This window comes from Bubalus bubalis, chromosome 19 (genome assembly GCF_019923935.1).
Source record: "Bubalus bubalis isolate 160015118507 breed Murrah chromosome 19, NDDB_SH_1, whole genome shotgun sequence".
NCBI lineage: Eukaryota > Metazoa > Chordata > Mammalia > Artiodactyla > Bovidae > Bubalus > Bubalus bubalis.
In genome coordinates this window covers 22,701,396-22,773,484 of record NC_059175.1, presented here as the reverse complement: position 1 = coordinate 22,773,484, position 72,089 = coordinate 22,701,396, and the positions used below count along the sequence as shown (strand labels likewise).

The following is a 72,089-nucleotide window of genomic DNA, read 5'->3' as shown; positions in this document are numbered from 1 at the left end:
GGATCCAACCCATGTCTGCCTGCATTGGCAGGCAGATTCTTAACCACTGGCCCTCCGGTGAAGTCCAATTTTTATTCTTAAGGAATGGTTCTTACTCTTAGGGAATGACCCTTCTGAGGTTTCAGTTTAAAGCCTGGGATATTTACCAAGACACTCCCCCTTTAGCAAGGCTTTAATTACGACCTTTTCCTCCCTGGTAGAAATCTCTGATCAGCTCTTTAGCTACCCAGGTGCTTTCTTCTCTCTCTCTCTCTCTCAGTCTCAAGTTGTGAAAGCTCAGCTTAGGAATCCATAACTTTAGGGAAATGCGTGTGCAGAATATTAGGCTCCCTCTCTTTTTTTTCCTAGGACTTCACTCGCCAGTAGCAAACTCTAAACTGCTCCAAACTCTGACTTCTCTGCCTTTTCACCCAGTCTGTTGTTTTCTATATCCCCATTTTTAAATTTGTAAATGTCTTTAGGAAAATAGTTCAGATAAAATGAGGAAAATAGGTCAGATAAACATGGGCTTTCCTTGTCTGTGTTTGTTTGTTGCCTCCTGCCTTCAGGCAATTGCTTTATGTACTTTGTCTCACATTTAAAGTTGCGTTTGAAGTCAGGGTTAGTATGATGCCAGCTATTCCAGTATAGCTGTGTAATAAAGAATGATTTTTTGTGGGTGAGAGAATTAAACAAAAATTACCTCAAATCCATTTTTCATAAACTCATCCAAGATCTGAGGTTAGGGTGAATGCTAAGTCACTCAGTCACATCTGATTCTTTTTGACCTCATGAACTTCAGCCCACAAGACTCCTCTGTCCATGGAATTCTCCAGGCCAGAATACTGGAGTGGGTTGTCATTCCCTTCTTCAGGGGATTTTTCTGACCCAGGGACCAAACCCGTGTCTCCCTTATTGGCAGGCATATTCTTTATCACTAAGCCACAGAGTTGGTTAATTCAATGTCTTGATGACATCATGAAGAACTCAGATAGATACTTTCTTTCTACACTGCCATCTTCATATATCAGTATTGTCTTAAGCTACTTTTCTTGGTTCTCTGAGTCACAGTCGGACACAACATCCAGTGGAAGAAAAAGAAAACTTTCCTCTTATGTATCTCTTTTTATTAGCTAGTAATCTTTTCCCAGAAGCCCCCCTGGCAGACCTTATCTCATGAATTACTGAACATAACTAGATCCTTTGTTTCTAGTTATGGGATTCCTCCCGAATCTGTGTACAAGCCACAGACACCTCAGAAGAGACGCAAACTGAACTAAATTTAAACGCTGCCAACAAGAAAGGAGGTTACTGGGTAAATGACCACTGATGTCTGCTACGCTTAATTTTGCTGAACCTCATTTTCTTTATCTGCAACGTGGGGGGATAATGGTATCTCAGTTATAGGTTGTTATAAGGAATAAATACAATAATCCATGGATTATTTCTCCAAAAATTCCCCCAAGACCTGTTTTTAAAGTCTCTATCTCACAGACACACATGCCATTAGGATGGCAAGTCCTATCAAAAGTGTACAAAGGCAACTGGTTAAAACAGTTTCTCTCTTCCTTGATGAATCTCTACAGTATTGATAATATCTCATGGCTATCATTTTATTGACTTGGTGTCATATTATACTATAGATACTGTACATATATTTTTTTCTAATCTTACCAACAAAAATATAGTCATGCATGTTCTTGATTCATTTGCTCAGTCAACTTGTATTTGATTGCCAGTAATCTCATTTAGTTTCTTTCCAGGTAGCATGGTGGTAAAGAACCTGCTTGCTAATGCAGGAGACACAGGTTCAATCCCAGGGTCAGGAAGATCCTCTAGAGAAGGAAACGGCAGTCCACTCCAGTATTCTTGTCTGGGAAATCCCATGGACAGAGGAGCCTGGAAGGCTACATTCCATGGGGTTGCAGAGTTGGTCATGACTGAGCACACAACACACACACACACACACACACACACACACACAATCTCATATACAGACAGTGAAAATGAGGTTTAGAGAGGCTGAATAATGTTCAAAGTGACACAATTAATAAGCGGCCAGATTAGATTTGTGCTTAGGTCTGTCTGACTCCACTCTTTGCAAATCCCTTGTAACTTCCTTTCCTGAAAGCTTCCTGGTGTTCTGTTTCACCAAGTTTAATCTATTGAAAAGAGGAGCGGCAGGAGCTGTTGCAGCATGTCAACTCAGCTCTAAGATCTGCAGGAGAGAACAGTCTGCTGTTAGTTGGTCCACACTGGTCACCAGCCTTCCCTGGAACGCTGGGTTAGTTCTCCTCTGCTCCAGCAGGTGGCAGGTTGGTATCATTCGGTGCTTCCCTTCTTCACTTGTGAGGAAGCAACTAAAGTCGTGAGAAAAATTTTCTTGGAAAACTATAGAAATCAGACTCATTACTTTTTAGTCTGTAGAAAGAGAAGCTTTCTACATGCATTGGCTCTCATGCATGAAGTGAGGAATGAAGTAAACTGCATTTGAATTAACCTTTTTACTTTTGAAAGGTGCTCTCATGTATTTGATACACATCCATCCCAGTTAGAAATGTTAAGATGCTTAAGATAGATAATTGGCAGCTACAGTTCTCAATTCTGTGGTTTTATCTGCTTAATTGCCATGAGCTTCCTAAAGCAAAGGGTATGAGTTACTTATCTTTGGGAACACAACATCAGGCAGAGTGCTGGGTGTTTGTAGAGTACATCAGGGAATGACTTGGAGGAAGATGATCTGGGTTTGATCTTTTGACTTGGTCATTTCCTATTTGAGAGGCTCTTATTAAGTCCTTGCTTTCTGAGTTTCAGTTTCCTCTTTGGTAACACACTGATGATAATGATGATGGTGATGATGATAATTCCTAAGGTTTTGTTGTGAGAATAAAAAGTGTACGAAAAAGACTTCTTAAGTGTCTGTCAGAGAGGGTTATTATTTTTAGGTGACCAGACCAAAGTTGCAAAATATATGAGTGGTTGATACTTTCTCATAGGGATTAGAACATGAAGTGCTTGGAGCCGGAATTTAGGCAGATGTCACTGGGAACATTTCACCTCTGGTTGTCATTTCCCAGCTGCAGCTCAAGTACTCATCTTCGTCATCTAACGTGGAGACTCACTGAACTGATCCACTTATTGTCTGTCCTGGCTCCAACCCTACCTTCTTCAACCCAGGTTTCTAAAGGCGTTATTCGAGGAGGTCCTCCCATAGCCTAGCTTCAGTGTGCTGTCTCCTGTGACCACCAGGTCCCACGCACTCATGTCCGTGCACGCCGCATCTGCAGCAGGCTGACTCCGGGAACCCAGCGTGCCTTGGGCCCATTCACGTCTCTGCCTGTGTGTGACGTCACTCCCTTTCCTTCCTCCCTCCCCATCCCCTCCAACCACACTCACTCTCCACGAATCTCTCTTCCAAGAAGGCTTTCTCCAGCCACATTGATCTCCCTGCTTAGAACTCCCACTGCTCTTATGAGGCAGTACAGATCACCGAATGTGTAAAGACATGGTCTTTGGATGTATTCATTCTGGAATCACATCCTGATGAGAATAGTAATAATCCATAAAGCTGTTTTGAAGATTTAACAAGATAATGTATATAAAGTGTTCAGCACAATACCTGGAACAGAGTAAGCACTCCATACACAGTGGTTATTATGATTGTCATTATTATCACTAGTTTACTTGATATTTCTTTACTGCTTTTTTTCGGATTATGTCTCCTCCTCCACCTAGGAATACAGTCAGCTTCTTGTATTCAGGGACCATATTTTATGTTTCTCTGTGGCCCTGGTGTTGCCTTGTGCTTTCTCCGAACAAGAGAAACTTGTGCCACAACTTTTATCGCTCAACCAATCTTACTTCATATTAAGAAGTAAAAGTAATCCTCAAGTTAACTTTTAGCAAAGCTACATAGAGACTGGTTGAAGATGCCATTGCTGCATGCCAAAAATCTCTACAGAGTTTTCACAGTATAATAAATTATAATATACATTTATTATAATAATACAATAAATTATATTATTATTATTATTTCTGACTAGACACTGGCCATTCAAAATTCACACAGAGTAGTCTGTATGACTGAAATATATATTTTATTTGAGTCAAAAGATTACTTTCTACACAATTTCACATTATCTGTAGGATAGGGAAGAAGCGAAAAAAGGAGAAAAATATGACAAGTGGAAGCTCAGCTGGTAAAGAATCCATCTGCAATGCAGGAGACCTGAGTTTGATCCCTGGGTTGGGAAGATCCTTTGGAGGAGGGTGTGGCAACCCACTCCAGTATTGGGTTTCCCTGGTAGTTCAGCTGGTAAAGAATTTGCCTGCAATGCAGGAGACCTTGTTCAAATCCTGGGTAGGGAAGATCCCCTGGAAAAGGGATAGACTACACACTCCAGTAGTCTTGGGCTTCCCTGGTGGCCCAGACAGTAAAGAATCCACCTGCAATGTGGGAGACCTGGGTTCGATCCCTGGGTCAGGAAGATCCCCTGGAGGAGAGCATGGCAACCCACTCCAGTATTTTTGCTTGGAGAATCCCCATGGACAGAAGAGTCTGGCAGGCTACAGTTCATGGGGTTGAAAAGAGTTGGACATGACTAAGCACACAACAAAATGATACTGATGAAGAATAGGATATTTGCACAGTTTACCAAGAGAGCATCATGAGATTGAGTTGAATGTCTTCTTTCCCCACACCAGCTCTGTGTGGGGAAAGTGACGTGAGTGATGAATATGGCCTAGGTCCAGGATATGGCTGCTTTTCTCTTCTAGTTTTCATGATTCTCCAAAGCAGCACTAAACTGCTTTCTCTTTCCCTGCCAGAGTGGATGTGGTTGCAAAGCTCTTCTCAGTCGCAAATAGAGATGATTGTACCTGGGTCCCAGGAAACTCAGCTCTATTTCTCAAGCCTGTTTTATCTGTGCTGGGAAACCCTAGGGTGAAATGTCACTTCTCTAGAGAGTTAGGAATCTTTCTCCACAACCACATAGCCTGATCTCACACTGGCTCTGAGCCTTACCCTGGGGTCCCTCTGCTGGCTGTGAGAAATAAGAGCAGAAAGCAGTTCTTTGAACTAAGAAACCCTGGATTTTGTTTTTGAATGTAATACATAGACAAGACTGTTCCTGTTTGGTGGGGGCAATTGTCCTTGAGTTATGATATAAAATGGGGAGAGAAAACTAAGCTAGCAATAGCAACACAAGTTTCCCTCCACAAAGAGGATTAACTATTAGATTCAGGTCTCAATCTAAAAACAAAAATTAATTTACTACAGAGCACTGAAAAATATCTCCTTTGAGGAATAACTGTGGTGCACAACTGTAGTTTGTTTTCAGTGCCTGGCAAGGTTAGAAATCAGTGGCGATTGCTCAGTCTGTGCAGGTAAATGCACTGGAAGGCCCGCTCCTCACCTATAAGCACTTTGCCCTTCCCCAGCTTGCCCAGTCTAATCCATGAGTCCGATTACCAAGGTACCAGGGTGAGAGGTACCATAGAAATACCAAAGTGAAAAAAAAAAAAAAAGAAATACCAAAGTGAAGGGATGGGATCAGACACCTGAGCATGCTCAGTAGGTGGAACATCCTGACTATGGACTGGGCTTTGTGGCCCGCTGTCCTGGGATTTTGTTGACTGGCCTGACTTTCTTACAGAGAGTTGGGGCTTGGCCTCTGCTGCTTTGTTGCTGTGGCTGGTTCTTTGTCTCTGTCAAAGGGACCACAAGAAGCATGCGCTCAGGTGCATACCGAGAATAGGTCACTGAAAGGCTTCTTATAAACAAAGGAGCAAGGCCTGGTGTCTGTCACCCAAAGGACCAGAGGAGAGAAATCAAAACCAGCCACACAGGTAACCTCAAATCTTCTCTTGGTTCATTTTCTGATCAAGTGAAATGAAATCCATATACAATATAAAGTCAGTAGAAATACCTATCATGCCAGAGTAGAAGGAAATGAAGAGGCTTAAAAATGTAAGGAATGCCATTGAGAAACAGATGGCACCAGGTAGCAAATGCTGACCATAGAACAAAAACAGAATTAGCAAGGCACCCACGAGGAGGAATCCTTTGCAGATAGGAACTGGGCAGTGCTCTAAAGGGGCCTTGACCAGCCCAGAGATGCAACACACCTAGCAGCCAGCAGGGGACAGAGGTGCTCTATGTCTTAGAGCTCAGGCTGGGCGTACGGTTGGGCACCTTTAACCCCAAGACCTACAAATCCTGCTGAAACTCCCCTGGAGTTCAAATTTCTCTCCAGGAAGAGCAGCACTGTGAAAGCAGGAGGCGGCTGATCTTAGGCGCTTTACCGTAAAGGTTGGCTTTGACTTCAAGAAATTTGCTGATTTTATATCTTCTTGTATTTGCTCTCTTCCCATACCACTTGCTTCCAACAAGAACCTCTCTGCTGGTTTGGGATAAAGGGCAGCCAGCTCTTTCAGAGTGAAGCCTGTGGATACTCTGAAGCAAGGACTCTAGTCTACTTTGTCCCCTAATTTGTCCCTCTTGCTCCTCCCTCTCCCTTTTGGTAACCATGTTTATTTTCTATGTCTGTGAGTCTATTCCTGCTTTTATGTATTATTTTTGAGATTCCACATATATATTTTTAGATATCATATAGTACATATATACATATATATGAAAGTGAAAGTCGCTCAGTCATGTCTGACTCTTTGTGATCCCGTAGACCATAGCCCACCAGGCTCCTCTGTCCATGGAATTCTCCAGGCAAGAATACCGGAGTGGGTAGCCATTCCCTTTTCCAGGGGCTCTTCCCAACCCAGGGATGGAACCCAGGTCTCCCACACTTCAGGAGGATTCTTCACCATTTGAACCAGGGTAGGGCATGTGTGTGTGTATATATATATATATGTGTGTGTGTGTGTGTATACACACACACACACATACATACATACATATGTGTGTGTGTGTGTGCTTGCACCAAGTCGCTTAGTCATGTGTGACTCTTTGTGACCCTGTAGGCTGTAGCCTGCCAGGTTTTTCTGTCCACAGGATTCTCCAGGCAAGAATACTGGAGTGGGTTGCCATGCCCTCCTCCAGGGGCTCTTCCTGACCCAGGGATCTAACCTGTGTCTCTTATGTCTCCTGCATTGACAGCCAAGTTCTTTACCACTAGTGCCACCTAGGATCCCAATGTATATATGTCTGAATCACTTTGCTTTACACCAGAAACTAACATTTTAAATCAACTATATGTCCATAAAGAAAAAAAAGCAGGGAACAAGGAGGATTGAGGAAACAAGTCAATATAATTGGGTAACAAGAGCTAGGTAGTCAGACTTCTCACTAACAGAAGGGAATATGAATATAGAGAGAAAGCTGGAAAAAGCCGTGTGGTGTAGGATTAGGACTGGAAGTTTCCCTGGTGACTCAAAGAGTCCACCTGCAATATGGGAGACCCGGGTTCAATCCCTGGGTTGGGAAGATCCCCTGGAGAAGGAAATGGCTACCTACTCCAGTATTCTTGCCTGGAGAGTTCCATGGACAGAGGAGCCTGGTGGGCTACAGTCCATGGGATCAAAAAGAGTTGGACAGGACTGAGTGACTAACACTTTCACTTTAAAGTTCTCAGTATGGGGAGTCAGATGCAAAAATAAATACTGATGTACATTTCTGTGTATGTATGCACATTTATATCTTAACAAGCATGCATATACATAAATATAAATATTTCCTAGTGAAAGTGAAAGTCACTCAGTTGTGTCCAACTCTTTGCAACCCATGGACTATACAGTCCGTGGAATTCTCCAGGCCAGAATACTGCAGTGGGCAGCCTTTCCCTTCTCCAGATCTTCTCAACCCAGGGACCGAACCCTAGTTTCCCACATTGCAGGCAAATTCTTTACCAGCTGAGCCACAGAGTAGCCCATATAGTTCCTAGCTCTGTCCCTGATTGAGCTTGGAAATACTAAAATCCCAGTAATAATGAGCCTGCCTAGAGCTCAGATCTTGGTTTCTGGACACCATTCTCCAATAAAAGGACACAGGATTCTCTGGAGAATGGTTTATTCCAAGGATGAAATAGGAAAAATATAAGGCAAGTTTAGTATATCTCATTATTCTTGATGATAAGCAAGTAATCAAAGAGTGAGGGATACATGTCCAAAGGACATAGAAGATAGCTCAGAGGGATGCATCTGGTCCAGACTGGATGAGTTGAGTGTCAAAGAAATCATAATATCAAATTATAGCCCACTGACTACAATAGACATCCATTACTTTATCCTAATGTAAATAAGTAGGTGAACACACAATGGGAAGAGAATATTCCTCCCTATAGTATAATTCTTGCCAGGAGAAATATCAATAACCTCAGATATGCAGGTGACACCACCCTTATGGCAGAAAGTGAAGAGGAAAAAAAGCCTCTTGATGAAAGTGAAAGTGGAGAGTGAAAAAGTTGGCTTAAGGCTCAACATTCAGAAAACGAAGATCATGGCATCTGGTCCCACCACTTCATGGGAAATAGATGGGGAAACAGTGGAAACAGTGTCAGACTTTATTTTTCTGGGCTCCAAAATCACTGCAGATGGTGACTGCAGCCATGGAATTAAAAGACGCTTACTCCTTGGAAGGAAAGTTATGACCAACCTATACAGCACATTCAAAAGCAGAGACATTACTTTGCCAACAAAGGTTCATCTAGTCAAGGCTATGGTTTTTCCTGTGGTCATGTATGGATGTGAGAGTTGGACTGTGAAGAAGGCTGAGCGCCGAAGAATTGATGCTTTTGAAGTGTGGTGTTGAAGAAGACTCTTGAGAGTCCCTTGGACTGCAAGGAGATCCAACCAGTCCATTCTGAAGGAGATCAGCCCTGGGATTTTTTGGAAGGAATGATGCTAAAGCTGAAACTCCAGTACTTTGGCCACCTCATGCGAAGAGTTGACTCATTGGAAAAGACTCTGATTCTGGGAGGGATTGGGGGCAGGAGGAGAAGGGGACGACAGAGGATGAGATGCCTGGATGGCCTCACTGATTCGATGGACGTGAGTCTCAGTGAACTCCGGGAGTTGGTGATGGACAGGGAGGCCTGGCGTGCTGCGATTCATGGGGTCACAAAGAGTCGGACACGACTGAGCGGCTGATCTGATCTGATAGTATAATTCTAGCTAACAAATGTGGAAGGAATTAATGGAACTAGAAAAGCATAATTTGAGACAGATAGTGAAATTATTTTAGGCAAAAAGTATAAATAGGTACTAAAAGTAGTGGGTGAAAGTCAAATGAAGAATGGCATATTTACGTGGTCTAAAAATAACTTTCCACAAAACACTGATTAACTGGAGAGGGAAAAAGAGTAACTCTAGAGTAGAGAGCCCCGGCAGATACCATACTACTCAAGCGCTCTAAGTTGACATCAACTGGTGACGGAAGAGACCAACGGCATGTGTCATATTACAGGATGCAGTGAGAAGATCAGCGTCACATCTGTGATCACCCTGCTAAAACTGGATAATCAGACCTGAATGTAATCAAGAGTAAGCAGCAAGCAAATCCAAAGTGAGCCATGTCTTTGAAACAAATCTCTTTGTGTGTGTGTGTGTATACATACCTCAATATGTATAGGTATACAGACACATATGCTGTTGGTTCTGTTGTTCTTTTGGATCCAGAAGCTTTTGATCATGTAGCTTGCTACTTTTAAGTCTTTGTTCAAACATCACATTCTCAGAAAGGCTACTCTGATCACTCTACCAAAAATGAAAATTAATGATCTCTCCATTCTATATCCCTGATCCCCTGACCCTACTCCATTTTTTCCCCATAGCAATGTCACTTTTCACATATGTGCTACTATTAATTGTGTTTATTTGCTATCTCTGTCCTCCATCATATAAACGTCATAATGGCAGGTGTTATAGGACGGATTTCCTGGGAAAAAGCTCTGAGATGAGACTGTGTGCAGGGCCATTGCTCTTAGGAACAGGGAGCGCTGGGGACCGAGGACACAGGACTGGGAGGAGAGTAGAGCTGCATTTGTAACCTAGGTCTCAGCTAACGCTGGGGGCTGAGGGGGAAGCCCTGAAGCTAGGGCAGTGCTTCAGGGGAGTCCCAAATAGAGACAAAAGGGGCTGGGCCTTTGAACCCACATAGCAACCAGTCATGGGATGTTGGCTGCACCAGGGATGGGCATGATGGTGGGTGACACAACCCCCTTAGGCAGAGGGCAAGTCCTAGGAAGCCTCAGCTGTGGTCACCTTCCTGCAGCACTCCAGGCAGCTGGGAAATGAGCAGTGTGCCCCTGATGGGGGATCTGGGTGGAGCATCTTGGCAACAGCCACAAAAACAGGATCTTTGTCTATGGCTGCATCCTTATCTCCCAGAACAGGGTCAGAATTATTGACTGGATGGGTGGATGAATGAATGAATGAAGAGTTCCTTTCTAGAAAGCTCACATGCACAGGTAGGATGTGGCCACCATTCTCAGTGGGCAAGCAGAATGACTAGAGTGTAAAAATAGAAAACAAGCCACCGCAATCATGGAAACCTTTCAGACAGTACAGCATCGTAAAAAGGAAAAGAAAAAAAAGTAGCAAATGGGAGAAGAAAGACACAGGGCTGTTGGAAGGAGTAGCAAGTCTAGGTAGGCATCCAATAAATTTATACTGCAGGGAGTTTCCATGTTGACACGCAGATCCTGAGCAGTTCATTGTAAAACCAGGGTGTGCTGTTACAGGCCCGAGGGGCCGGGGTTAAAGAAAGCATCCTGCTAACACAAGGAACAACTGGCTCCCGTGACAGAATTTTAACAAGCCTTTTCTCATATCTGTTGACTTAGCGCAGGCCAGGGAATTCTTTGAAAGGCAACGAGGCTATAAATCAGCAAGTCCCGTAACGTGCATTCCAGGCAGCACACAAAGGCACCGTGGTTGTCTCTAGGAATGCCACGGTGAGTGGCCCTGGTGGCCGTGGGGTTAGACACTGGGGCTGAGAATAGAAAACACCCAGAAGAGGGGAGCAAGGGAGCACCAGCGAGAACATCATGGTATGTTTCTAATATAACATCCAGTACCTGGGCCCAGAGTGCTGCCTAGTGGATACTCAGCACTCAAGGAGTACCTGTTGGATGACTACACAATGTCAGGCGCCTTGGTTGTGGCCCTGGTTCTGTCACTCATGGGCTGTGTGACCTTGAGGAAGTCCTTTGACTTCTCTGAACCTTGGTTACCCTGTGTGCAAAATGTTGGGCTCAAACATGAATGGAATCTTTGGGAGTGACTGACCCATGAGAGTTTTTGAGTCTCAAAAAATATTCAAAGAAGTTTCTGAAGCCGTGGAAAGGAGAGAACAAAGCCTGCAAGGCAGAGAGGACCCTGCAGTCTTCTGAGTTAAGACAGGAACCAGGGTTGGCAGGACCTCCCATATCTACCCTCCCACCCCTACCCCCACCCCAGGGAGAGTCACAGGGGTAGTGGGGGACTGTCATGTCCACTTCTCCAGGGGAAACGCCTCTTCTCCTGCTGCCTAAGGCACAATGATTCCCCTGAAACACTACAGACCCCATCTCCGAGGAAGCCTGACGCCAAGTTGAGGCGGAAAAGGCCAATTCTCTCTGATGCCCACTGCAACTGCATTATATCTGGGGCAGGTCTCCCAGAGGCCCCAGTAATGACAGGTTCTCACCAAGAAAATGGGAGTTCAAACTCTAGCTTTTCTGCTGCTTGCAAACTTAGCAAGTGACTTGATTTCTCTCTGTGTGTATATACTTCTTGGTGTCCGACTCTTTGAGACCCCATGGACTGTAGCCCACCAGGCTCCTTTGTCCATGGGATTCTCCAGGCAAGAATACTGGAGTGGGTTGCCATATCCTCCTCCATGGGATCTTCCTGACCTAGGGATTGAACCACATCTCTTGCACTGGCAGTCTCCTGCATTGGTGGGCAGATTCTTTACCACTAGCGCCACCTGCGAAGCTCTAATGGGGCTATCATCCAACAGCACAGGTGTGATCAAGTGGTAGAACATTCACCAAATCAGCATGTCCGCTTCCCATCTCCGCCTCTCTCTCTTCTTGCCTTCTTTGTTTTCACCTTCCCTTTTGTGCAAGCAGCCTAGCTAGTCAGAGCAGAATATAAGCAAGGCCAAGGACATGAGTTCAATGTCCACACAGGACCAGAGCCCTGCTCCCTGTCCCGGCCATGTTGGTCCTGAACAGTCAATGTTCGTGCTCACACTTCCTTATCACAGAGCAAAGGCAGTTTGTCACTGACCAGTATCACTGCGGGCAAATACTATTTACTCAGCAAGGATGCCAAGCATTTTTAATCCCTGACTCATCAGGAGGAGGAATTTGGCACCAGGGGAAATGGGGAGGGGGATGAATGAGATGAAACCAAGTGAGGCAAGAATGTAATTATGTGGGTCAGGTTCTGCCATTGTGGACACAGAGGAAGAGAGAGGTGACGGTTTTTCCCTTAGAAAAGTTGACATGCTGACCCCAACTCTCCCTCTTCTAAAACTGAAGAGAGGGCTATGAGAGGTGTGTGGGGTTGCCCTTCTCTCTCTTGGAGTGGCACCTTATGCTGAACCAGGGTTTCTAAATCCCTAGGCTGGGATCCCTGCAGAGTGCAGACCTCACTGCAAGGGGCCCTCAGGGCCTACGTGTGCACTAAGCAGTATTTGTATGCCGTGCAAGGATAAGTACAAGTGCTCCCGTGGAGGAGGCACGTCATTCTGACTTATATATGGGTCCTTACATTCAAATCAGTTGGAATTTGGACTTTCAGTCCAGCCAGGCTTGATAGGTGGAGTCTTCACTGCTCCAGATGCTCTCGTCTGCCCCATCTCTCTCTGCACCCCAGGTTCAACAGTCCAGCCATGATTATACACCTCATAGCAGGCTTTCCTCTCCACTTGGGGCCCAGGGACCCATGACTGTCTGGGTCTTTCCCTGTAGTATTAACCTCCTTATGAGCTGAATCTGGGGGTGGTGGGGGGGCACTTGGCTCCTCCTGGGTGCAGAGGGATGATGTCTCGGGTGGTGACAGTCCATTTCCTTTCACCACTTTGGTTGATGGCCTCACTAGGCCTACTCCTCTTTTTCCTCCCAGCCCTTTTTTTCTCCATCACTGTCTTATCATCACCCCCTCTTCCCCTTTCTAAGATGCTAAAAATGGTCTTGTCATACTTGTCCCCATCTCTTGCTTTTCCAAGATCTTGCTTGCTCTTCTAAGTCTTTGACTCTGTATTCAAGCCATGAAGATTCCTCCTCTGCAGCACTGTCAGATGCTTTTAACACCAGCTTGTACTCAGTGAGCCCAGAACATCACTATGGGTCTAGTGGACACCAAGATGCTGTTGAAAACTGAACAGGTTTAAAGCGGGAGAAAGGCATCAGTTGGGCCTTAATGATGCGCCAGGCAATTTACATGGAACATATACTTAGTCCTCACAGCATCCTTTAGAGGTACTTTTACTCCCATTTTATGGGGGAGCAAATTAAGGCTTAGAGAAGTTGAGTACCAGAGCTGGGGTCTCAGTGAGCAAATGAGAGTCATAACTTATCCTAGGTCTGGGAATTCTCTGGCAGTAGAGTGGTCAGGACTTTGTGCTCACACTGCCAGGGCCCAGGTTCAAACCCTGGTCGGCCAAAAAAAAAAAAAAAAAAGCTTATCCCAGGTCTGTCTGAGTCAGGAGCTCACCCTTGTTTCTGCACTTCAACCTCTCACTGACTACACAGTAATCTTCATCACTACCTCTGGCTGATGCGATTTCATCCTGGCTCTCAGGAAAATCTGATATGTCAGGTTCAAATTTAATCAGAGTACCCTATAAATTATAGTTGGAGAAGCAGAAATAAATATGTCAAGATGATTTATAGGATAATAATGAGACACAAGATCTGATAATTTGACCTGAGTTGAAAGATGCTAAGTGTGTGTGTGTGTGTGTGTGTGTGTGTGTGTGTGTGTGTCAGAGGGAGAGGTAGAGAGAAAGAAAGAAAAAAACATATCTAGGAAATTAATAAAAGCATCAGTGTTGGGCCATTGGTCCTGAATGCTGGAGTAAAATGAGACAGCAGCTCAGAAAATTCTTTTAATGAACAGAGACCCTGACTCAGGAGGTATATATGATCCAAGAAGAGGAAAACCTTAAATTCCTCTCAGCTAGTATTTTATTCTAAAGAAATACTGTATATAGTTTATTATTTGTAAGATATATATTGAGTAAGGTTTTTAAGGAGAAACACACATAGACCAAGACTCTGTGTTGATCAGGTAGTGAAAATGTTATCAGAGGCTCGCTTGCAGGAACCTGACCCTGAATTTCCCCTAAGAGCAATGACTAATAATATTTGCTAATTCAGTTTTTGCAGAGGCTTTATAGAACATAATGATTGTAAACCATGAGAATCGACTATATGTGTGTTTGTTTGCTTTTGTCTCTCCCACTAGATAGTACGCTCCACGAGGACAGACCTTGGGTCTGTTTTCCTAACCTCTAGATCCCTGCAGTACCCTGGCACATAACAGGAATCAAAGAAATCCTTTTCTGAAAGAATGAATGGAAGTCAGGAAGAGAATCATGATAGTGTATAATCACAGATGTCAAGGGAGCTTTGAGAAGAAGTGCATAATCATTAATGCAACCCAAGCAGAGGGTTTGTTGGAGTAAGGAGGGGCAAGTATCCAGTTGGCAGACGGGAAGTCATTCATGGCCTTGGGAGATTCCTTTTAGCTGAGGGAGGAGGCAGAAGGCAGATTGCTGTGGTCTGAGGAATAAGCAATGAGGAAGAAGGAAAAATAAATGTAGGCCACATTTTTGAGACATTTGGGTGAAAAGGCGTGGGGTTGACGGGGAGAGATTCGACAGAAGCTAGAGGAGCATCTGGCTGAGAGATGGGTCTCTCAGGACTGGAGAAACTCTCCTGTAAGAACACGGAAGTAGCCCTGAGAGAGGAACAGGATGGGGGAGTCACAGAGAGAGGTAGAAAAACAGATTGTGGTTCAGGAGAGAGACAGGGCTCTGAACAAGAAGGAGGGAGACCTCAGTTGTACAAACCAGGGAAAAGGGAAAAAGGATGAGTGTGGATGTGAGCATGTTTAGGGTGAAGGATGGAGAAGGCAATGGCATCCCACTCCAGCACTCTTGCCTGGAAAATCCCATGGATGGAGGAGCCTGGTAGGCTGCAGTCCATAGGGTCGCTAAGAGTCGGACACGACTGAGCGACTTCACTTTCACTTTTCACTTTCATGCATTGGAGAAGGAAATGGTAAACCACTCCAGCGTTCTTGCCTGGAGAATCCCAGGGGGCCTGGTGGGATGCCGTCTCTGGGGTCGCACAAAGTCGGACATGACTGAAGTGACTTAGCAGCAGCAGCAGGGTGAAGGGGGCAGGAAGCAGTGGGGGATCCTTCCTGACTGCCTCGGTTTATTTTTGGTTGAGTAGGGGACCAGGTGCAGTGTTAGAGAAGGAGAAGAAAGGCTCCTGAAGGCTGAGCCTCAGGCTTGGAGGCAGTGACGGGGCTCACAGTGAACAAATGAAAGAACTGACGGGCAGAGCGACACTGAAGACCACGGTGCCACAGAGGCCTTAGCAGCCAGGGTCCAAAGAGCAGCCCAGGCAGGATGCAGTGCTGCTGATCTGCTTTGGGGCTTTGTGGGACAAGTGCAGTGGAAGAACTGCAGCACAAGGGGGCTGGCATCTGTGAGAGATGAGAAAAGTTCAGACTGGAGCAGCCTGATGGGTGGGAAAAGACAGAGAACAAGGGACTTGTGGTACCCATGAGCTGGAAGAGCAGGGAGGGCAGGATAAGGATGTGATGGGGGAGGGCCAGAGGTTCCTAAGGAGCTCTGGGTGGTGACTGAGCCCAGAGTGTTGTCATGTGGGTGAGTGGTCGAAGGTTACTGAGTTCCTGGCCTTAAGAAGATCCAGGGTTGCAAAACCAATGATCCAGCTAGTCTTGTATTAATTTCTTGAATAAACTTCTTACCTGTGGCTTAAGGCTTTGAGGAGATGAAAGTGATGCAAAATATAGTGAGGTTTATTCAGCATAATGTATATGAGGAAAATGGAAATACTACTCTCACAAGTCAGGCAAGTAGAAGATAGTCATCCCTTCCTCCATACATATCACAAAGCATGATGGATTAGGTTTTTGAAAGCAACTTGAAATAAAGTTGTACATACTTGGAAGTATTGAGGTATGAAAGAAAAAAGTCTAGACTCAGGAAAATGTAGCTAAGTGTTATTCTAACTCTGTCCCTAACTAGTCTTATGATGCTGGGCAGGTTTACCGCTCTGGGCCCTAGTTCTCTTAACTGTAAAATTGGGTGGGTGTTGATATCTAAAGTTATTTCTCATTCTAAAATTCATAGCATTTTATAGTCCTCTGAAAAGTAGTAGTAGTCTTGTTTGTTGTTCTTGTTTTACCAACTGAGTTATGAGGGAAGCCTTGTCTAACTCAATGAAACTATGAGCCATGCCATGTAGAGCCACCCAAGACAGATGGGTCATGGTGGAGAGTTCTGAGAAAACGTGGTTCACTGGAGAAGAGAATGGCAAACCACTTCAGTATTCTTGCCTTGAGAACCCCATGAACAGTATGAAAGGAAAAAAGTTAGGACACTGAAAGGTGAACTTCCCAGGTCAGTAGGTGCCCCATATCTACTGGGGATCAGTGGAGAAATAACTCTAGAAAGAATGAAGAGACTGAGCCAAAGCAAAAACAAAGTCCAGTCGTGAATGTGACTGGTGATGGAAGTAAACTGCGATGCTGTAAAGAGCAATATTGCATAGAAGCCTGGAATGTTAGGTCCATGAATCAAGGCAAATTGGAAGTGGTCAAACAAGAGATGGCAAGAGTGAACATCAACATTTTAGGAATCAGTGAACTAAAATGGACTGGAATGGGTGAATTTAACTCAGATGACCCTTATATCTACTACTATGGCAAGAATCCCTTAGAAGAAATGGCGTAGCCCCCATAGTCAACAAAAGAATCTGAATTGCAGTACTTGGATGCAATCTCAAAAATGACAGAATGATCTCTGTTCGTTTCCAAGGCAAACCATTCAATATCATGGTAATCCAAGTCTATGCCCCAACCAATAATGCTGAAGAAGCTGAACTAAAATTTATGAAGACTTACAAGATCTTCTAGAACTAACATCAAAAAAGATATCCTTTTCATCATAGGGGACTGGAATGTAAAAGTAGGAAATCGAGAGATACCCTAGAGTAACAGGCAAATTTGGCCTTGGAGTATAAAACAAAGAAGGTCAAGAGCTAACAGAGTTTTGCCAAGAAAACGCACTGGTCATAGCAAACACCCTCTTTCAACAACACAAGAGAAGACTCTATATATGGACATTACCAGGTGGTCAATACCAAAATCAGACTGATTATATTCTTTGCAGCCAAAGATGTAGAAGCTGAGAAACTCTACACAGTCAGCAAAAACAAGACCAGGATCTGACTGTGGCTCAGATCATGAACTCCTTATTGCCAAATTCAGACTTAAATTGAAGAAAGTAGGGAAAACAACTAGACCATTCAGGTATGACCTAAATCAAATCCCTTACCATCATACAGTGGAAGTAACAAATAGCTTCGAGGGATTAGATCTGATAGATGGAGTCCCTGAAGAACTATGGACGGAGGTTCATGACATTGCACAAAAGGCACTGATCAAGACTATCCCCAAGAAAAAGAAATGCAAAAAGGAAAAATGGCTGTCTAAGGAGGCCTTACAAACAGCTGAGAAAAGAAGAGAAGAGAAAGGCAAAGGAGAAAAAGAAAGATATACCCATCTGAGTGCAGAGTTCCAAAGAATAGCAAGGAGATATAAGAAAGCCTTCCTCAGTGATCAATGCAAAGAAATAGAGGAAAACAATAGAATGCGGAAGACTAGAGATCTCGTCAAGAAAATTAGAGATACCAAGGGAACATTTCATGCAAAGATGGGCTCGATAAAGGACAGAAATGGTATGGACCTAACAGAAGCAGAAGATATTAAGAAGAAGTGGCAAGAATATACAGAAGAACTGTACAAAAGAGATCTTCATGACCCAGAGAACCACGATGGTGTGATCACTCACCTAGAGCCAGACATCCTGGAATGTGAAGTCAAGTGGGCCTTAGAAAGCATCACTACAAACAAAGCTAGTGAGGTGATGGAATTCCAGTTGAGCTATTTCAAATCCTGAAAGATGATGCTGTGAAAGTGCTGCACTCAATATGCCAGCAAATTTAGAAAACTCAGCAGTGGCCACAGGACTGGAAAAGGTCAGTTTTTATTCCAATCCCAAAGAAAGGCAATACCAAAGAATGCTCAAACTACTGCACCATTGCACTCATCTCACACGCTAGTAAAGTAATGCTCAAAATTCTCCAAGCCAGGTTCCAACAGTACGTGAACCAAGAGCTTCCAGATGTTCATGCTGGATTTAGAAAAGGCAGTGGAACCAGAGATCAAATTGCCAACATCTGTTGGATTATCAAATAAGCAAGAGAGTTCCAGAAAAACATCTACTTCTGTTTTATTGATTATGCCAAAGCTTTGACTGTGTGGATCACAACAAACTGTGGAGAATTCTTAAAGAGATGGGAATACCAGACCATCTGACCTGCCTTCTGAGAAATCTGTATGCATGTCAAGAAGCAACAGTTAGAACTGGACATGGAACAACAGACTGGTTCCAAATTGGGAAAGGAGTTAAGTCAAGGCTGTATATTGTCACCCTGCTTATTTAACTTATATACATGATGCAGAATACATCATGAGAAATGCTCGACTGGGTAAAGCACAAGCTGGAATCAAGTTTTCCAGGAGAAATATCAATAACCTCAGATATGCAGATGATACCACCCTTATGGCAGAAAGCAAAGATGAACTAAAGAGCCTCTTGATGAAGTGAAAGGGGAGAGTGAAAAAGTTGGCTTAAGGCTCAACATTCAGAAAACTAAGATCATGGCATCCGGTCCCATCACTTCATGGCAAATAGATGGGGAAACAATGGAAACAGTGACAGACTTTATTTTTTTGAGCTTCAAAATTACTTCAAATGGTGACTGCAGCTATGAAATTAAAAGACACTTGTTCTTGGAAGAAAAATTATGACCAACCTAGACAGCAAGTTGAAAAGCAGAGACATTGCTGACAAATGTCCGTCTAGTCAAAGCTATGGTTTTTCCAGTAGTCACGTATGGATGTGAGAGTTGGACTATAAAGAAAGCTGAGTGCTGAAGATTTGATGCTTTTGAACTGTGGTGTTGGGAAGACTCTTGAGAGTCCCTTACTGTAAGGAGATCCAACCATTCCATCCTAAGGGAATCAGTCCAGAATATTCATTGGAAGGACTGATGCTGAAGCTGAAACTCCAATACTTTGGCCACCTGATGTGAAGAGCTGACTCATTGGAAAAGACCCAGATGCTGGGAAAGACTGAAGGCATGAAGAGAAGGGGCTGACAGAGGATGAGATGGTTGGATGGCATCACTGACTTGATGGACATGAGTTTGGGTAGACTCTGGCATTGGTGATAGACAGGGAGGCCTGGCGTGCTGTGGTCCATGGGGTCTCAAAGAGACGGACACGACTGAGTGACTGAACTGAACTGAACTTCCCCCAGTCCTAAAGAAGGGCATCACGTCTTAGTTGCTGCATGTAGGATCTAGTTTCCTGACAAGGGATCGAACCTAGGCCCCCTGCAGTGGGATTTTCGAGCCAGCCACTGGACCACCAGGGAAGTCCCAAGGATTCCACCTTTTGGTTTTTCAGATGGTAAAACTAGGACTAAAGAGATAAACTGATTAAATAATAGTGAAAGAATTGGGACTAGAAACAAGTCTGATGATCTCAAGACCTTGTGCCTTCCTAAATCTCTAAGGCCCTTTGTGCATAAGCTAAGGGAGTAATGCCTGTAAGCAATAATAAAACTGTCTTTGAAGAAGCTTGCTTTCAGATTGGAAGTTACTATGGGAAGGGACTGTATCTCTTTCACTTTCTGCTGTCTTGATTATTTATGCTAATTGGGACCAAGTAAACTTAGTTAAGTGAAAGATACAGTCTCTAAATGCTCTTTAAATAATAGCATCAATCTTCTCCCCAATGACTGTTTGAACAGTTTATTTGGTGGTTCTATATTTAATGTAGGGCTTCCCAGGTGGCAGAGAAGTAAAGAATCTGCCTGTCAATATAGGAGACACAGGTTTGATCCCTGGGTCAGGAAGATCCCCTTGAGAAGGAAATGGCTACCCACTCCAGTATTCTTGCCTGGGAAATCCCATGGACAGAGGAGTCTGGCAGTCCACATAACTTAACGACTAAACAGTAACACTTAATGTGGAAATAGAACATGAAAAGCAGCAAAAACACTTGAATCACAGGTTTCAAAACAGTCATAATATCATAAATAACTTCATCTCAAAAAAAAATCTTGAAGGACATTTTGAAAAATAGAAATGGAACGAGGGTATTGTGGTAAATAAAAATAGAGAAACGGAAGTCCAGATCTATTGTTATCAATGTCTGAAAGAGCTCCGTGTTAGGGAGGAAATTATTCCCTGCTTCCTACTGCTGTTTTTCATATTTACTTATCTTGTTAACTTTATTAAATCCAACAGGAAATAATTTCGGCATCACCGCTAATTTGTTTTGACGTGCCTCAAGAGAGCTATTTTTTCCTTTTAAATGGTGCCTGCTGCTTTCTATCAAACCATGCCCCAACTGAAGGGGCATCTGTTATTGGAATGCCTTTTCAAAAATAACAGTGGAGTCTGAACGTCTGGAAGGTTTACAGTAAAATCTTCTATTTGGAGCCCACATTTGTGATGGAATGCTTGGATAGATTTTATTTTTTAAGTCGTTTGAGAAAAATAGTATGTGTGATCATGTTCCTATAGCTGAACTTCATCGGTTAAATCTGGCTTCCTGAGAGTTGAGTAAGGGGCATCCCCACTGGAGGTGTGGCCTGAGGTCTGCTCTGAATGAGTCTTCAACCCGCAGGGCAGGGGTACAAGTGGAGTTCCATGGTCTTTAACAAAAACTCCTAGCTTCTGCCTAGAGTCAGTTTCTAGTAGCATCTATTTTGAATAACTTTAAGCCAATTTGGTCATCTAACAAATATCTAATGTTCTTTTGGCATTAGATGGTAGATGTGGAAATGCTGCAAGATCACTTATTCACACCCTCACTACCAGTGAGATTGTTAAAAAGAATGGCATAGTAAAATGGGAGTACATTATATGAAAGTGAGTCGTGGATCAAGTTTTGGCAGATGTGTTAATATTTATTCATAAGCATGAGAAACGAATGCAAAGATATTTAAAAGGCAGAATGGGCCAGTCTTAGAAGGTCAGGTTCTTTATGAAGTTACAGATGCAGGGGACTTCCCTGGTGGTCCAGTGACTAAGGCTCGGTGCTCCCAATACAGGGGACCCACGTTTGATCCCTGATCAAGGAACTAGATCCGACAAGTTGCAACCAAGAGTTGGTACATCAAAACTGAAAGATCCCACATGCCACAACCAAGACGGAAGATCCCATGTAATGCAACTAAGACCTGGCACAGCCAAATAAATAATTTTTTTTTTTTTAAGATGCAGGACAGAGAAGATGCAGGAAGCTGAAGCTGGGCTAGCCAGATTCTTCCTCCTAACTTATCACCTATCTCTTATACTAAGTCACAAACCTACTTGGGTGGATTTAGACACACCAAAGTGCTAAGTAACCACTTCTGAAAAGTATTGATTCCTTATTGGAATTCTCAATTGCTAATTAACTACCCCTGAAACTAACCCTAACCCTAACCCTGAAAGGTAGGTTCCTAATGTTAACTAACTGCTGTTAAATTGCTAGACTGGAGTCAATGTGTATCAATACATCATCCCATTGGGAGCTACATACAGCATCATTAGTCTCCCAGACTCCCAAGCTACACACTGCAGAGGGACACTTATCATGGAAAACTGCCTTATCCATCAACAGACTCACACGTCTGAGTAATCATCTCTCCAGTCTACCTTCTCTTCTCATCTCCAGAGCTATTGACATAGTTTCAGTCCTCAGGAGATTTCCTTGAAAGACTGTTACAGCCTGCTCACTGCTCCTTTTAACCCTCTCTTCCTATGGTTCATTCTCTTTCATCCTAAAAAAGTCAGACCCTGCCACTTGTAGGCATAAAATCTTTGGAGGACCCCTATGGCACCCCACTCCAGTACTCTTGCCTGGAAATCCCATGGATGGAGGAGCCTGGAAGGCTGCAGTCCATGCGGTCACTGAGAGTCGGACACGACTGAGCGACTTCACTTTCACTTTTCACTTTCATGAATTGGGGAAGGAAATGGCAACCCACCCCAGTGTTCTTGCCTGGAGAATCCCAGGGACGGGGGAGCCTGGCGGGCTGCCGTCCATGGGGTTGCACAGAGTCGGACACGACTGAAGTGACTCAGCAGCAGTATGGCCTTTTGTGTAATATCCAGTCTCCTTAGCTGACCTCAAGCCACTTCTCCCTAAGGACATCTATGCTCTAGCTATCCTACACTTGTCACAAATGTTGTGACCTGGTTTATCCTTCACGCCCCTGGTAGGTGCAGGTCCTTCCTCCTCTTATTTCCTGGAAAACATCATTTCTTATGTTAAGGCCTCATTCATGTTGCCTCCTCTGTGAAGGGCACAGGAATTGTTCATGCCTTTGTGCTCCCACAGTCCTTTCTGTTTATATTCATCAGCAGCAGCTATTCTGATGTGTATAATACAGAATGCCCAGTCACTTTTGAACTTCATATAAATAATGAATAATTTGAGTTATTTGTCAGTCTTATGTAATATTAGTAGCTCAGTCATGTCTGACACTTTGCAACCCCATGGACTGTAGCCCACCAGGCTCCTCTGTCCATGGAAATTTCCAGGGAAGACTAATGGAACAATTTGCCATTTTCTTCTCCAGGTAATCTTCCCAACCCACAGATTGAACCTGTGTCTCCTGCATTGTAGGCAGATTCTTTACCCTTGAGCCACCGGGGAAGCCCAAGGAGAGACTGCACATGTGATTTCGAACCAGGGACCTTTTGAGTGTTAGGCAAATGAGATAACCACTACACTACAGAAACTGGGAAGCATTATTGGTTATGCACCTTAATTTAAAACTTAACTGAACATCCATTTTTATTTGCTGAGTCTGGTGAGCTTAGCTGCACTGTAGTTCAACTGTTGACTTGTCTGTCACTTTGAGGCACTTGTATTCTAGTGAGAAACTAGACTCCAGGCCTGGCACCAGGCTTCTAGCCAGTACATGTTTCTTGAATAGAAGAAAGAAAAAAGATCAAAAGAGAAATGAATGTCACTGCTTGTCTTTTTCCATTTGGGAAGATTCAAAATAAAAATGCTGGGTGTCTTTATAGGGATAAGTGAGAACGATCCCCATGCTATGCAGTATTTTAGAGTCAAAAACTGTTCCAGAATGAGGGATGGCAAATGGAGGCAGAGTGGATGGATATTTTCTAGTGTGGAAGCCAAAAGTTATGGCTGGCATATGGAAGCAATAAAAATAATGACAGTGAAATAATGTTAATTATGTGGAATCCACATCAATACACTTTGAGGGCATCCCTGTTGAATCCTCACAAACCCTCTGAGGAAGTGCTCATTGTAAGGCAATGGAATCTTCTACTCCCCCATTTTTGTACCATGTCAGCTCTGGCTCCACTTCCTTCCCAAAGACCACCTTCCGCTCAACCCCCACCCAGGGAGGCTGACTTGGTAGGAGAACTATTCAAAGCTCCACCTTGTAAATGGAAGGTAATGCATGAAGTTGCCAGGTTTCTCTGAAGGATTTGCATTCACTCCCATTTCTTGTTTGGGAAGCTTCCTCTGCCAATAAGACTTAACTTTTGTCTCACTCTTGTAGCCATATAACTGCATTGACAAAAGTTTGCTTTAATGGCTTATGACTCTAGAACATAAAGAAATGTTTCAAGGATGGGGAAGGGGATAATAGCATGCAAGATCCTGTATAGAATGGACCATACAGCACCTCCCCCCTACACACACACCGCCTTTCCCTGAGCCCATGATGGGAGACCATTCAAAACGCCAACTTGAGTAACAGCCCTTAAATGGACATTGTTTGGGTATGAATGGATCCCATTGGCTTTAAATGTTTTGTTCCCCACATAATTCCTATTTTAGGCAGATTGGTTACTATAGAGACTAGAGCCGCCTTCATTATGAATGGTCAAGAAAGGACATGGGTAGAGCAGAGGTCTAGGGTCCAAGGTCCAAGTCTTAGCCCAACCACAGACTCACTGTGAGACTGTCCATACTTATCCAATTGCTGCAATCCTGCCTTAACCAAACAGGAGTGAAAAATATCTGTGCTGGACCTATTCATATACTTTGTCTTAGGGAGTGGGTAAGATGGACGGATTTGGAACGAGGGAGAACGATTCTAACATAAAGTAAATTTAAGAAAATATTGAACTTGGAAGGCTGCTGTTGATCTACTACACAATCAACTATCAAATGGGAAAGGACTGATTATCACATGTCACCTCTGGGGTTGGTATGTGGATAACACTGTCTTGGGGCATTTTTTAAAAAGTGTGTGTGTGCACCATATACACCCAACCTCAAATTCCTAAACATAATTTATAAATTTTCAACTCTTTGTAAATGATTTATCCCTATCTTTTAAAAGGAATGATTATATTCTCTAGCACCTCACTGCATGCATTTTGATTTTTCAAACAACTTTTTATTTTTAAGATTTTTGGACATAAAGCTGAGAGGCAAACAGTGCAAAGAATTTCCATGTATCCATTACCCAGCTTAAACAATTATCTCATATTCTATTTCATCTCACTCATCTTTATGTTTTCTTTTCTACGCTATGTTAGAGCAAATCCCAGACAACGTATCATTTTGCTTGTAAAATAGCTTTTTATTTTCTTTAATAGATAAAGTCTTTCTTTACATAACAACAATGTGCTATTTTCACATGCAGAATAATTGACAATTCCTTAATATTTTCTAGTATTTAATTCATGTTCAATCCCAGGTAATCTCAAAAATACCCTTTTGTAGTCAGTTTCTTGCATTTAGAATTCATGCATGGCCCAGGCATTGTGTTTATGTCTCTTGAGCATCTTTTAATCTTGAACTCCTTTCTCTCTCTATTATGGGCAAGAGCATGTATGTATGTGTATGTGTATGTGTGTTGGGCAGGGTTGGGGTTGGGGTGAGAGTTAACATTATCATCACCATTGGTAGTATTTTGCTGAACAATTTGTAAGTTAGTGACATTTTACTCTTAAATATGGGTTTCCCAGGTGGCTCAGTAGTAAAGAATCCTCCTGTCAAGCGGGAGACTCGAGTTTGATCCCTGGGTTGGGAAGATCCCCTGGAGAAGGAAATGGCTACCCTTCCAGTATTCTTTCCTGGAAAATTCCATGGACAGAGCAGCCTGTCAGGCTACAGTCCATGCAATCACAGAGTCGGACATGACTTACTGACAAAACAACAACAATGATCCTTAAATATTTCAATCTATTCCCAGTAAGAATCAGGGCATTCTCCTGCAAAGTCCCATTAAAATATCACATGAGGAAATCGAACACCAATACAATACTATTATCTATTATTCATTCTGTCTTCATATTTCCTCACTTGTTCTCATAATGCCCTTTGTAGCTTTCTTTTAAAAAATCTAGGAGTGACTATAAAATCAAATGTTGTATTTTGTCTTCATGTCTCTTAGATTTCCTTCAATCTAGAACATTCATTCCCCAGGTGTTTTTGTCCTTCATGTTGAAAATTTTAGGTGTCTTGGCCAATTATTGGGCAGAATGAAACCTCAGTTTGATTTGCGATTGTTTTTAGTTTTTAGGAGAACTAATGAAACAATTTAGCTCAAAGTTTCCACATGTTGAGGCTGTTTTGCTCCTCCTCTTACTGGTGTGCATTCCCTATCTGACTTCAGGGATGTGTGCCCTGAGAGCAGCACTTATGTCTTGTATTTTTTTTATGTCCTAATGTGGAATAAGACTCAAGTTTATTTTCAGGGGATTTTGCAGGGTCTTAAGGATGCATCTGGACCACTTATTCTTGGTCTTGCTCTTGAGATTCTTCCTTGTTTCAATTCAAAGAACAGCAGTGTGGAAGGGACAGCCTCAATGTATGGAAACTTTGAGCTAAATTATAACAAAGCATGCTACATATGCTCTCCCTAGTTGCTCAGATGGTAAAGCATCTGCCTGCAGTGTAGGAGACTTGGGTTCGATCCCTGGGTTGGGAAGATCCTCTGGAGTAGGACATGGCAACCCTTGAAACTCAGCCTAGCCTCTTCCACCTAGAAGTGTGGAGTTTCCCATCCATATCTCACAGTGAGAACAGAAGGCACATTGATCCTGTGTGGATCTCCAGTCAACAGAGTTGTCTGTGTCCACTCTTGTCCTTTGGTCCCTGGTGCAAACCCTGCTGTAGCCAAGAGAACTGGCCTGCGTTGGTCCTTGGTAGCTATGTATGGCTGGTGTGGATGAACCACAGAATAGCTTATTGTTTATTTTCTGGCCAGATGTCCCGGGGCCACTTAGCAGCTATCAAATTAGGATCTCCTAAAATAATGTTGGAGGTTGGCAGGAGGGCACACTCTGGTAAGGTCTGCCATCTCCATGAGGGTCTTTGTGTCCATGCCAGCAGCTTCTTTCCTTCCTTTGCCAGGGATGTGTATTCTGTGGGGCCCTCTCTCCCATCACCAAGGAGACGGTTGGGGCTGGGCAGGGGGTGTGCCGATGGTGCCTCAAGTTTAGTCACTGCTACAAGTCTGCTTGTTTCTTGCCCATATAGCTGTACTTTACCTAGCAGGCCATGTAGTGGAAGATCTGGGAAGAAGAAGGACAGGATAGGAAAAATGCTCTCTGGTAGCACAAACAGTGAATGATTTTGAATCATGAGGAAATCCTACCTCCTCATCCACTCTACCTCAGGTATCATCCTGTGCCAGATTCTGACCGACAACTATGCCCCCCCCCCCAAAGGAAAATTGGGTACTTTCCATGGGAACTAGGAGCAAATCTGTACTGTTCATGCTTTATAGGGGAAATGGAAAAGAACAAAAGGGTGAAGGACAGTAGTGACCTACCACCTCTAGTGACCAGGCATGAAATATTCATCATTATAATAATGATCATAGTTGCCATACAATGTGCTGTGTTGTGCTTAGTCACTCAGTCATGTCCAACTCTTTGCAACCTCATGGACTGTAGCCCGCCAGGCTCCTCTGTCCATGGGGATTCTCCAGGCAAGAATACTATAGTGGGTTGCCACGTCCTTCTCCAGGGGATCGTTCTGACCCAGGAACTGAGCCCAGGTCTCCCACATTGCAGGCAGATTCTTTACCATCTCAACAACCAGGGAAGCCCAAGAATACTAGAGTGGGTATCCTATCCCTTCTGCAGGGAATCTTCCCAGCACAAGGATCAAACCAGGGTCTCCTGCATTGCAGGTGGATTCTTACCAGATGAGCTACCAGGGAAGCCCATACAACAGTTATTCTATTTAATTCTCCCACACAGTGTTAAGGAGAGATTGCAGTTTCCACAGAAAAGGGGAAGATGCTAAAGCTCAGATTTAGATCTGAGATCAGACAGATTTGCGGCCATTTAGATGATCAGTGGAGGGCTAGGACTTGACCCAGTTTTTTGATGTGTCACAAGTTTTCTCTAAGTTCTCTCCACAACCTCCAATCTCATCATATCAAATTAGACTTAATATCTAAAGGGCTTCTTCAGAGGACAGAAGACTTGCTTGGCTTAGGATTGTTGATACAGACATCAATACAAAGAATTATGTATCTTTATATAAAAGATTCATGTAAAACTCAATTCATAAAATTAATTCATATAGAACTGAATTATGTATGTGTGTTTGTATGTGTGTGTATAGTACAGGTACATATCTTGTGCTAATGAGTCTAGATGATAGGATGGAGGTATAGAAAGGTGAAACACAACAATAATTGTTTTTAGTATCAGTGCTTTTCCCAAACAACTCATTTCTAGAGCCAGGTCTGCTGAACAGCTGTAGCTGCTGCTGGCTTGGAGGCTATAGTGTTAGAAAATGTAATTGAAAGGGAGGTAAGGGTAGAGGAGAGAAGGATGCTCCTAAGTGTGTGAGGGGAAGCCACAAAAACCCAGGCTGCCTCTGCGTCTGGCTTTGGGACTCCCAGACCTGCAGAGCTCTGGCTCTTTGCCTGTGTATGGGAGGAGGGAACTTGAAGCTAGGCCAGAGGTCTGGCCAGATCAGAGGCTGAACCCCTGAACTGCTAAGGGAATAGAATTTTTTGAGTTTAGAGCCTGGGAAGTTTGTTTAGAAGGACATAGGAAACGAAATATTGGAAAGGAATAGCTAGGGCTATCTTCATTCATATTAGGCCTGTGTCTTCATGGACTATATTCCCATGCTCCAATCTTTGCAGCTAAAGGATTAAAAATGTCATGTCTTGGTTTTCCACAGCATGCTGAAGCAGTGGTTTTGCCCCAGTGATCATCATCTATATGTTATTGCAGGAGACACTGAGACAATTTGAAATCTCTAGGAGAAGGAAAAGGATGGAGTTTATTTTCCATTCCTTTTCCAAAATAGTGTCCTAGGCATCCAAAACATCAAGATGGTATGGAAAGAGGCTCTGGACTCAGAGAGACCATTCAAATCCCAGATTTACCATTTATAAGCTGTGTGACCTTGCTAATTTTCTCAGCCTCTCTGAACCTCAATATCTCCATCTGAAAAATATAAAGAATAATGCCTTATAATGGCTTATGAGGGTGGAAAGATATAGTGTACGCCAAAAGGGCTAGGCCTGTTCCCAGTACAAAGTGAGAACTGGTTTCCTTCCTCTCTCCACCTCCGATGCTCATCTTTCCCTTTTTCCTTTTACCCGAAATCAGCACTTTAGAAAGGGCATTATTTATATTTTTAATTTCTCCTGAAAGGCTGAGCAAATCTAGCATGTGGATTGGATGATGTGTATGAGATGAGTGTTTATGAGAACTGCACCAGGGGATGGGACATCCTCTTCTATGCAAACAGTTGGCTGCAGCTCAGAAAAGGGGACAGACGGCCCAGCCCAGGTGTACACAGGCCAAGAAAGACCAACAACACTAACAGAAGCCAAGTCATTTCCCCACCAGGCAGAAATTTAAAAAATAGGATATGTTTCCAGACATCTGTTTCTGTTGGGGGTCCTAGCACTGATCCTTGCTCGAGGGTCTGAGTGCCTAATTGCTGGAGGCACCTCAAAAGAAATTTAATCAATGGAGGCAGAAACAAATTAGTTGGCAAGCTAGCCCAAATGAGGTGCCCTCCACTAGAATCCTATAATTGCCTGAGTTGGATTCCCATCAGACAAGATACCCAATGAAATAGTGGAAAGCTTTTTGTATCTGGAGTGAATAGAGATCTAGTGTAGGAAAATTACTAGAAAATTGAAGAAGGCAAATACAATGCTGAACACTTGACTGTAGCCCTAGAGTGAATTTTTGTTTCTGTTCTAAAGTTTTCTCAATAAGCCTGTAATAACTTTGAAAGAGACAGATGATAACAATGACTAGTGGAACAGAGGCAGAGGTAAAGGGGAAAAGTAATATGTGTTCCAAGTTAGAGCTGTATGTTTGATAATGCAGATCTGGAACTTTGTGGTTCTGAGATGTAACTGCCTTAAAGTAACACAGCCTTTTCTCTCAGTGTGTGTGTGTGTGTGTGTGTGTGTGTGTGTACATACGTGCGCATACATGTGTATGTGACCAGTAACTGGTCAAAGGCAATTCCAAAGGAGGGGGTGTAGAGACTTTTTCAGCAAAGCAGAGCTCTTGAACAAGTTTTTAAAACTCACAAGGTGACCACTCTGAGCAAGACCCTTACCTGAAAGTAGAAAAATTAGTATGAGGGTGCAGAGCTTTGGAATCAGAGAGCTCATTAGAACCCCAAATCCTCCAGTTACAAACTACTTGGCTTTGGGCAAGATTCTTTTCTGAGTTAAGTCATGGGGAGATATAGGATAAGTGTGGGAAGGCTGGACCTGGCTCGAATTGAGGCACTGCTGAAATTAAGTATTGGTGTTCTGCTGCCTTCCTCACAGTATGAACTGGTTTCTTCCCTGGGCAGGCACTGCTCATAGTCTGCTCGGTGCTGTTTGCCCCACGTTGCACTCCCCAATCATGTATTAGGTGGACTTGCTTAGTTATTGGGAAGGGCAGGCCCCACTCCTAACCTCAGGAGAGTGAGTCATGGTTACTCTAAGCCCAGGGTAACCCCATCCCCCTTTCCAGTTTAAAGGAAGGCTTGAAGCTTTTGTTAAGAATTTTGCTCTCCTAGTAAAAGGCACAGATGTCGCTTGCAAAGCTGTTCTCCTTTCCTTCTATTTTCAAAGTGCAAGTGATGCCTGAAACTGCAGCCGCCATCTTGGGGTCACGATGTAATAAACACAAGGATAGAAAGTGAATACCCAAAGGTGAAGAAACTGGTTGTTACAGATGTAAAGAACAGACTTTTGGACTCAATGGGAGAAGGAGAGGGTGGGATGATTTGAGAGAATAGCATTGAAATATAAAATAGATAACCAGTGTGAGTTTGATGCCTAAAGCAGGGCACACAAAGCTGGTGCTCTGGGACAACCTGGAGCAATGGGGTGGGCAGGGAGGTGGGAGATAGGTTCAGGAAGGGAGGACCTATGCCGATTCATATTAATGTATGGCAAAACCATCACAATATGGTAAAGTAATTATCCTCCAATTAAAATAAATAAATACACTTTTAAAAAAGAAACTGGTTGTTAGGAGACAGAAAGAACCTGAATTCTTGATGATATGATTGAGCACTTAACTGCTGAACTTCTTATTTGCTGAGATGAATAAATGTCTATATTTCTTGAATCACCCTTAATTGGGTTTTCTGTCATTTGCAACTAAAAGCATTCCTATCTGATATTCCTTCCTTTTGAACAGCATCTCTTTCTGAACTGCTGAAAAGTCAGCACCCTCTCTCATAGCCCAACTGCCATCTTTGTTTTCAACAAGCTTCAAGGGATCCCTGCTAAGGTAATAGCTGGACATAATGTATGTTTTTATCAAAGAGTATTTATTCCTATTTTAACATAGGATTCCTGGGGCTGGGAAAATTTCATCAGACAAAGGCATAAAACCATCATGGTAGAATGACAGGTTGTGGAATGGATACTCAGCAGTGGACCAAAGTCTTAATTTCTGTCCCTTCAATCCCAGTGGTATAAGTGGCCACCTGGTCTACCTACGTCTGTTCCCCCAGAGACTTGCTCTACCCCATGCACTCCAAGTGTGGTCCAGTAGTACTAGCATCACTTAAGGGCTTTAAAAAATGCAACATGCCATGCCCCACCCAAACCTGTGGAATTGGAGCCTGAATTTTAACAGAAACCTCCAAGTGACTCACAGGCACATTAAAGTTTGAGAAGTGTACCCTAGAAGACAGAATTGCTAGAGTTAGAAAAAGATCAATTTTCTAGTACCAGGAGAATAGTTGGCAAGGCACAACGTTATAAGGAAAAACTCTCATATTATCTTTTTGTCCAGCTATAGGGATCTGGGGTAAATCACATTTGTTGAATCAGATCAGATCAGATCAGTCACTCAGTCATGTCTGACTCTTTGCGACCCCATGAATCGCAGCACGCCAGGCCTCCCTGTCCATCACCAACTCCCGGAGTCCACTGAGACTCACATCCATCGAGTCAGTGATGCCATCCAGCCATCTCATCCTCTGCCGTCCCCTTCTCCTCCTGCCCCCAATCCCTCCCAGCATCAGAGTCTTTTCCAATGAGTCAACTCTTCGCATGAGGTGGCCAAAGTACTGGAGTTTCAGCTTTAGCATCATTCCTTTCAAAGAAATCCCAGGGCTAATCTCCTTCAGAATGGACTGGTTGGATCTCCTTGCAGTCCAAGGGACTCTCAAGAGTCTTCTCCAACACCACAGTTTAAAAGCATCAATTCTTCGGTGCTCAGCCTTCTTCACAGTCCAACTCTCACATTCATACATGACCACAGGAAAAACCATAGCCTTGACTAGATGAAACTTTGTTGAATAAATAAGTTCAATTCTCTCAGAGTCATCTGAACATGGAGACAAGAACCATCTAGCAAAACTCACTTGTTTCAAGATTACATCTTATTTTTTGAAAGAGGCATAAGTTATGTAGAAATCGAGAGATATAACAGAGATAGAAATAGTGGTGCTGTGGTCTAAGGAAGGACGACTGGGGCCCAACATGCCCTCACATTCAGTTCAGTTCAGTTCAGTCGCTCAGTTGTAGGCCCTCAATTAGGTAGCTTCATGTGAGCATCCACCCCTCCCTCAAAAGCTCAGAATCTCGTTATTGGCAGTGCCTGGTGATCACATGATAAGAATTATCCATATCAATAAAAACAAACCTTAGTTTGCATGAGACTCAAGGATGTAAACAAAATTAATTAAATAAAATACACAACCATCCCATTGGCAGAAAAACTTTCTTTGGCCTGTTTCAGGGAATTTTCTCCATGTGGCAATCTTCACGGTAACCCAAGTCATAATCAGAAGTCATCTTACTGATTTATCAGGAGATATCCATAGATCAGGGGCCAGACTTCTTGAAAGTTCCAAAAATCAGTTCATTTTTTAAATGACAGACTTACCTGGGAGGCAAAATCAAAATGAGTAGGATGCTTTGTGTGCATGGAATCATCAGGGAATAAAAAGAAAGGCATATTCCCTCCCCTTACAAAGTACAACCCACATGTTAGGATTTGCTGGTGGGCTGTAACCAGTTGTGAAATAGTCACCAGCAATTTATAAGTTAAAGTTCTGAAGTCTGCGTGTGATGTGATGCTTTGGGAACCCTCGGGCTCAACGATTTGCTGGCACTCACAAGACTCAGGAATCGTGATGCTGACAGTTGCGGTTTACTAAAGGGAAAGGATCCAGATTAAAATCCATAGAGAAAAGTGCATGGAAAGAAATCCAGGTGAAACCAGGTACCAGCTGCCAGATCTCCCCTCCAAGCTGAGTTGCAGGGGGATACACTTTACTTGCCAGCAATTGTGTGTGACAACACTTGTGAAGGGCTGCCAAACAGGGACGCTCCCCGAGTCTTGGTGTCAAGCGTGTTTTAACTTAACAGCATTTGAAGGAGGATTGTCAGTCATGGGCTAGTGTGAGACAAAAATAATGAGAGGCTGAACTATAGTTGTAGATATGGAAAGAAGAGTCTTACTAGAGACAATTCAGATACAGAATTTATGAGATTAAAGTTTAAGAATTCGGTCAATAGTGACCTGTCAGAGAAAGCAATGGAAAAGAAGTCGAGAGTCACACATATTTCAGAATTTAGAGTACAAGGTGACTGGGATGACTGTGTGCTACCACAAGAAACAGGGAAAATGGAAAATGGGCCCTGGAGACAATGAGAAGAGGCACGGGTGGGTGGGGTGGGTCAGAGATAATCCATTAGACTTGGAAATGCTGACTGTGAAATAGAATGTCCAAATGATGTCCATCACGGCATTAAAAAAAAGATCCTGTAGTTGTGAGAGGGTTGAGGTCTGAGAAACCTTAGCATCAAGGTCATGTGGAAATAAATAAGATTATCTTGAATAGATATTTTATCCAAAGACCTAGGAATAGCTAATAAGCACATGAAAAGGTGCTCAACATCGCTAATTATTAGAGAAATGCAAATCAAACCCACAACAAGATATCACTTTACACCTGTTAGAATGGCCATTATCAAAAAGTTTACAGATAACAAATGTTGGAGAAAGTATTAGTCCCTCAGTCATGTCTGACTCTTAAGTGACTCCATGGACTGTAGTTCACCAGGCTCCTCTGTCCATGGAACTCTCGAGGCAAGAATACTGTAGTGGATAGCCATTTCCTTTTCCAGGGGATCTTCCCAACCCAGGGATCTAACCTGGGTTTCCTACATTGCAGGCAGATTTTTTATTGTCTGAGCTACCAGGGAAGAAATGATGGAGAAGATGTGGAAAAATGGAACCCTCCTACACTGCTGGTGGGAATGCAAATTGGTGCAGCCACCATGGAAAACAGTAAGCAGACTCCTTAAAAAGCTACAAATAAAACTACTATATGACCCAGCAATTCCTCTCCTGAGTAGATATTTAGAAAAAATGAAAACACTAATTCAAAAAGATACATGCACCCAAATTTTCATAGCAGCACTTTACAATAGCAAGACATAGAAGTAACCTAAACGTCCATTGCCAGAGGAATGGATAAAGAAGATATGCTACATATATACAATATAATATTATTTAGCTATTAAAAATAATGAAAAATGTCATTTGCAGCAACATGGATGGACCTAGAGAGTGTCATACTGAGTGAAGTAAGTCAGACGGAGAAGGAGAAATATTGTATAACATCTCTTATATGTGGAATCTAAAAAGAAATGATACAAATGAACTTACTTATAAAATAGATTTGCAGACTCAGAAAACGAACTTATAGTTGCCGGGGGAAGGGATAGTTAGGGAGTTTGTAAAGGTCATGTACACATTGCTATATTCAAAATGGATAACCAACAAGGACCTACTGTGTAGCATATGGAACTCTGCTCAATGTTGTGTGCCAGGCTGGATCGGAGGTGGGTGGGCGGGCTTGGGGGAGAAAGGATATATATGTATGTATATGGCTGTGTCCCTTTGCTGTTCACCTGGAGCTATCACAACATTGTTAATTACCTATACCCCAATAAAAAAATAAAAAGTTTAGGGAGCGCAAGATGGCGGAGGAGTAGGTGGATGTGGAGTACATCTCTATCCACAGATACATCAGGAATACACCTTCAGACATAGAAGTGCACGCAGAGCACCAGCTGAGAGAGGAGTAACTGACCAGCAGAATAGAATATATAGAACCACGCAAAACTTGGTAGGATGAAGGAACTAGGGGGAAAAACAGGAGTATTAGTAGGGCTGGACCTGCCCTCTGCGGGTAGGGGAACTGAAGCAGGGGTCTGATCCCCACATCAGGGCAACTGTCTTAGTCGGAGGAGGAACATTTAAGGCTAAGAGTGAAACAGCTGATTGGAAAGAGAATGGAAAGAGAATCAGATAGTCCTTGCCACAATCATACATACCCCAGACAGGGATGCAGGACCCCTGGAAGGCGCAGCAGCTGGCAGCTGGAGTTTAGGGATTGTGGAGCAATCCCAGGGTGAAGGCTACTGTTGACCGTGGAGAGAGTGATCGTGGGGATGTGAGAGAGGAGATTGTGGTGGGAACTGCCTGTGGAGGAAAGCTGAGCAGCCATGGAAGCAAGGAGATACTGCTGAGTTACGTGTAGGGGCTGGAGCCATCACCATAGCCTCTCTTACCCCACACACCAGCATTGGCAGCTGAACAATAGAGAGGCTGTCCCATCAAATGCCTGATGCCCAGAACTACAGAGTAGTTCCCCACCCAGGGGGCCCCTTTAAGTGCCTGACACGCCGACCTACAGAGTAGGATCCCAGCCAGAAGGACTCCTCTCTGTGCCTGACACACGGAACAACAGAGAAGGACCCCAGGCAAGGGAGCCCTCTAAGTGCCTGAATGGGCAGAGCTGTGAAGAAAGACAGGCCAGAGAGGCCTTCTGATCGACAGCTACAAGAGGCCAGAAAAAAGACTCTGATAGGGCGGTAACTCCTGTGGCGGAGGCAGTCCCTGTCGCTGCATAGTTGGTGCCATCAGGGTTCCCGCAGGCCAAGCAGCTGCACCACCTTCACGCTCAACTCTCACTGGGGCAGAGCTGCCACAGGCAAAAAAAGTCTTGCATCTATGCACTCAGGGTCACTTCGGTCATGTCCTACTCTTTGCAACCCTGTAGACTGTGGTCTGTCAAGCTTCTCTGTCAAGGGCATTCTCCAGGCAAGAATACTGGAGTGTATTGGTCAGTACTGGTTGCCATACCCTTCTAGAGCACTATATTTTCTGTTGCCCTAGCCACCAACTCCCCTGAGTACCTGGTGCTGCCAGAACCCCTGCAACCCAAGCAGCTGCATAACCTCCACATCTGGTCCTCACAGGGGCAAACCCAAGCCCTCCAGGGCAGCCTCAGGAGCAAACACCAGTGGATGACCTACATGCAAAGTGAAAATAAAAGCACAATTGAAACCCAAGGGGCAGTGTGGCTAAGGAAGAAGACCCAAAACCTTCCCACCAGCTGAACAAGCTGCAGATTAAATCCACATGATCAACTGGGCAGACTCTATGTCTATGGAAGAGATAAAATGACATTGAGAGCTCCCACAAAAGAAAATGCACTAGTTCTGATAGCTGTGAGCATTGGAGTCAAGAACACACAGGAATAAGACCAGATTAGAATCTGAGCTGCCTCACAACAGGTCCGGAGATCAGCACAGTGTTGGAGTGCATCCTAGGGAGAGATCAAGCCCTGAGCCTTTGAAGTGGGAGCACTGACTCCAAGGCCCTAGACTACCAGAGAACTAACCCTAGGGAGTATCAAATAGTAAGAACTCACACAAAGAAAACAACTTGAATACAAGACCCAGCATCACCCAACTACCAGTAACACCCTGTGCAGGATGCCTCATTTAAACAAAAAACAAAACAAAAATACAAACCCAATCATCAGCAGACAGGATTACTCAGCCTTGCCCATCAGAGGAAAACAAACAAACAAACAAAAAACTCAGCACAAATCTCACCCTATACAAAGCTTACAAAAACCATTGGACCAACCTTAGGAGAACAGAAATCAAATGGAAAAAAAAATTCAACACTGAAAGGGAAAGGGAGACCTCAAACAAAATAAGTTAAAAAAATAATGAACAGGCAGAGAAATACTACACAAATGAAGGAACAAATTAGAAACATAGAAGTCCAAATAAATGAAGAGGAAACAGTCAAAATACCTTAAAAGGAATTCAGAATGATGATAGTAAAGATGATCAAAAACCTTGAAAACAAAATGGAGAGAATGCAAGAATCTAGAAAAATTAAAGAATAAACATACAGAAACAAACAACACAATTACTGAAATTAAAAATACTCTGGAAGGAATCAATAGCAGAATATCTGAAGCAGAAGAAAGAATCAGTGAGCTGGAAGATAAAATGGTGGAAATAACTTCTGAAGAGCAGAATAAAGTAAAAAGAATGAAAAGAACTGAGGACAGTCTCAGATACCTCTGGGACAATATCAAATACACTAATGTTTGAATTATAGGGGTCCCAGAAGAAGAAGAGGAAAAGAAAGGGTATGAGAACATTTTTGAAGAGATTATAGTTGAAAATTTCCCCAACATGGAAAAGGAAATAGTCAATGAAGTCCAAGAGGCACAAAGAGTCCCATACATGATAAACCCAAGGAGAAACACACCAAGACACATACTAATCAAACTAACAAAGACCTAACACAAAGAAAGAATATTAAAAGCAGCAAGGGAGAAGCAACAAGTAATATACAAGGTAAACCCCATATGTTTAACAGCTGCTCTTTCAGCAGAAACTCTGCAGGCCAGAAGGGAATGGCAGGATATATTTAAAGTACTGAAATGGAAAAATCTACCACCAAGCTTACTGTAGCTGGCAAGGATCTCATTCAAAATTGATGGAGAAATAAAAAGCTTTTCACAGAAGCAAAAGTTAAGAGAATTCAGTACTACCAAACCAGCTTTACAACAGATGTTAAAGGGACTTATACAGTCAAGAAATACAAGACAAGAAAAAAGATCTATAAAATCAACCCCAGACAATCAAGAAAATGGTACAAGGAACATATATATCAATAATTACTTTAAATGTAAATGGATTAAATGCTCCAACCAAAAGACACAGACTGGATGAATGGATACAAAAACAAGACCCATATATATGCTGTCTACAAGAAACACACTTCAGACCTAAAGACACATATAGACTTGTAAGAGGAGGGAAAAATATATTCCATGCAAATGGTAAGCAAAAGAAAGCTGGAGTAGCAGTCCTCATATTAGAAAAAATAGACCTTAAAATAAGGAATATACAAGAGATAGGGAAGGACACTACATAATGATCAAGGGATCAATCCAAGAGGAAGACATAACAATTGTAAATATCTATGCACCCAACATAGGAGCACCTCAATACATAAGACAAACACTAACAGACAAAAAAGGAAAAATTTGTATGACAGTGAAATTGTCTTTAAAGACATAAAAAAAGTCTTTAATTTAAAGACAGTAACACAATAATAGTAGGAGACTTTAACACCTCACTCACACCATTGGACATATCATCAAAACAGAAAATTAATAAGGAAACAGAAGTCTTAAATGATATATTAGATGAGATGGATCTCATTGATATCTTCAGGACATTCTATCCAAATGCAGAAGAACACACCTTTTCAAGTGCACATGGGACATTCTCTAGGATAAACCACATCTTGGGTCACAAATCAAACCTCAGTATATTTAAGAAAATTGAAATCATATCAAGCATCTTCTCTGACCACAATGCTATGAGACTAGATATCAATTACAAGAAAAAAACTGTAAGAAAAACAAACACATGGAGATTAAACAATACATTTCTAAATAACCAATAGGTTACTGAAGAAATCAAAAGGAGATCAAAAACTTATAGAAACAAATGACAATGAAAACACAACTCAAAACCTATGAGATGCAGCAAAAACAGTTCTAAGAGGGAAGTTTATAGCAATACAATCTTACCTCTGCTGCTGCTGCTAAGTTGCTTCAGTCGTGTCCAACTCTGTGTGACCCCATAGATGGCAGCCCACCAGGCTGCCCCATCCCTGGGATTTTCCAGGCAAGAACACTGGAGTGGGTTGCCATTTCCTTCTCCAATGCATGAAAGTGAAAAGTGAAAGTGAAATCTCTCAGTCGTGTCCGGCTCTTCGTGACTCCATGGACTGCAGCCCACCAGGCTCCTCCATCCATGGGATTTTCTAGGCAAGAGTACTGGAGTGGGGTGCCATTGCCTTCTCCGAATCTTACCTCTAGAAACAAGAAAAACATCGAATAGACAACCTAACTTTACACCTAAAACAACTGGAAAAAGAAGAACAAAAAGCCCCAAAATTAGTACAAGGAAAGAAATTATAAAGATCCATGCAGAAATAAATGAAAAAGAAATGAAAGAAACAATAGTAAAGATTGATAAAACTAAAAGCTGGTTCTTTGAGAAGATAAACAAAATTGACAAACCTTTAGCCAATTTCATCAAGGAAAAAAAGACAGAAGAATCAAATCAACAGAATTAGAAATGAAAAAGGAGAGGTTACAACAAATAATGCAGAAATACAAAGGATTATAAGAGAGTATTATGAACAATTATATGGCAGTAAAATGGATAACCTTGAAGAAATGGACAGATCCTTAGAAAAGTTCAATCTTCCAAGACTGAACCAGGAAGAAATAGAAATTATGAACAACCCAATTACAAGCACTGAAATTGAAGCTATGATCAAAAATCTCCCCTAAAATGAAAACCTGGATGGCTTTCCCAGGAGAAATCACGAGATGGCTTCACAGGAGAATTCTATCAAACATTCAGAGAAGAGCTAATGCCTATCTTTCTAAAACTCTTTCAAAAAACTGAAGAGGAAAGAACACTTCCAAACTCATTCTACAAGGCCACCATCACCCTGATACCAAAACCAGACAAAGGCAACACATAAAAAAAGAAAACTACAGGCCAATATCACAGATGAACACAGATGCAAAAATCCTCAACAAAATTTTAGCAAACAGAATTCAGCAACACATTAAAAAGATCATACACCATAATCAAGTTGGGCTTATTCCAGGGATGCAAGAATTCTTTAGTGTACACAAATCAATCAATGTGATAACACCATATTAACAAATTGAAAGATAAAAATCATATGATAATCTCAATAGATGCAGAAAAACCTTTGACAAAATTCAGCACCCATTTATGATTAAAACTCTTCAAAAAATGGGCATAGAAGGAACCTACCTCAACATAATAAAGGCCATATATGATAAGTCTAGAGCAAACATTATTCTCAATGGTGAAAACCTGAAAGCATTCCCCCTAAGATCAGGAACAAGACAAGGGTGTCCACTTTCACCACTATTATTCAAAATAGTTCTGGAAGTCCTAGCTAAACCAATCAGAGAAGAGAAAGGAATAAAAGGAGTCCAGATTGGAAAAGAAGTAAAGCTCTCACTGTTTGCAGATGACACGATACTGTACATAGAAAACCCTACAGATAGTATCAAAAATTTACTAGAGCTAACCAGTGAATTTAGCAAAGTTGCAGGATACAAAATCAATACACAGAAATCACTTGCATTTCTAAATACTAACAATGAAAAATCAGAAAGAGAAATTAAGGAAGTAATCCCATTCACCATTGCAACAAAAAGAATTAAGTATCTAGGAATAAACTTCCCTAAGGAGTCAAAAGAACGGTACACAAAAAATTATAAGATACTAATGAAAGAAATCAAAGATGACATAAACAGATGGAGAGATATTACATGTTCCTGGGCAGGAAGAATCAATATTGTGAAAAATGACTATACTACCAAATGCAATCTACAGATTCATTGTGATCCCTATCAAATTACCAATGGCATTTTTCACAGAACTAGAACAAAAAATTTCACAATTTGTATGGAAACACAAAAGACCCCGAATAGCCAAAGCAGTCTTGAGAAAGAAGAATGGAGCTGGAGGAATCAATCTTCCTGACTTCAGATTATACTATCAAGCTAGAGTCATCAAAACAGTATGGTACTGGCATAAAAACAGAAATAAAGACCAATGGAACAAGATAGAAAGCCCAGAAATACCCATGCACTTATGGGTACTTTATTTTGACAAAGGAGGCAAGAGTATACAATGGGGGCAAAGACAGCCTCTGCAATAAATGGTGCTGGAGAAACTGGACAGCTACATGTAAAAGAACAAAATTGAACACTTCCTAACACCATACACAAAGATAAACTCAAAATGGATTAAAGATCTAAATGTAAGACCATAAGCTATCAAAGTCTTAGAGGAAAACATAGGTAGAACACTCATGACAAAAATCAAAGCAAGATCCTCTATGACCCACCTCCTAGAGTAATGGAAATAAAAACAAAAGTAAACAAGTGGGACCTGATTAAACTTAAAAGCTTTTGCACAGCAAAGGAAACTATAATCAAGGTGAAAAGACAACCCTTAGAATGGGAGAAAATAATAGCAAATGAAACAACTGACAAAGGATTAATTTCCAAAATATACAAGCAGCTCATATAACTTAATATCAGAAAAACAAACAACCCAATCAAAAAGTGGGAAAAAGACCTAAACAGACATTTCTCCAAAGAAGACATACAGATGGCTAATGAACATATGAAAAGATGTTCAACGTCACTCATTATTAGAGAAATGCAAATCAAAACTACAATGAGATACCACCTCACACCAGTCAGAATGGCCATCATCAAAAAGTCTACAAACAATAAATGCTGGAGAGGGTGTGGAGAAAAGAGAATGCTCTCGCACTGTTGTTGGGAATGTAAATTGATACAGTCACTATGGAGATTCCTTAAAAAACTAGGAATAAAACCACCATATGACCCAGCGATCCCACTCCTAGGCATATATCCTGAGGAAACCAAAATTGAAAGACACATATATCTCATTGTTCATTGCAGCACTATTTACAGTAGCTAGAACGTGTAAGCAACCTAGATGTCTATCTACAGATAAATGAATGGATAAAGAACTTGTGGCACATATACATAATCGAATATTACTCAGCCATAAAAAGGAACAACTTTGAGTCAGTTCTAATGAGGTGGATGAACCTAGAACTTATTACACAGAGTGAAGTAAGTCAGAAAGAGAAAGATAAATACCATATTCTAATACAAATATATGAAATCTGAAACAATGATACTACACAATTTACTTATAGGATATCAATGGAGAAACAGACATAGAGAATAGACTTATGGACATGGGGAGAGGGAAGGAGAGGGTGAGATGTATGGAAAGAGTAACATGTAAACTTACATTCAGTTCAGTTCAGTTCAGTCACTCAATCGTGTCCAACTCTTTGTGACCCCATGAATCCCAGCACGCCAGGCCTCCCTGTCCATCACCAACTCCCAGAATTCACTCAGACTCATTTCCATCAAGTCAGTGATGCCATCCAGCCATCTCATCCTCTGTCGTCCCCTTCTCCTCCTGCCCCCAATCCCTCCCAGAATCAGAGTCTTTTCCAATGAGTCAACTCTTCGCATGAGGTGGCCAAAATATTGGAGTGTCAGCTTTAGCATCAGTCTTTCCGATGAACACCCAGGACTGATCTCCTTTATAATGGACTAGTTGGATCTCCTTGCAGTCCAAGGGACTCTCAAGAGTCTTCTCCAACACCACAGTTCAAAAGCATCAATTCTTCGGCGCTCAGCTTTCTTCACAGTCCAACTCTCACATCCGTACATGACCACTAGAAAAACTATAGCCATGACTAGACAGACCTTTGTTGGCAAAGTAATGATTCTGCTTTTTAATATGCTCTCTAGGTTGGTCATAACTTCCCTTCCAAGGAGTAAGCGTCTTTTAATCTCATGGCCGCAGTCACCATCTGCAGTGATTTTGGAGCCCCCCAAAATAAAGTCTGACACTGTTTCCACTGTTTCCCCATCTATTTCCCATGAAGTGATGGGACCAGATGCCATGATCTTAGTTTTCTGAATGTTGAGCTTTAAGCCAACTTTTTCACTATCCTCTATGCCAAGGCTGTATATTGTCACCTTGCTTATTTAACTTATATGCAGAGTTGGACACAACTGAGTGACTGAACTGAACTGACAGTACATCATGAGAAACGTGGGGCTGGAAGAAGCATAAGCTGGAATCAAGATTGCTGGGAGAAATATCAATAACTTCAGATATGCAGATGACACCACCTTTACGGCAGAAAGTGAAGAGGAAACTTACATTACCATATGTGAAAAAGATAGCCAATGGGAATTTGCTGTATGTCTCAGGAAACTCAAACAGGGGCTCTGTATCAACCTAGAAGGGTGGGATGGGGAGGAAGATGGGAGGGAGGTTCAAAAGGAAGGGGATATATGTATACCAATGGCTGATTCATGTTGAGGTTTGACATAAAACAACAAAATTCTGTAAAGCAATTATCTTTCAATTAAAAAAAAGTATAAAGTTTGAAAAAAAAGAATATGTGATCAACACACGCATGCGCTCGCACACACACACACACACACACACACACACACACAATGGACTATTACTCAGCCATAAAAGAGAATGTGGTCCACTGGAGAAGGGAACAGCAAACCACTTCAGTATTCTTGCCTTGAGAACCCCATGAACAGTATGAAAAGGCAAAATGATAGGATACTGAAAGAGGAACTCCCCAGGTTGGTGGGTGCCCAATATGCTACTGGACATCAGTGGAGAAATAACTCCAGAAAGGATGAAGGGATGGAGCCAAAGCAAAAACAATACCCAGTAGTGGATGTGACTGGTGATAGAAGCAAGGTCTGATGCTGTAAAGAGCAATATTGCATAGGAACCTGGAATGTTAGGTCCATGAATCAAGGCAAATTGGAAGTGGTCAAACAGGAGATGGCAAGAGTGAACATTGACATTCTAGGAGTCAGCGAACTAAAATAGACTGGAATGAGTGAATTTAACTCAGATGACCATTATATCTACTACTGTGGGCAGGAATCCCTTAGAAGACACAGAGTAGCCATCATGGTCAACAAAAGAGTCCGAAATGCAGTACTTGGACACAATCTCAAAAATGACAGAATGATCTCTGTTCGTTTCCAAGGCAAGCCATTCAATATCACAGTTATCCAAGCCTATGCCCCAACCAGTAACACTGAAGAAGCTGAAGTTGAATGGTTCTATGAAGACTTACAAGACCTTTTAGAACTAATGCCCAAACAAGATGTCCTTTTCATTATAGGGGACTGGAATGGAAAAGTAGGAAGTCAAGAAACACATGGAGTAACAGGCAAATTTGGCCTTGGAGTACAGAAGCAGGGCAAAGACTAATAGAGTTTTGCCAAGAGAATGCACTGGTCATAGCAAATACCCTCTTCCAACGACACAAGAGAAGACTCTACACATGGACATCACCAGATGGTCAACACCAAAATCAGATTGATTATATTCTTTGCAGCCAAAGATGGAGAAGCTCTATACAATCAGCAAAAACAAGACCAGGAGCTGACTGTGGCTCAGATCATGAACTCCTTATTGCCAAATTCAGGCTTAAATTGAAGAAAGTAGGGAAAACCACTAGACCATTCAGGTATGGCCTAAATCAAATCCCTTATGATTATACAGTGGAACTGAGAAATAGATTTAAGGGACTAGATCTGATAGAGTGCCTGATGAACTATGGATGGAGGTTCATGACATTGTACAGGAGACAGGAATCAAGACCATCCCCATGGAAAAGAAATGCAAAAAAGCAAAATGGCTGTTTGAGGAGGCCTTACAAATAGCTTTGAAAAGAAGAGAAGCAAAAAGCAAAGGAGAAAAGGAAAGATATAGGCATCTGAATGCAGAGTTCCAAATAGCAAGGAGAGATAAGAAAGCCTTCTTCAGTGATCAATGCAAAGAAATAGAGGAAAACAACAGAATGGGAAAGACTAGAGATCTCTTCAAGAAAATTAGAGATACCAAGGGAACATTTCATGCAAAGATGGGCTCGATAAAGGACAGAAATGGTATGGACCTAACAGAAGCAGAAGATATTAAGAAGAGGTGGCAAGAATACACAGAAGAACTGTACAAAAAAGATCTTCATGACCCAGATAATCACGATGGTGTGATCACTCACCTAGAGCCAGACATCCTGGGATGTGAAGTCAAGTGGGCCTTAGAAAGCATCACTATGAACAAAGCTAGTGTAGGTGATGGAATTCCAGTTGAGCTATATCAAATCCTGGAAGATGATGCTGTGAAAGTGCTGCACTCAATATGCCAGCAAATTTGGAAAACTCTGCAGTGGCCACAGGACTGGAAAAGGTCAGTTTTCATTCCAATCCCATAGAAAGGCAATGCCAAAGAATGCTCAGACTACCGCACAATTGTACTCATCTCATATGCTAGTAAAGTGATGCTCAAAATTCTCCAAGCCAGGCTTCAGCAATACATGAACCGTGAACTTCCAGATGTTCAAGCTGGTTTTAAAAAGGCAGAGGAACCAGAGATCAAATTGCCAACATCTGCTGGATCATGGAAAAAGCAAGAGAGTTCCAGAAAAACATCTATTTCTGCTTTATTGACTATGCCAAAGCCTTTGACTGTGCATCAAAATAAACTGTGGAAAATTCTGAAAGAGATGGGAATACCAGACCACCTGACCTGCCTCTTGAGAAACCTATATGCAGGTCAGGAAGCAACAGTTAGAACTGGACATGGAACAACAGACTGGTTCTAAATAGGAAAAGGAGTATGTCAAGGCTGTATATTGTCACCCTGCTTATTTAACTTATATGCAGAATACATCAGGAGAAACACTGGGCTGGAAGAAGCACAAGCTGGAATCAAGATTACTGGGAGAAATATCAATAACCTCAGATATGCAGATGACACCACCCTTATGGCAGAAAGTGAAGAGGAGGTAAAGGGCCTCTTGATGAAAGTGAAAGAGGAGAATGAAAAGGTTCACTTAATGCTCAACATTCAGAAAACTAAGATAATGGCATCTGGTCCCATCACTTCATGGTAAGTAGATAGCGAAACAGTAGAAACAGTGTCAGACTTTATTTTGGGGGGCTCCAAAATCACTGCAGATGGTGATTGCAGCCATGAAATTAAAAGATGCTTACTCCTTGAAAGGAAAGTTATGACCAACCTAGATAATATATTAAAAAGCAGAGACATTATTTTGCCAACAAAGGTCCATCTAGTCAAGCCTATGGTTTTTCTAGTGGTCATGTATGGATGTGAGAGTTGGACTGTGAAGAAAGCTGAGCACTGAAGAATTGATGCTTTTGAACTGTGGTGTTGGAGAAGACTCTTGAGAGTCCCTTGGACTGCAAGGAGATCCAATCAGTCCATTCTGAAGGAGATCAGCCCTGGGATTCTTTGGAAGGAATGATGCTAAAGCTGAAACTCCAGTACTTTGGCCACCTCATGCGAAGAGTTGACTCATTGGAAAAGACTCTGATGCTGGGAGGGTTTGGGGGCAGGAGGAGAAGGGGACGACAGAGGATGAGATGGCTGGATGGCATCACCGACTTGATGGACATGAGTCTGAGTGAATTCTGGGAGTTGGTGATGGACAGGGAGGCCTGGCATGCTGCAATTCATGGGGTCGCAAAGAGTCGGACACGGCTGAGTGACTGAACTGAACTAAAAAGAGAATGAAATACTGTCATTTGCAGCAATGTGAATATAAATACTGTATTTGTCACTTATATGTGGAATCTAAAAAATAATACGAATGAATGTATATATAAAATAGAAACAGAGTCACAGACAAAACAAACTTTTGGTTACCACAGGGAAGAGAGAAGTATGAAGGGACAAATCAGGGGTATGGGATTAAATGAAACAAACTACTATATATCAAATAAATAAGCAACAAGGAATAGATAAGCACAGGGAATTATACTCATTATCTTCTATTAGCCCTGTGTTAAAGAATCTGCCTGCCAATGCAGGAGACACAGGAGACTTGGGTTCAATTCCTGGGTCGGGAAGATCCCCTGGAGTAGGAAATGGCAATCCACTCCAGTATTCCTGCCTGGAAAATTCCATGGACAGGGGAGCCTGGAGGGCTACAGTTCAAGGGGTCGCAAAGAGTTGGACGTGCTTGAGCATGCATGCACTATCTTGAAATAACCTTAATGGAATATAATCTGCAAAAATACTGAATAACTATGCTATAGATGTGAAACTAACACAATATCGTAAATCAACTGTACTTCAATTTTAAAGAAAAGAGAACGCGGTGGGAGAAAGGAGGCTGACCTAAGAAAGAAGTGTGGAGATGCTAGTGTTTAACTGACAGGCAAGGAAGAGGCATCAGAGGAATTTAGAAGAGAGAAGCAGAAGTGAATTGGGTTGGAAGCCAAGGCAACAAAGGGAGTCCAACGTCTGACATGCCCTTGAGAAGTCAAGCAGGATGTTGGAAAGAGACTGCTGAGCCTGGTTGTCAGCAGAGAAAGCTGATGTTTCATGACCTTGAGGGGTATGTTGGGCAGTCTTCAGGGATTAGGGAATAAGTGAGCACTGGGAAAGCCAAGGACAGAGCCTCTCTCCCTCATGCCTTGGGGAGAAGCAGGAACTTGTGTATGGGGGTGGGTGGGTGGGAAAGGCATGGATGTGACACAGGGATAGGCAACCCAAAGCAAAATGCTGACCCAGTGGGCACCCCAAAGCTTCAAAGCAAGCTTAGAAAAGCAAGTTCCCCAAAGGCCTTAGATGATGACAAGCTTTTCTTTCTCACGAAGCTGAGGCAGTTCCTTTGATAAGGCCCCTCTCAAAACTGGTGATACTCTGACAGTCCCTCAGAGACCACAGGGAAAAGGATCCCACAATCAATTATCATCTGGGTGCTCCTCACTGGTCATGGAATTTGGCGGGTCCCTATATGCTGCGTTCCAGCTCAGGGTCTGTACTATTCAGATCCAAGTGTAATTACCACTCTGTTTATTTTATAAAAGATTAATGGTTCCCCCTCCTCATTTCTCAAGAACAAACTTTCGTCTGTATAGAGTGAGTCATTAAGTATATCAGCTCAACTGCTCTGGTTGCAAGATTACAGATATAAAATCATCTGATTTTGACAAAAAACAGCTGCAGCTTTTCTTATTCTCTTGAGTCCACCATCACATGCCGAGAGACGCAGAGAATGTGACTGGTCAGGTCATATGATAGAGAGACACATGACCTTCACCTTCATCAGCAATCTTCCCAAGGCCCTCCAACAAGTCACCTTCGCTAAGATGTCTCTTAAGGACAGTTTAACTCTATTCAACCTACTCTCAAGAGCTGTTCCCATGAATAAGGTGGAAAATGAAGGATGAACAGGAAGGGACATTTATGCTCAGAAAGTTTACAATCTACCAATAATACCATAAACAAAACTCACTTAAGAACTAGGACTGATTATGGTTGAGGTGTTGACCAAAGAACTTAAGAAGGCAAGCTCAGCCCTCAGGCAAGACTTTCTAGAGGAGGTGGCATTGAAACTCATCTTAAGGGACACTGATTGTGTGTGTGTGTGTGCGTGTGTGTGCGTGCACATGCAGGCATGCACATGTACACACAGATGCACTGGGGTTAATCAGAGGGAAAGCAAAACATTTCAGGAGAAGGTACTTTATTAAACAAACACATGGATGCAGAGAATTGCAGTGCATGGCTAAGGTGTGGGAAAATCAGAGTTGGAGGAGGCTTTTGGTCCAGAGATTCACAGACTTTGATGTGTGTTAGATCTACCCGGGCAACATGTGACAAATTCACTAGCCCAAGCCTTGCCCTTGGGTTTTACAAGCTATGCTGCTGGGACTTGAGGATGTTAAGGATTAACCAGGGTCCCATCGCTCATTAATTAGCAGCTGAACTAGTTGGAGAACCTGTTTTCAGGGAAGGACAAGTTCTTTTGTTTGCTTATTTTTTGTTTTTGAAGGGACCTGAGGTATAAGATTTATGAAGTGAGAAACAAGAGAGAAGACCAAAGGAGCAGGTTGGACTCAAATTATGGAAAAATTGGATTAAAGTGAAAGGAAATCGGAATATTTCTGTCAGCACACAGGGTTACTGAAGATTTCAGAGGGGGAAGTGACATTGTCAAAGTCATCAGAGACGTGATCTAAGAACAAAACTTAGGGTTCGCCCTGTTGACTGGAGACAGAATCACACTGGCTTACAAATCTTGTATCTTCCTGTCAGCACGGCCCCCGACCCTCATCTGAAGCCCACAGAGGCCAGCTTTTTTTCTCCTTATATAAATCATGAAATATTTGTGAGAAAATATCACTTCATCAAGCATCTTTCAAAACAGCTCATTAAATCCCAGGAATGCAGTCAATGGGAGGAATGCACATTTTCATCTAGCTTCTGGCCCAAGGGCAATACGTACCCATCCTCCTGCCCGACCTCACCTGGACTCCCTCCATGGCAGGAAGAGTAGCCATGAGTCTACGCCTGAGAATAAAGGCAGAGTGGAGGTGGGGGACCAGACAGTAACCCAGGAGTCAGGTCTACAGATGGTAGGCCTCTCCACAACATGATGGGCAGACGGAGAGCTAGAGGATCACAACTGCGTTGCTCCTGGAGGTCTGGGGGCTGGGGATCTGGGCCCTGTTTATGTCTACCTGGCTTATCAAGAACTGAGGGAGAAGGATGGGAAAAGTAGTGAAATTTGTCCTTCCTTTAGCTCAACAGTTATTTATACTGGGTAACGTGTGTATGTGCATGCTAAGTCCCATCAGCTGTGTCCAACTCTTTGCGACCCTAGGGACTGTAGCCTGCCAGGCTGCTCTCTCCATGGGATTCTCCAGGCAAGAATACTGGAGTGGGTTTCCATGCCCTCCTGCAGGGGATCTTCCTGACCCAGGGATCGAACCTGCATCTTTTACAGTTCCTGCATTGGCAGGCAGATTCTTTAGCACTAGTGCCACCTGGGAAGCCCAAACTGGGTAATACTGGCATTGGAAAGACAACTCTGTGGGCTGCCAAGCAGGGCTGAGATGCTGGTAGTGGGGTTTGATGGTGATGGCCCTGACTGAAAGCCTCAGGGTGTCTCCCACGGTTCCTGCTGTCGATGCCCGGGCCTCAGTCCACTCAGTGTCACAAGAGGAGGCAGAACCCAGAAGTAAAGAAACCTGGATCTCAAGGCTCATGCAAGCCAACTATAGCCAATTGCTCAGCCCTTCTGGAGCTGCAGTCAGTGAGGATGCCTCAGCCTCCCAATGTGTCCAAACAAGAGTGACAGGAGAAGCTTCCTGTTTTTATTCTGGAGATGTTCATATTCAGATAAACTCCATACCTTAAGAGTGTGCTGAAAATCTAAGCTCCAGAGATATTACTAGAAGGTTAGGAGTCCATAGCTGTTCCCACGGATGTGTACACAGCCAGTTATGGAGTCACTCCCACAATGAAGCAAGCCTGGAGATGATCGTAGCTCCTTCTCAGAATTCAAATACTTCTTGAAGGGATTGCAAAAAAGTCTTCCATATATTTTGATTCTGGGTGTAAAACTTGTTATGCAGCACATAACAAGAATTGCTCTTGGAACTGGACTGCTCACAACTTTCATATATGCAAATGAAAGCATTGTAAACCGGGTTTTTCTAAGAGAAGGGTGCTCAGAAGGGTGCTCAGTGTGTTTGGTTACTGGTAGTCTTAGCAGGATTTTCCATTCTTTCATATTACACATTTTATTCTCAGTCACTTCATTACAGCTTAATTTTAAAAACTCCTACCATAGTCCATTAGAGTTTCTGGGAAGTACTTTGGTTCGTTGGAATTACAGGCTTCATTCTGACATTCCTCTTCATGGGCTTAAAATGCCTATTTACTTAAAATGCCTTCTTGCATCATGCCTTTTAAATCCTAGAATTACTGGCATATGCTTTTAGAAGAATTGTGTCAGTATTATCAAACTTTTGTTCCCATACCAGTTTGGTTTCATTACCTTATAAGCTATGGGGAGTTTAGTAACATAATTAGATGGATTCTTGGCATATTGCTGGTTTTATTCTACCTCATACTAAACCTTTTGGATTTTTTTGACATCTAAGAATTTTAAGACAGGTTTTGCCAATATTTTTTACATGACCAAGTTATGGAGTGGCTGCCAGCAAGAGACAGTGTTCAGATGCAGATGATATTTGTTCAATATGTCAAGATGAATTTCAAAAGCCAGTTCTTCTCATCTGTCAACATATATTTTGTGGAGAGAAAAAACATGACCAATGTACAGAACTGTGATTTCAGACCATATAAACAAATGGAAACATGGAGTCACTTCATCACAGCTTTGAATATGTGAAGTTTTAAACTTCACATTAAGGCCCCAAAATACCAATTTCATTTGGTTACGGTGACTATTGATAAAGGCATTAGAATGGGTTTTCAAGGCTAGAAGTTAAGGAAAATGTTTCTAAATTGTTTTAAAGTATTACAACAAGACTTAAGTGTGTAGTCCAAATTATCAAAAAATTAAATGAAAGAACTCCATATTTAAAAGTATATGTAAGTAATGTTCAACCTAATGCACTGCTGCTGCTGCTGCTAAGTCACTCCAGTCAAGTCCAACTCTGTGCAACCCAATGGACGGCAGCCCACCAGGCTCCCCAGTCCCTGGGATTCTCCAGGCAAGAACACTGGAGTGGGTTGCCATTTCCTTCTCCAATGCATGAAAGTGAAAAGTGAAAGTGAAGTCGCTCAGTCATGTCCGACTCATTGCGACCCTATGGACTGCAGCCTACCAGGCTCCTCTGTCCATGGGATTTTCCAGGCAAGAGTACTGGAGTGGGGTGCCATTGCCTTCTCTGAACCTAATGCACATGCAACATTTATTCTTCCTAATTACTTGACAGATAGCTGCAGTGTTAAACTGTAAACATGTTTGCTTATTAATACTACCAAAATGATAATTGCATAACTAGTTTTAGGGGAATTCGGCTACTCTTTCCTGACATCATTTTCAAAATAAAAACTATTTTTCATAATGCTTTAAGAGATATTACCTGAATGTAAAATTTTCTTTATCATTTACCTTTATAATTCCCATTGAAAAAATTCTAAAATTTTAAAATAAAATTTGTATTTAAAATGAAAGTTCTAAATGCTATATTTTACCTGTAATAATCAGATTTTCTAAGGAAGATTAATTCATTGATAATGACATTTTAATATTGTAATTTTCTCTGTAGTATGATTAGCAATCATTGAGAATAGATGGCTTAAATTGCTTTTTGTTTTGTGGACATCATGCATACAATCCTGCCATCAGCTTTAATGTTCAGATCTTCCTTTTTGTATAATATCTTGGACTATCCTGAAGTAGCTATTAAAATAACTCACATGGATTAAAAAAAAGGCAACTATTAATACTTGACATCAATAGCTGATCAATGCATGAATCACCTGCTTCCTTGTATCTTCATCATGTGGAAAATTCCTGTGGCCTCTATTCCATAATTTTTCTCCTTCTTTTTGTCTTCTGGAGGGTATAATGCAGTTTCAACTGAAAGATTAAACAAAAACCTCCTAAGTGGAAGCACTCCTTATAGAAGAAAGCTCAAGATTGTAATTAAAATTAAAATTAAAATTGTGATGCCGTTGAATGTCACAGAAACTATCACCTTCGAACAAAGATAGGGCTAAATAACCCAGAATGAGGAAACTCTTTTTGAAGAATCATCTGCACTATATATATATCAATCCACCTCCATTTTGTGTGAAAGGTGGAAGCTCAGAGGCCACATACTTTATCTTCACATTGTGTTCAGACAGTGTTTCTCCACAGGCATGTTATTTGGAATGTAATGAAGTCGATCTGTGTTACCTAGAATCTGCACAATGCAGGACGCGCAGTACCCAAAATGCCAGCAGCTTCCTGAGTCTTGAAAAGCTGAATGTCATGGGCGCTGCTGCTCTTGTGTTCCAGAGTGCACTGCTTAAACTATTTCAGAACTATTTGAATCAGCATAACAATTCAAAATATTAGTAATATCTTCACTCTTCAGATGATGGACTGAGGTTTGAAACGGATTGCTGACTTTTCCACATGGCTACTGAGGGGTACTGCTGGCTCTAACCCCAAGAAACTGACTCTAAATTCAGCTCCTTTCCTAAAACATTGTGCTGCCTTTCAATGCAGGCAGAGACTCAGACTGGATCTCAATACATTAGTAAATACGTGCAAATGAACTGTTGTTGTTATTATATTTCTAGTTATCTTCTAAGGAGCCCAGGTCTTTTTACACAGATGACACTTTGTTCTGCAGGTCCTTGGTGGCAGGGTAGAGCTAGGAGCTAAGAGGACCTGGGTTAGTTTGGCTAATGGAGGGAGCAGATCATGGAGCTTCCAGGGACAATGGGGTGGGGAGGCGAATAGGAAAGAGAACTACTGGGACCTAGTCACACCTTTAATAATGCAACATGACCTACACATGCACTCTTAACCCACGAGTCTCAAACCTTCAGTACAATGTATTACTCATGAAATGCTTAGCGAGTTTTGGGGATAAAGTGGCAAAGGGCTGAGAATTACTGCTGGGTCGGGAGAGGCTGATGCAGAGACAGCATATGTGGACTCAGAAGCCAGGGGCAGGAGGAGAGACCAGGAGGATGTCAGTCACTCAGAATCAGCAGAAATCAGGCAAGGCCTGGGGTTTTCACAGATGTGTAAATTCACCCAGATGTCTCAGACTGAGCGCACCAGATCACATCTGAATCCCAGGCAATTAAAGTGAGGATCCAAACATTGCTGAGCTATAGGATACTTTCAGGTTTTACAGGGAAGAGAACCAATCTGTGTCAGAAATCACCCAGCTTGAAACTTTCCCAAAGGCATTCTAAAGATTCATCTCCTCTTTTAAATAAAATTCACACACTATTTGAAGTGACTGGTCATTTACTTTTCAGACTGGTCAGGACCACGAGAGGAATTCTCTGAATAGAGTTAAAATTGGTGAATGTGAGATGTGATGAAGATCCAGAAATAAATGCTCTGAGGTCTGTTCAGCTAGTGTCCCCAGAATGTTCACTTCCATAAGCAGGGAGGAGACAACCATTCCAGGTCGTGCTCTGTAAGTAATGTAAGGATGCTTACGGAACTTTCATGACCAGATCTCATAAAAATGACAAAATGACAGAGAATGACTGAATCACATATGGAACAAGGACCAAATGTTAAATATAATTATAATCCAATTATGATTATTATACATTAGGATTCTCATAAAATCATCCAGTTTGTTCTCAATAAAAACTTGGTGAAACCTGGCTTGTATTCTTTTGGACACACTAGTCTGTTCTTGTTTTCTTGTTGGAATGTTTTGGTTTGCTGCTTTTTTTGTATTCAAGACCTTATTACTGCTTGAGAAATGTTCCTTATCTTTCAGTTCAGTTCAGTCACTCAGTTGTGTCCGACTCTTCGCGACCCCGTGAATTGCAGCACGCCAGGCCTCCCTGTCCATCACCAACTCCCGGAGTTCACTCAGAGTCACGTCCATTGAGTCAGTGATGCCATCCAGCCATCTCATCCTCTGTCGTCCCCTTCTCCTCCTGCCCCCAATCCCTCTCAGCATCAGGGTATTTTCCAAGAACTCTTATTTTTGCATGTGCACTAATCTCTACTTGAGAAGCAGGAGATTGTGTCCCTGGATGCCTGCACAGCCCTGCAGTTGAGTCTCACTGAGATCTGAATCTGAGTGCTGCCCCCTAGGGGTTCTCTGATGCAGTGCCCTGCAACCCTGGGGAGGATGCTCATCCACTCTAGGCCAAGGGTCCTGTTCAAGGTCTTCAGTGCTCCACATGGTTCAGAGAGGAGAATAAAAGAAAAACCATTACTGTTGCCAGTAATGCTGATGCTTCTGTGCTGATGCTTCTCAACAGGCCTTTCAATTCCCCCTCATTGTTCTAGTCATCTTTCCAACCTCCTGCCTAAAGCAGGCTCTGGTTTGACCTGTCCCCGACACAATTAGTCAGTGGTTGACCCTCATTTAAATACCAATAAAACTCAGAATGGCATTGTGTTCTTTGAAAATAAACTTGATAAGCCTGATACCTCAAAAGAAATCCTGCAGTGGACCTCTCCTCAAAACTTGGGCAGTGCTTCCCATCACAGCCCGCACAGTGGAGGAACATTCTACCCAGTTTCCACTCTTCCCTCAGTGGCTCCAGATTTCTACTGCAACCTGTTTAGAACCCAGTGTTTTATAAGGAAATGGCACAGAAAAGGAGCACAGCTACTGCTCAAGCAGGCAACTCTCAGGGTCCCAGAATTTATATATAAGGATTTAGAAAATATCCTAGAAACCACAGTCGCAGGGTCTTCAGGGACAAGTAAGGCAATCAGAGACCCTTAATTTTAAGGGAAGAAAAATACAATCATAAGTTTACCATATTTATCTAAATAAACTCTGTATGTTTGAAAGTGGGTCCTTTCTGGACTTTGAAGCGTGGATTTGAAATTTGCATGGAATGGGAATCCATCCAAGCCAATTCGTTGTTGTTCAGTCTGTGAACAATAGACTGTTGTTGTGACCCCATGGACTGCAGCACACCAGGCTTCCCTGTCCTTCACTATCTCCCTGAGTTTGCTCAAATTCATATCCATTGAGTAGATGATGCCATTCAGCCATCTCATCCTCTATCACCCCCTTCTCGTCCTGCCCTCAATCTTTCCCAGCATCAGGGTCTTTTCCAATGAATCCGGTCTTTGCATCAGGTGGCCAAAGTATTGGGGTTTCAGCTTCAGTATCAATTCTTCCAGTGAATATTCAGGGTTGATTTCCTTTAGGATGCACTGGTTGGATCTCCTTGCAATCCAAGGGACTCTCAAGAGTCTTTTCCAACACCACACTTCAAAAGCATCAATTCTTCGGCACTCAGCTTTCTTCACAGTCCAACTCTCACATCCATACATGACCACTGGAAAAATAATAGCTTTGGCTATACAGACATTTGTCAGCTTGCCAGGTGTTAATACTTCATTCAGGACATGGCAGTCATTCTTGCATGAAACTACTAACCAGCCACATTTTTGAATACTACTCATTTCACCAATTAAAAACTATTTCAAACATTTCCTATGCTAATCAATTGGCCTCCTGGTGTACATACAGTTAATTTTATTTATGATACTAAGTGACCTAGCAAAGGAAACTATAAACAAAACACAACCTATGGAATGGAAGAAAATATCTGCAAATGATGTGACCACCAAGGGATTAATTTTCAAAACATACAAATACCACAAACAGCTCAACAACAAAAGAACAAACAAACCATTCAAAAAACAAGCAGACGATCTAAATAGACATTTCTCCAAAGAAGACATACAGATGTCCAAAGGCATATGAAAGATGATCAACATCTCCAATTATTAGAGAAATGCAAATCAAAACTCAACGATATACCACCTCACACCAGTCAGAATGGCCATCACTTAAATGTTTACAAATAACAAATGTTATAGAGGGTGTGGTGAAAAGGGAATCCTCCGACATCATTGGTGGGAATGTAAGTTGGTGCGGCCACTGTGGAAAACAGTGTGGAAATTCCTCAGAAACTAAAAATAACATTGCTGTATGATCCAGCAATCCCAATTCTGGGCATATATCCAGATAAAACTCTAATTCAGAAAGATATTTGCACCCCTATGTTCACAGCAGCACTATTCACAATTGCCAAGGCATAGAAACAACCTAAATGTTCATTGACAGATGATTGGATGACGATATGATACACACACACACACACACACACACACACACACACTGGAATATTATTCGGCCATAAAAAAGAATGGAATAATGCCATTTGCAGCAATATGAACAGACCCAGAGATTATCATACTAAGTGAAGTAAGTCAGAAAGAGAAGAAAAATGCCATATGAAATCACTTATATGTGAAATCTAAAATATGACACGAATGACTTATCTACAAAGCAGAAACAGACTCAAAGACAGAGAGAACAGACTTGTGGTTGCCAAGAGGTCCAACATGAGAGAGGGATAGATTGGGAGTTTGGGGTTAGCAGATGCAAACTAGTATATATAGAATACATAAACATCAAGGTCCTACAGTATAGAGCAGGGAATTATATTCAATATCCTGTGGTAAACCATAATGGAAAAGAATATAAAAAGAGAATGTGTATTTATGTATAAGTGAATCACTTTGCTGAACAGCAGAAATCAACACAATATTGTAAATTAATTATACTTCGATGAAATAAATAAGTTACTATCTTAAAGATCTTGATTCTGGCGAGGGTTCTGCATCCATTGGTTAACCACCTTTGGAGGGTAGATTTCCAAAACATGGTATTGACGTGTATATCATTATACGTGAAATAGGTCGCCAGTCCAGGTTCAATGCATGAGACAGGGTGCTCGGGGCTGGTGCACTGGGATGACCCTGAGGATGAGATGGGGAGGGAGGTAGGAGGGGGGTTCAGGATGGGGAACACATGTACACCCATGGCTGAGTCGTGTCAATATATGGCAAAAACCACTACAATATTGTAAAGTAATTAGCCTCCAATTAAAATAAATAAAAAAAAAATGCTAGCTAACTGCTCTTAGAAGATAGAGTAACTTGTGTATACAACTACATCACAACGCTTATACTGAGGTATAGACAGAGTTGGAAGCAAGAAAAAAAGTCTTGACCAGCTGACTTTTTGCTTTGTGAATCCTACTTCAGTAGGTACTGAGTCCCATGGAAGGACAGGCTCTCTTTGCTGGAGATTGACTTGTTTTACAAGAAATAAATCTTGATTGTAAAATCTTATTTTACAAGAAATAAAACTTGATTCAGTTCTCCACCTCCACTTTCCTCTGCTGCTGCTGAAAAACTCTAGTAGAGAAACATCTAACAGTGAAGAAGCATAAATCTCAAGTGTGTTATCAAAATTCCATTGATTAACAGAAAAAATGTTACTGGTGAATCCTGGCTGAAAGGTAAAAGTCTAATTGTTTTTAAAAGACATTCTCCCTAAAGTATAAAACTATTGTTTTTGTTGACTCAAATTCTTTGTAAGATATGTCAAGCCTTTTCAAGAACAATATGGAATATAAATAAAACACACACACAGAGGTGCATGCACACACACACACACACACACACACACACACCTGTAACTCTCATTGATACTTTAACACAAGGTTTTAAATTAAAATCAGGCAACTGAAATCTTAAAATAATTTCACCATAAACCTTAGTTTTGAAACTATCATTCATCAAACACCAAGTAACCTAAACTTTGAGATTAAATCCCTTCCGAAGAACACGATTCAAAGAATCTTTCCCATTTTGAGTCTTTTTTGGAATGAGGCAGGTGTGGAAATATGTAAAGTAATAACAACAAAATAATACAATAAAATAGTAAATGAACCAATGCCTCAATCTTACGAAATAGCTCAGCTGACCAACATGCATTTCATTTTGCTAGGCTTTCTTTCAGCAGCTTTGATCTCCTAGATGTTGCATGGCTTCTGAAAAAATGGCAGAAATAAATCAAGGTGCAGTAAAAAAGGTAGCAAAGCAAGAACAGTAATTGTGCTTTCACTAAGCTGAGACATTGGCAGTCTCTGGCATTCATCTAGCTGGTGTTAGGATGATTTTTGAAAGAGACAAACCCCCTAAAGCCAGAGGGGCAAGATCTGCACAGATATGCAGGCTTGTGTGGAGGTGAGTATGGAATAAACTATATTGCCTGAATGATACGGATGAAGGGCCCAGAAAACCTCTCTGTCCTCAGACTACGTCCCTCACTACTCTGGCATGGTTGCCCAAGCTTCAACCATTAAAGACTTTATTTTTTGGTTTTAAGATTGTGATTTTCTAACTCCTTTAAGCTGCCAACATTCTCCCATTTAATAAAAAGTTAGGGGCTTCCCTAGTGGTCTAGAGGTTAAGAGTATGCCTGCCAATACAGGGGACACAGTTTCCATTCCTGGTCAGGGAAGATCCCACATGCTGTGGAGCAACCAAGCCCATGTACTTCAACTGTTAAGGCTGTGCTCTAGAGCCCATGAAGTGCAACTGCTGAACCCTGGGTGCCTAGAGGCTGTGGTCCTCAACAAGAGAAGCCACTGCAATGAGAAGGCCACACAGCATAAGAAAGCCCACACACAGCCATGAAGACTGAGTGCGGCCAAATATAAAAAAATAAATAAAAATTTTAAAAAAGAAAGAAATCGTTAACAAATTTTATTCAGAGGCCTAATAAAGCAGATAAAAAGCAGAGATGCTGTAACTGAAGTAGATGACCCATCCAGTCAGCCCCTTACTCCCTCTGAGACACATCTGCAAACTGCTAAGGCTCATTGAAGGCCACTGAAAAACCACTGGGTTAAAACAGAGCTTCCCAATTGGTGTACACAAAAGGATTACACAAGTTGGGAGATACCAAGTCCTTCAGTCCTTACAGGCAGGGCTGACGGGGAGGTGTGGAACTGTGGCCAAGCCATCCGTGACCCGTTGTCTCTCACTTTTATTTACCTCAGTGGTGGGCTTAACTGGTGGCCCAGTGATAAAGAAACCCCCTGCCAATAGTGGGTTCAGTCCCTGGGTCATGAAGGTCCCCTGGAGAAAAAAATGGCAACCCAGTCCAGTATGCTTGCCTGGGAAATCCCATGGACAGAGGGGCCTGGCAGGCTACAGTCCATGGGGTCGCTAAAGAGTTGGACACAACGGAGGGACTAAACAACAACGGGAATGTTATTATCATTTTCTGTTGTGTGCCACACATGAGAAAAGGTTAGGGAGCACTCGGTTAGGGCATTATGCTCTGACTGAGTTTATCACACCGAATTACTGCTGGTTATTAACACCTTAGCATGCACTTTTCCCTGCTAATTCTCCATGGAAAGGAAACATAGTCAAGCAAATCTGGGTAGGGGAGAAGCTGGAAATATGGGTCGTAAGCCAGGAAGCTCTTGGGAAGGAAAGAACTGAGTGGGAGGCCCACAAGAGAAGGCTGGAAGTGGAGTTCTGGATGCCTGGCACCAAAAGGTATGACATTAAGACAAGAGGAAAAGGCCACTCAGGAAGCCCTGGAGGGCTCTAAGAGGAGGTCCTGCTCTCCCACCGCAGGAGGATCAGTCCTGCTCTCAGGCATCAGATCAGATCAGTCGCTCAGTCGTGTCCTACTCTTTGCGATCCCATGAATCGCAGCACACCAGGCCTCCCTGTCCATCACCAACTCCCGGAGTTCACTCAGACTCACGTCCATCGAGTCAGTGATGCCATCCAGCCATCTCATCTTCTGTCTTCCCCTTCTCCTCCTGCCCCCAATCCCTCCCAGCATCAGCCCATGGCAATCCTGCACGCAAACACAGACTTTCCTCCAGAGAGAGTTTATTCCTGAGGGTAAATGCTCATTCCGGACACCCAGAGGAGTGGATTATTCACCTGGAAGAAGGTGGACTTGAGTTTCGAAAGAGCAGGTGAGTAATTGCAAGGGGGGGACCCGTCACAGAAGGAGGCAGGCCCTGACAGTCTCTGACTGAATAAACAGTGCCACTTCCCACCTCCTCCCTCCCCAGCATCCCGTCCTCTTCCTGTTTCTCAACTTCTTTTCCCATCACTCTGACTCACAAGTGTCAGCCACAGGAGTGGCTCCCCATCTCCCGGCCTTCAGAGATCTCATTGTAAGCGGTTTCTTCTCATCCCCGTCCACTTGGTGTTGGGCACCAATCCAGACCCGACCCACTCTTCCAAAGGCGCCCCCTGAGGTGCAGCTTCCTGGCAGGCACCTTCCACAGGCAAAAACGATGTGCCTCAGAGGACCGATGCGCCAGACGGACAATCTGAGGTTTATGGGTTTTCAGCAAGGGGTTCACAAAGCCCTGCCAATTCCCCTTTTGCCATTGGCCAATTCCCTTTCACTGGCTCTCCCTGCCTGTCATCTGCTTTGTCAACCAAATCCCTTTTCATTTTTTCTCAGCTTCATCTTGGACTCAGGCCTAGTAAGGCCTGTCAAGAAGATTCCTAATGTAGGAAGTTTTATCTCTTCCACCACCATCCTGAGAGGCGTTGCCTGTCCTTCTGTGACACGTTTCACAGGAAGGCATTCCCGTGTCTGAAGTGGAGCATATTGGACCAAAACACCAAGCGAACAGTTGCACACATTTTTATTTTCAAATGAGAATTTAAATGGAAAGATGCGAAGGAGCAATCCACTGGGGAGATTGGGGGGAAGGGAGAGACAAATGGAGGAAAAACTAAAACAGGGAATGTCCTTGTACAAAACTGAAAATCTTTAGGGAGAGTCAAAAATTATTCCCCAAATGGCACAGTTGTTTTGGAAACAGGACGCCTTGAGTTCTGTCTAAATCCTCTCGCCATCCAAGTCCTTCAGGATGTTCTGGGCCTGTCCCAAACTCACTTGCTTTTTTCTCACCAAACTGCTCATTATTTCTCAGCATGATTCTCTCAGTGTTGGTGAAGTATACTTACTATTACTCACACACAAATTGCTGAGTCCACTGGAGGGACTTTTCGAATTCAGTTTTCTTCTCATGGAATGACCTTGGTGCCTAGATGGGTTTGTTACATCTAACACTTACTGAGGCTTACTAGGTGCCACAGACCTTGCATGACTTACCTTATTTAATTCTCAGAACAACTCTTCGAGATAGGTATCATTATTGTTCCCATTTGAGGATAATAACAGATGGGGAAACAGAGCTGAGAGAGTCCGAGCCTTTGGTCAAGGGCACAGAGCTATTTACTCAGTGATGGAAACAGAATTCTAAATCAGGTGTGTCTAACCACAGAGCCCAAGCTCTGAACCACAGGAACGCTCACCGTCTCCTCCTTTGTTGAAGCGGTTTAATGTGTATTGAGTTTAACGTTTAAACTATTTGTAGTTTGGGGATAGAAGTGCCCGCTCCCCAGCTGGCCTCAGAAAATACAACTCTCAAGCCCACTGCTCTTCAGATCTGCAGGAAAACCAATCTTTCTTAGCAGATCCAGGCAGAGACGAACACTCCCTCAGCTATTAAGCTTCTATGCAAACTGAACGCAGCTTCGGCCAACAGGGTCTGCAGACCCGTCAGCCCCATGTCCTGCAAGGTGGCGTGGCTGGGCTCTGCTTCCTATCCACCAAGATTCAGTGAAGATCCCTCAGGCTGCAGAAGTTCTTCAGGAGGAAAAAAGGAAAATCATTCACTTCTCACCCTTTGGTGCTACTCTGAGTCCGGAGGGTAACACACCAACCTGGAGCTAATCCGCAGCGGCACCATTTTAGACGCCCTCGCAGCCACATCCCAAGGCTCCAGACTGCCCCCTAGAGGACAAGATTCTCTGCTACTCCCTTCAACCAGTTGGCTCAGGAAGCAAGAGGGCGAGGGGTGGTGGAGTGGGAGGGGAGGTGCAGCTTCGGGGAGGAAGGTGGAGTTGGGGGGAAGGGAGGGTGGAGTTGGGGGGAAGGGAGGGTGGAGTTGGGGGGAAGGGAGGGTGGAGTTGGGGGGAAGGGAGGGTGGAGTTGGGGGGAAGGGAGGGTGGAGTTGGGGGGAAGGGAGGGTGGAGTTGGGGTCAGGCGGCTCTTCTTCCTTTCTCATTTTTCTCTCAAAGTATTAGTTCTGTTTCAGAGGCTTCCTTGTCCCCGGATCGCAGCTGTGGTCACCCAATGACCCTTAGTTCACCTCAGATTTCAATAACTGAATTTCAGAGAGGAGGTATTGGAGCTTTAGTGCTTTCCTTCACAGGTCCCTGGGTTTCTCAGGCAGGTTTGCACCCTCCTCTCTCAGAAAAGTTCAAGCAGCACTTCTTAATAGTCTTAAAAAAAAAAAAATCAAGCTTCACTCACTCTGCTACAATCATAATTCAGCTCTCAGGAGAAGCCTAAATACTTCACGATAACTTGGCATCTGCCACTTAGCTCTTAGATCAATTTTGTCTCCACAAGAAATTTGGAGGCATGAACTTTGTGAGCCTTTCCATGGCTGTTAGTGCTCCTCGGAGCCCAGTAACTGGTGTTCACCAACTAGGGCCCTGGAAGAGCCTCTCTGTTCCTTTTGTCCTTTTCCCATTTCTAACAATGTTGGGATCAAGGATGAGCAGCCCATTAATATTGGCAAGGCTCTTTGGGCTCTTCAAAGGGAAGATGTCAGAGGCAGGATCCTGGGGGGCTGTAATTATTTTATTCTCAACCACCCTGCAGCCTTTCTGTATCAAACCTCTAATCTGTAATATTATAACGTAGCTGAATCATATTTCCAATTATCTATCTTCATCTGCATCCCCACGGGACACCAGAGTATAGACTGGAGACTCAGGGTGAGCCTGGGAAGATTCAGAGATTTTAAAAGAAGCTGATTAGCATAGTATTTGGGAGAGATTCTCTTCCCTTCTCTGCTCTGCTTTTATCTGATCCCAATTGGCCTGAGAAGGCCAGCCAGCTCCCAGCCTGCTGGCTGAGCTGCTGCTCCCTGCCTGGGCGGGTAGGGCCGTTGTGCTGAGGGAGAGATGAACTACTTCTTGCTACTCTTTGCAGTCATCCTCCTCTTACCATACCCACCTTGACAGGGTTTGCACTGCCAGGGCTACAAGGTGTGAGGATGCTCTTTCCCCTTTGGGTACTATGTTTCAAATTCAATGAACTGTCATGAAGAGGAACAGAGGATAAAAGTTACCAATCTTAACCAACTTCTGTTGCCAGGCATTTACCCACACTGTCTTTTTTAATCCTCAGGAAAACACTGCAAAGGAGATTTTATTCCATTTCCCTATGTAAAGAATTCAAGACGAACAAGGTTCACCTAGTAAATAACTCATCTAGCAAATGTTGGAGCAGGACTTCAAATCCCAAGTCCATGGTGTTCCCACTACCTGATTCTAATAGTTTGTGATCTGAGGCCTGGGTTATGGCCTTCCCTTGGGGAATTAGCCAAGACAAACTCAGCATGCTTTTCTAATCGATTTATTCTTTTTTCAATCAAAAAACATGAAAAAAGATATGCCTAAGTGTTACATAATATAATTTTCCATTGCAATGGATGATACTAGTTTTAAAATGGAATTAAGCATGACTTGAAGTAATTATCTCACTCATTTTTTCTAAGTATGGTTTTTATCTCACAGTTGAGTAAAACCTGAATTTCTAAGTCATTCTCAGTTTTTTATTTGGAACCTCCTCCTTTTTGTCTATAACGCTAGAATGTTCTGCAGCTTCAGTATCACCATGATGCTGTGAGCATCTCTATAGGAGTTCTTCTGTAATGATTAAAGGCACAGATTACATGGCCTTCTCTGGTGGCTCTCTACTGGAGAGTCCACCTAGCAATGCAGAAGATACCAGTTCCAGTCCTGGTTCAAGAGGATCCCACATGCCTTGGAGCATGACTGCTTTCTAGTATTTTCGCTCAGCTGCCAGTAGAAGGCAACCCATGTGTCACCCACAGATGTGTGTGTGTGGGGCAGTTGAATAGGCCCATCTTTGGGCAGAGGAAGGAATTGGTGTGGATAGTAGCTGGGTATTGCTGAGTATTGCAATGAGACAGGACTCAAAGGAAAGGGAGACCCTTTGGATTCATCTCAGTATTTTATAATAAAAGTCATCATCTGGTCATAATAAAAAAAAAAGTACTCTCTTTGTAGAGAGAGGAGGCATTTCTAATTTCAGAGTCATGAATCCAGTCATAGAAAGAAAACTGCATTTATTATTAGAAGAAAATAAAATGTTAACAGTAGTTATCTCTGAATAGTAAGACTACTATTATATAAATCATTTAATTTAGTTTTGGGAGCACTTTTTCCATCATTTCCCAAATCTTTGATGGATATATTTTACTTTTACAATATAAAACTTATAAAAAAAGAAAGTTTCAGGAATGACATAAATTGATACCTAAGGTACTTTCCAGCTTGTCTGTTCTCTGTAAACATTTATGAATATTTTGATAACAGTTCTGATATTTTTCCATCATTTTATTTGATATACTAATGAAGATTGCCAAATGCTTGTCTTAATGAACTTAATTTCAGGAGCAAAAATCATCACCACTTACTTCTCTTCTGTCATTGTGCCTCTGGCTGAGGCTGTTACTGTCGCTGCACACCAGGAGGGGCCTTGACACCTCCTTTCTTTAAAAAAAAATTTATTCTTATTTGGTTGCACCAGGTCTTTGTTGAGGCACATGAGATCTTTGATCTTCATTGCGGCTTGTGGGAGCTTTAAGTTGTGGTATGTGGAATCCAGTTCCCCCACTAGGGATCAAACCTGGGCCCTCCTTCACTGGGAGCATGGAATCTGAGCCACCAGACCAGCAGGGAAGCCCCACTGTCACCTCCTTTACCAGGACCATATGCAGTTAGAAGCCTCTGGAGGTTGGCAGTGAAGGTTGGAGTGGAGAGACCAGGAATCACTGGGAAACTGGGACAGGGACGGAATCCTGACAAGACTGAGCTCTGCCGTGAGTTCAGTCATCTCATGAGCTGAGGACTGGTGAACCAAAGGTAGATTTCTCAAGAAACATGGAGCCTAAGAGCAGAAAGGCGGAAAGGTCTGTTCCCCATTAGCCCTTGTTCTCTGCATGGTCAGAAACCAGAGACCACCCCAGAAGGTGTGAGTGGCAGTTCATTTTCCTGCTGACCTTTCGTCTTGAGTCTTTGAGTGATGATGGCTCTGAAACGTGGTAATTAGTGCCAATTGAGGTGATGCCTTTGTGAAGCTGACACCTTTCCATTAGGAAATGGACTAAAGCCAATGGACCAGCTACTCGAGGCGGGGACAAAAAGCTAAAAAATCAGTGCCTGGCCAAACTCTACACAATCAGAGTTTCCCTCCAACCATGCTCTGGTGCACAATGGGAACCTGTGCAAGGATGAAAACGGGAACTCCAAGGTTGAATGCCACCCTAAGCCTTGGCATAGAGACATAAACAATGACCAGGAAAAAGAGACACAATGGAAGAGAGAATAGGAATGGGGGCAGGCTACTTCAGTGTGCTTTTGTGGGGCAAAATAAATCCAGTTAGAAGAGAATAGCATAGATCAAGCCAAAGGCACTCATCTTAATTCAGTATAAAGCAATTTCCTGATTTTTAATGAGTTCTGTCACTTGCATTCAGTCAAATTTCTTGTCTCCTATTTTTTGTTCTTTATTTAATCTCCACAGGTACCCAGAATTCTGCTAAAACTTGGCATCATCAAAGAACAAAAGTTTCACTCACTTATTATAAAAACGTGTTAAGTGTTTTCTTCTTTTTCCTTTAGCCCCAACCAAGCCTTTTTCTACACGTAAACACAAATGATCTTTAAAAGACAAATATGAATGTGTCACTCCCCTGTCTAAACCAATCCCTGGTTTGCTATTGCCATTGTACTGAAGATAAACATCTAATATCCTCAACATGTCCTGGCTCTGGAACCCCCACTGGGCCAATCTAGTGCCTCTTTCCCATCACTCTGTACTCTCCTTTGCACCTCTGTGGTCTGGATCTGAATCTTGAAGCAAATTATTCATATATATATCAGATCAGATCAGATCAGTCGCTCAGTCGTGTCCGACTCTTTGCGACCCCATGAATCGCAGCATGCCAGGCCTCCCTGTCCATCACCAACTCCCAGAGTTCACTCAGACTCACATCCATTGAGTCAGTGATGCCATCCAGCCATCTCATCCTCTGTCTTCCCCTTCTCCTCCTGCCCCCAATCCCTCCCAGCATCAGAGTCTTTTCCAATGAGTCAACTCTTCGCATGAGGTGGCCAAAGTACTGGAGTTTCAGCTTTAGCATCATTCCTTCCAAAGAAATCCCAGGGCTGATCTCCTTCAGAATGGACTGGTTGGATCTCCTGATATATACCAACATATATGGAAATGACCAAGTTTGATATATATCTAACCAAGTAAGATATGTTCCCTGTGACTAGAAAGCTCTTTCCTCTGCACTTTGCCTGGCCCATCTCCCATTTGTATTCTTCCAACACTTGGAATGATTGTTTCAGTTCCCCTCTGCCCATTTAAAGTCATGTTTTCCTTAATATTCTTTCTCATAACGCTATTCTTTCCCTTACTTAACACTTACCATCCTGCTGTGTACATTTCTTTGCCTTTTGTTTCTCCCACTCAGTTGTTAGCTCTAGGATGTAGGGACATATATACTTTATTCCCTGCAGTCAAGCCAGATAGTTTATCTCAACCCTATATATTCTGAGACTCCATTGGTCAGGAATTGGTCAGGGGTGGGGTTTGGACATCAATATTTTTTCATAGTTTCTTGGGTGATTCGAGTGTGCAGTGAGGGTGGAGGACTGTTTATTCAATCTACCGTCATCATTTAAGGAAGAAACAAATGAGGCCCAGAGAGGTCATGTGACTTGCTCAAAGTCTTCTAGCTGCTATTAGTGGTGGAAACAAGGACCCAGTTTTTTCAGAGCCTGGTCTCTGCATACTATGATGTCCTTTCACTTAACATGGAGAAGCTTTCTAAGAGCATAGAGAAAACGTGTGTGCTTAGTCGCTCAGTCATGTCCAAATCTTTGTGACCCCATGAGCTGTAGCCCACCAGGCTCCTCTGTTAATGGGATTCTCTAGGGAAGAATACTTGAGTGGGTAGCAATTCCCTTCTCTAGGGGATCTTCCCAACCCAAGGATTGAACCCAGGTCTCCTAAATTGCAAGCAGATTCTTTATCATCTGAGCCACCAGGGAAGCCCACATAGAGAAAGGTTTCTTTCAATTTTTGTTTTTTGTTAGGAGAACTAACTTGTACCTGTTTACCTGGAACTTCCCTGGTTTTAGCATGTTAAGAGTCAGGGAAATACCATCTACCTCAGGTAGTTGTTGTGAAGCTTAAATGAGCTCATATTTGTAAAGCCCATGGCAAAAAGCCTGGTGTGTATGTAGTAGAAGATCAGCTACTGTTAGTTTTTAAATGATACAGAAGTCTTTGGGAACAGACAACCAAGGTAGAAACTCTTCCTTCCTCCCACCCTCCCTCCCTCTTCTCTTTGTTCTCTTTTTCCTTTCTTAATACAGGTGTAAACATATAAACACAAAAAGGAGATGTCTCTCAGGAAGTCTAGCAGTTGTGAGCACACTAAAATACTTTTTTTAACCAGCGCTCATTACTGTCTATCAACTCTGAATGCCACCCAGACATCTTTAGGTCGTGTAATTTCTCCCTGCCAAGTGAAAGCATTCATGGTACTCAATCACTAAGCAGCTACTTGAAACAGCTCTCTCAGGGCTTCTCAGTCCCTTGGGCATCCATGCTGTAACCCTGTCACAGTGCCTGTTTCCTGGAATCTGGCTTCTGCAGACTTCCAGGATGTTGATATGCCAGACTAGTTATTTTTCTAAGGCAGTCCTGGAGTCCTCAGGCTACCAGCTGAATTTGATCCATATGGTAGCTCTGGGAATGGCAAGATGCCAATTATGTAGACCGTAGGCCATTGATATTGATTTGTTTGTTTATTATCTGCACAGGCCAACTGAGAGATGAAGTTGGAGGCAACTCCAGCATGGTAACTGGGGTGTTCATTTAGTTAGTCTTACCTCACTTGTTCTGGTGGTCTTTGTTTCTTTAGCTAATCCATATTAGAAGTGACAGTTAATTTGTGAAACTGTGAACTCAACAGAAATGCAGAAAATCAGAGAATTTTTGAGGATGGGACTTTGAAGATTAGCTTATCCAATGCCCTTGAGAATATAGTGCATTTAATATTTTGTTTATGTAGCATTGTACAGTCCACCAGGAAATTCCTGTAATCTTCTCATTGCCCATTAGTTAGTGACAAGAGGACATAGGGAAGGAAAGAAGCTGCAGATTTTGATGTGGGAGGGCAGTGGGCAGGTGAGGAGAATACATCTTGTGTGATATGACAGCGAGAAGCTCGGCATGAAAGGAAGAGTCTAGGGAGACTGGCAATCAATAAAATCTAACATTCTACAAAGCCATAAAAAAGAATGAACTATTTATATATACTTATCTGATGGCTCAGGTGGAAAAGAATCCACCTGTAATGCAGAAGACCTGGGTTCAATCCCTGGGTTGGGGAGATCCTCTGAAGAAGAGAATGGCTACTCACTTCTAGTATTCTTGCCTGGGAAATCCAATGAACAGAGGCTACAGTCCATGGGGTTGCAAAGAGTCAGACATGACTGAGGGACTAACACTTTCACTTTCATGTATAAACAGTGATTTTGTATAACAGGGGTAGATATCAAAATAATTATGTTGAGAAGAAGAAGCTAGACAAAAAGAGTACATACTGCATACCATTTATAAATGGTTCTAGAAAATAGAAACTGACCTGTAGTGACGAAAGAGCTCAGGAGTTGCCTGTGACTATACAACCATTATTCAGTAGGCTCCTGAAGTAGAAAACTTGGCTTCCCTCCTGAACCCTGTATCTCCTTCCCACTCCCTGTCCCCGGACTCAGTTGGCAGGTCCAATAGAATCTACCTTTTTAATTTTAATAACTTTTTTGATGTGGACCATTTTTATAAGTCTTTACTGAACTTGCTACAATATTGCTTCTGTTTTATGGTTAGGGTTTTTGGCTGGGAGGCATGTGGGATCCTAGCTCTCCAACCAGAGATGGAATGCGCACCCCTGCGTTGGAAGGCAAAGTCTTAAACACTGGATCGCCAGGGAAGTCCCCAGACTCTATCTTTTTAGTACTATTCAGTCATCTTTTTCTCTCTATTATCATAGTCACCCTCAGGTCAGAACTTCAGACATCATATAGAAGCAGAGGCTACTCAAGATGAACAGAGGCTACAGTCCATGGGGTTGCAAAGAGTCAGACATGACTGAGAGACTAACACTTTCTTGAGTAGCCTCCAACCAATCTCCTTGCCTGTATTTTCTACTTGTTCTAATTTATCCTCTGTACTGTTGTCAGAGTAACTATTAAGTATTTTTTATTTTCTAAACATTAAACTCCCCCAATATAAAACACGTTTAAATTATTCAAAATAAAGAACTATACATGGAATTACAAATACCTATGTGTCTATCACCCAGAATTAAGAACTGTTCACATTTTGGAATATCTATTTGGCATATTTTTTAAAAAGAATACTTAAAATGACATCATCTTTGTTTTTTACTCCATCTACTCTGTCGATTCTCCACAGTTTATAACACTGTTATTGATCCCATATACAGGTATGTACTTATTTAGGTCATGTTTTTATGCTTTTATTAAAATATGTAATCCTGTGTTAAAAGTTAAATAAGTGGTACCTGCAACTTGCTTTATTGCACGTTTAATATTTATGCATTTTTATAGATATAAAGATGAAATCGACTCTATATTGCTATATTATATCATATGAGCAAATCACCCTTTACTCATTATCTTATGAGTGGAGCATTTATGTTATTTCCACTAAATAGATTTGAAAGGTCATTGGTAGGAAAAATAAAGTTGCATCTGATCACCTCCCATAACTCATATAGTCCCCATACCAATTACCTGTTATCCTATCTCATCTGTCTCCACTCTTAAATCTCTCTTCATTCAATCATACAGTCACTTACAGTTCCTCAAACGGCACCACTGGCTGACACCTCCAGGCTGACACCACACATGCTGACCTCCTAGTCTATGAAAGTAGGAAACGGCAACCCACTTCAGTATTCTTGCCTGGAAAATTCCATGGACAGAAGAACCTGGCGGGCCATAGTCCACAAGTGGCAAAGAGTCAGACACAATTGAGTAACTGAGCACACACACACCCCTACATAAGAAACTTCAGAACATTATTATAATTCTGGTGTCATTTGTGCCTCTCCCACCTGTGACTATGTCTCACTGTATCCTTGGTACTTAGCATAATGCCTCCAACACAGTAGGCATTCAGTAAATAGCTGACGATGGTGGGTGGTGGGTGTGAAAATAAATTTGGAGCCAACTCGCAGGATTCTTCTGGAAAGCCCCAGGTTTCTGGAGGGGAGTAGAAGACCTCTGGAAGATGTAGAGTGGTCATGAGTCAGGAGAAACAGCGCTAGGTAGCAGAGAACACAGGAGGTCGAGCTGCTCACAAACCCCATGGGCATGTCATGCTCAGAAGTGCTGGTTTTCAATCCTGAACGATTTTTCTGCTATGATGGGCTCAGAGCCTACATTCAGGTTTTTTTTTTTTTTTCCCTAGGTTTTCTGAAAGTTTAGGTTGGGGTGTATGGGAAAAGCTAGCATTTTATAGTCATTGTTAAGATTTTTATTGACTTGAAACTAAGTGTGTGTGATAAAAAATGGTTTAGATGCCAAAAGCATGTCTTCCTTAGGTTCCAAAGAGATGCTCAAGTCAATGTAATTAAATAAAAGAAAATTGAAATAAAACCAGTAGGATATGTCAGGACCTGTACTTGGCACACTGCTTGACTCAGGAAAGAACTGAGAGTTGTTAGAAAGTGACAAGCATCTCTGATAGAACGTCTGTCTACACAAGGAAATCCATTAACCTAGAACATGCAAAGACAGATAATGAAAGATGTGAATATTTGCACTCACACACAAAGTTTGTATCAGCATTTCATCACTGCCTCTCATGAGTGAGTGCTACTTTCTTTATTCTGTTCCTTGTAAATGATTTTGCTCATAATATTTACAATAAAATGCAGCAGTAATAAAATATGATGAAAGATAAATGGATGAACTTTTAAAAGTAGCTGTATGGAAGATTGTTTATGTTGCATGGCAGGCCATTTTTCATACTAAAAGGGGCTAAATTTGCCTACATAAAACATGATCTTGTTCACTGCTTTTCCTGTAAAGGCTACAGCAAATGCATTGCCTTCCCTAAACTCTTTCAGATTCATCCTCTAGTCTTTGTATGTTGGACACTGGATATAAACAATTGGCTTATTGTTAGCCTTAAGTGAAGGTGAACCATTTCTCCTGGGTGATTCCTAATTCCTGGGAAGCCTGATGAGCTATATTTTTAAGGAAAACTCTTAGTCTTCATTTTGAGTCTTGAATGAAGCAGAATAGTGACTTTGAGATCCAACACATCAGAAATGAAGACCCTTAAGAAAGATTCTGCTTCTTACTATTGTTATAGATTAGAAAGAGTCTCAGGTCTGGTCTTTATTTGCTCTTTTCTGGGCTTTTCTTTCTCAAGTTGTAGTCCAAGGAGGAAGAGTTATTGTTGTTTGCTTCTACATCATCAATCTCGCCCATATCTCTACACCCCATGCCTCTCCAGCTGACTACTGAAATCTAAAGGTGTTTGTGGGTTATTTTTCTTGCCTCAATTAAGGTCTTTGGTGGGAGAAATCAGAACAGACTTGTCCTATACATGTATGGAGAAGCTCTTCAGCAAAAACAAGACAGGGAGCTGACTGTGGCTCAGATCATGAACTCCTGATTGTCAAATTCAGACTTAAATTGAAGAAAGCAAGGAAAAACACTAGACCATTCAGGTATGACCTAAATCAAATCCCTTATATC

General features: G+C 42.4%; 1 pseudogene; it reads left to right on the top strand.

The window, feature by feature from the left end:
• The first annotated feature begins 26,884 nt into the window (after positions 1-26,884).
• On the top strand, positions 26,885-50,979 carry LOC112580603 (annotated as a pseudogene).
• The last annotated feature ends 21,110 nt before the right edge of the window (positions 50,980-72,089 follow it).